The following is a 72,089-nucleotide window of genomic DNA, read 5'->3' on the forward strand; positions in this document are numbered from 1 at the left end:
ACACAAATATTCCGCACGTCCAGGGCCTCGCTGCGATGGAGCATTTCCTTTCACGCCGATCACCTGCCACCCTACCTAAAACCTCTTTCCTCATCACCTTAGCCAGCTTCATCCTGACCCACAACTTCTTCACTTTTGAGGGCCAGACATACCAACAATTAAAGGGAACAGCCATGGGCACCAGGATGGCCCCCTCGTACGCCAACCTATTCATGGGTCGCTTAGAGGAAGCCTTCTTGGTTACCCAAGTCTGCCAACCCAAAGTTTGGTACAGATTTATTGATGACATCTTCATGATCTGGACTCACAGTGAAGAAGAACTCCAGAATTTCCTCTCCAACCTCAACTCCTTTGGTTCCATCAGTTTCACCTGGTCCTACTCCAAATCCCATGCCACTTTCCTTGACGTTGACCTCCACCTGTCCAATGGCCAACTTCACACGTCCGTCCACATCAAACCCACCAACAAGCAACAGTACCTCCATTATGACAGCTGCCACCCATTCCACATCAAACGGTCCCTTCCCTACAGCCTAGGTCTTCGTGGCAAACGAATCTGCTCCAGTCCGGAATCCCTGAATCATTACACCAACAACCTGAAAACAGCTTTCGCATCCCGCAACTACCCTCCCGACCTGGTACAGAAGCAAATAACCAGAGCCACTTCCTCGTCCCCTCAAACCCAGAATCCCCGACAGAAGAACCACAAAAGTGCCCCACTTGTGACAGGATACTTTCCGGGACTGGACCAGACTCTGAATGTGGCTCTCCAGCAGGGATACGACTTCCTCAAATCCTGCCCTGAAATGAGATCCATCCTTCATTAAATCCTCCCCACTCCGCCAAGAGTGTCTTTCCGCCGTCCACCTAACCTTCGTAACCTGTTAGTTCATCCCTATGAAATCCCCAAACCACCTTCCCTACCCTCTGGCTCCTATCCTTGTAACCGCCCCCGATGCAAAACCTGTCCCATGCACCCTCCCACCACCACCTACTCCAGTCCTGTAACCCGGAAGGTGTACACGATCAGAGGCAGAGCCACGTGTGAAAGCACCCACGTGATTTACCAACTGACCTGCCTACACTGTGATGCATTCTATGTGGGAATGACCAGCAACAAACTGTCCATTCGCATGAATGGACAAGGCAGACAGTGTTTGTTGGTAATGAGGATCACCCTGTGGCTAAACATGCCTTGGTGCACAGCCAGCACATCTTGGCACAGTGTTACACCGTCCGGGTTATCTGGATACTTCCCACCAACACCAACCTATCCGAACTCCGGAGATGGGAACTTGCCCTTCAGTATATCCTCTCTTCTCATCATCCGCCAGGCCTCAATCTCCGCTAATTTCAAGTTGCCGCCACTCATACCTCACCTGTCTTTCAACGACTTCTTTGCCTCTACACTTCTGCCTCGACTGACATCTCTGCCCAAACTCTTTGTCTTTAAATATGTCTGCTTGTGTCTGTATGTGTGGATGGATATGTGCGTGTGTGCGAGTGTATACCTGTCCTTTTTTCCCCCTAAGGTAAGTCTTTCCGCTCCCGGGATTGGAATGACTCCTTACCCTCTCCCTTAAAACCCACTTCCTTTCGTCTTCCCCTCTCCTTCCCTCTTTCCTGATGAGGCAACAGTCTGTTGCGAAAGCTTGAATTTTGTGTGTTTGTTTAGTTTTAGCTTGATATGTCACCTCTGCATCTATTATCAGTTGCTCTTTACATCCTCTTGCTCCTTTGCAGCAGCCTTTTTGTTCTTCATTTATAATTTTGTTCTGTGTTGTATGTGTCATTAATTTCTGTGTAATGACTGAAGTTAATATTTTGTATATTGTTGGTAGGCATGTTATGGGGCGATATTTTGCTGGGTTTGCTGTATCTGCTTGATCTGTAGGTTTCAGATAAGTTATTCCATGTGTAAGTGTATCAGGGAATGTGTATGGGTCTGCAATGTAACTTAAATAATTTATGAATATAATAGGGAAACATTCCACGCGGGAAAAATAATTTAGTTAGATGTGAATTTGTTGAGGTGAATTTCTTTAGCCAGAAATTTGCCATTTTATCTTTTCCAGAGGCTTTCCAATTGTGAGTAGAATTAATTGCTCGGGTGACTTCATGTTGCAAAATTATCACTTCAGGCATTTGTGATATCATCTTGTATGCGTGTGTTTCTGCTTGTATCCACCGTGCATGCCTGTTATGTTGTACCAGGTTTGACCATATGTTGCTCCAGAAGTGTTCCATGTCTGTTATGTTTGATGGATTGTTTATTTTAATGTGTGTGTTATCTATTGTCTGATAAAATTTCTTTTGGTTTGTGTCGAATGTTTGGTTTTGTTTCCTTCTATTTTCACTTTTTTTGTATCTTCTAAGTTGTTTGGCCAATGCTTGTAATTTCTGCTTCTTTTCATCTAATTGCTCTATCGCTTCTTCTTGTGAGATTTTACCTAACCTTTTTCGTTTTTGTCTGATATTTCATTTCTTATAAACTGTGTTAGCTGTCCAATGTCTTTTCTCAGTTTTTTCTATTCTGATCTGTAGCCTGTGTTGCCATGATGGTTTTGTGGGTTTCTTCTGTGTGTTAGTTTGTTCTCATCTCTGCCTAGTGTGTATATTTAGTGTAGTGAGTGCTCCTATATAAACCAGTAGTTGTAACTCTTCCATAGTTGTGTTTTCATTTATTTTGTTGTGTATGATTGTGTTGATAGTTGTTATTGTTGTTTCGACTTGTGGGTCATTTGGTGGTCTATGCAAGAATGGTCTAATGCCTGTATTTATGTCTTTGTATTCTATGTATGTTAGCTGAAATTTTTCTTCTATATCTAACATGTGTGTCACTTCGTGTTCTATTTGTGCTTGTTCTGGTGGCTGTCTTAAGATTTCGTTTTCCTCTGATTGTTTAATTGATGCGTGTTGGTCTCTGTTTTTGCTCTGGGATGTTTGAGTCCATTACTGTATTTTCTTCTTCTGATTGCACATTATTTTGTTCCAGTATTTGTTGTACTTGTTTGATGTTTTATAATTCTGACTGGGGTATCCTGTTATTTTTGATTATTACACAGATCTGATCAGCTAGTCATTGTTCTGTTAAAAATTTTAATTCTGGGTATCTGGTAATAAATGTTGTGTATACTTGTGATCTGTATCCAGTTGTGTTGGTTCCTAAGTTTGTTGCTTGGTAATAACAGAACACGAGGTGTTGGTTAACTTCATCTGACCATCTCATCCTCTGTCTTTGTTTTCCTTCTAAAGTGGTTGCAGGAAGCATAGCCTGCAAAACACCTCTATTTGGATTTAAATCATTTTCCATGTGGCTATCAGTGTCGTTACCATTGTGGACGGGCATAGGGTTCAAGCGTCGTCCCCGACCATGACAGCGCTTGTCCGAGGCTTCATTAGTTCTGTCCTGAACCAACTAATCACACTTATTATTATTTCTTTACTTTCTCAGACATTAAGTCTGGTTAAAAATGGAAAGTGATGCCGACCTTGATCAAGCGTCACTTCCTTTTAACTGTACGGTATATGTTACATTGCATTTAGGAACTTTCGGGTAATTGAACATGTATCAATAATTACAGATATTATTATTATGTGCATGTGAACTTTTACAGAATATATCAAACAGTTAAACTCAACTTATTTATGGTCATAGTTCCTGGTCCCAGTAATTAAATAGCAAGGAGGAAATTTTTCTTTCACTGAGCACAAAGAATAGTAATGTGGACCTTCAGACTGGAAATTATGGTCAGCATGTTCTCCTCGCTTTCTGGCCGGCTGCAAAATAGCTTTCCCAATCAAATGACCATTTTCATAATTTGCTCACTGCCCCACAACATTAGTTTTGACTCACCACCACCACCACCACCACCACCACCACCACCACCCTCCTCTCATCCCCCCCCCCCTTTCCAAGTAAGGATGGATTCTTGGCCCTGACTAGTTCACAGACAAGGAGTAGTGAGCATGTGGTTCCTCATTCATAAACTGCTCCACCACATGCTGCTGGACACTTCCACTTGAGAGTAGTATATGTGCATAATGTACGTGAATTCGAATACACAAGTGCACTTTGTCAGGAAACCTAACTTACTTATACTCCGGGAATGTACAGCCTGCCATTTCTAAGTCTATGAGAGACAGACTTGTTTCATCACTGTCTTTAGTACTTTAGGATGTAAAATTGGGGCAGTTCCTCAAAAGCCCCCTCCCTCTACATTATTAAATACACTTTTAGGCACAAATTATATCTCTTACTGTTTAAAAATTTTATTTTATGCTTTCCAAGTCTTCCATGCAAAGTGCAGCAGGTGCCCCAGAAGTTGTCACTAACAACTGTTTCAACCCAACAGCTATCCACTTCATTGGTAATTAAAAGATCTTGAGGATAAGTATGCACTGCCAGACAAAAAAAGTCAAGCACCATGAAGACTTGATTGAATGTCAAATGTAACACCATCAGCAGGTATGTAAACAATTAGCGTTGTGATTCTCTGTGATTTGTAAGGGAATTACCATCCTACATGTAGTCTGCTGCTAACACCACACCATAAACATCTTCATTTAGAGTGATGCAATGACCGTGTAACAAAAACTGACAATTGTGTCACACTGTTCAGTGATGAATCACTCCCTGGATGACCATCATTGGCAAGTATGGTGGTGACCTGGGAAGTAGTCCAGTTTTCCCAATGCTTTGCAGAGGCACAGTGGTGTTCCTTCTCACAGTGTGGGGAGCCACTGTGTATGGCTTCAGGTCAGAACTGGTAGAGACTGAGGGAACAGACAACACTAACATCCTTTATTCTCACACATTACCTCTCATGCGACAGTACTGTGTTGCCATTTTTGAACAAGACAGTTCTCATCAACACGCAGCACGTTTTTCTGTGAACAGTCTGCATGTGTTGATGTACTCCTGTGTCCACTGAAATCCCCAGATCTGTCTCCGAAATAATGTGGGGACCAGCTCAAATGTAGAGTCCGTTCTAGTGTCACTGCCAGTATGTAGGATATGAAGAATCAATTAGAACAGTTGTGGGCCAGATATCTTCAGAAAAGGCAACAACAGTTTTGTGACCCTTCACAACCTATCAATTTTACAATCACTGATACAAGATCACATACTGTCTCAAACTGTGAAGTTTTATTTCGCTTCCTCCTGCCCTTCTAGATGCATCACTTTTTGTCAGGCAATCCTGTATCCAGCCAAACAGGTCAATTTCCTTGATTTCTGGATTTGATGACCTAATTTTGCACAAGTTCATTTTTTATCCCAAACTGTGACCAACCACCTAACACAATCTTCGACAACTGTAACTTATTTGGCATTTCATTGTTCTTATCCATCACAATCAGGTTTTCATGCAGTGTGTACCAGTTTTTTTAGTACCATAAGGTATAGTTTTATTATTTTGTTAATTTTCTTTATTTTCCTGGGGACAAAATTTTGCACTCTCCCAACAAACTTCCCCATGAAGAATGTTAGTGCAAACATTGAAGAATGAGGTATTAGGAATTTGCCAGATTACATTTAGACAAAATGCCTAACATATACATATACTAACAGGACAACTGCATAGTTTTTAAGGGGAACCAGAAAGATCCATCTCCTAAATATTAATTTTAGCAAATAGAAGGAACATTTTTTTCTGAAATTTGGACTACATGTTCAGTGAATATTTCTCTACAAAGTTATAATGCCATGTTAAGAAATATTTATTGGTTTTTTTAAACAGATGCTTATTTTTTCTCTAAAATTTTGCACTTTTTCTTCTATAACTCTTGAATTATACAATTTGTTATAAAAATGAAGGAAAAGAAGTAAACAATATTGTGTATAAATTTCATTGATATACTGTTAGCTGTTTTTGAGAAAATGTTCCTCAAAGATGAAAATTTTAAAGTTATGGGAAATGGCTTCCAAAGTTTTTTAATACATTCCTGCCCCATATGATGGATTAACAGCATCCTCCTCTTTTTCCAGTGTGGGTGTCCTTTTCACTGGCTTTTTCTTCCCTTTTGCTGCATGTTGTAGGCTTTTGAGTCTTTCCTGCACCTCTTAGTCTTTCTTCATCAATTAGGCACCCTGTGGAAATGGTGGTGTGTCCTGGTTGGAAACCTAAACGTTTCAGCATATTTGATAACGTTTCCTTCACTGTATGTTGCCACTGCATCATACACACGCCGAAATGCAGTGTTTTTATCTGTACAAACACTCTTTTGGGAATCCTAATCCAAATTAAATTATTTACACTTTCATTTGGATTTTGTGTTTTCCCATGTAAACAGTTTTCCAATAAACTTGGCTGTGATAAATCTCAGAATATTGGCTTAATTACATCAATTACAGCATTTAGCAAACTGTTTTTATGGGCCTATTCCTTTCCCGATTGGTACTTACACAATGAGTCATCACCTGTGGGGCACAGTGCATGTTGTGGGTGCAGTATGAAAAAATGAAGCCTATACTGCTCTCCTCATCTGCTCAATGTTTCTTGTATTTTGCCTAATTGCATACCCATAATACCTGTGTGCAATCTATCAGTTGCTTCATCTGTCAATCTTCCTCTTCCTCCAAGGGTCTTACCATCACTAAGCTTTTGGGATCCTGATGTCTGCTTTAGTTTGCGCAAGCGAGCCCCCGTGCAGAAGTGCATATGTCCAATGCACTCCTGTTTTTTTAATGTGAATTTGATTGGCATAATGTTAGAGTTCCTCTACAGCTTTTTATCCCTTAGAATCACTATCTCCTAAATAGTTAGTGTATCGTACATTATACCACTCCTGTGATCTGTGAAAAATTGCTTTTACTCCCTCCACTTCCATCACGCCACTCGCGCCATGAAAATTTGCTTCACAACTTTCACTATGTTCGTCCTTGGTATTGCCCTTACATCTACAATGTTACTTTGCAACTGTCTCCACTGGTAGCTGTCACAACTCCATTTAGAGATTTATGACCTCTACGTTGGCATGATCCATCTAAAGCAACAGTTAAATCTCTACAATTCCCATTATCTGTCACAGCTTCTTCAACTGCTTTCTTCATTGTTGCTTGAGCAATATCTTTAGCAGAAGATCCACCAATTCATTATAAAATCCAAACTTGGTTGGTGGTTTTGGCAAGTTCATAATTCCACATAACATTGTCCCTGCAGCACTGCCCTTGCCAATGCAACGCAAGCCATACACTAGCCTAACATTTATATCATACACCTTCTTTCCACTATTATCAGTACAAGGAATACTGTTAGAATTAGAAAACAGAACTTCTGCAGTACATTTGTTACACTTCGATAACATTCTACATGCCAAACCAATGTATGAAGTTATTTTCAATTCCAGTCCTCTTTCTTTGCAAACTTGGCATAATACGTTGTGTTTCAAAATATTAGAGAGCAAGGAAATGTTAATTATTTCATTCACATCATTATTGTCACTTTCAGAGTTTTAAAATTTTTCTTTGCTGTCACAAGGTGTCTTGCAGGAAGTTCTATCACAGTCATTTGGAGTAGTCGGTGAACCAGTCTGAGCAGTATCTCCCTTTCAAACAACAAAAGATTTCTTCTTTCACTCATTGTGCCTTTTCTTAAACACTCGATTGCTGAAACGGGGCATATTATATCCACAAACCAAATACGTAAAACAGGTATGAGCAAAATTCGCCAAAACACGCAAAATTGAACAGCTAAACAACACAAAGCAAACTCCACAAGTCAACACACATGATATAGCATTTATGTTTACCGACTGGAACAGTCACTTGTCACAGAGATAAAGCCATACAATGCTGGAAAACAAAACACTGTCTAATTCCACAAAGATACCCTGCTTGCAGCCAACGAGCGGCGCCGTCAGAGGTGACACACCAAGTCGCTACAGCCATTTACGCGGTACGTCAACTTTACAGTGATTAAAAAAAATCACTTAGAAGGGTGAAACTTGATTTGTTTTATTCAGAAAACTCCAAATAATTTTATAATGAAAAAGCCAAAAAACGTTAACTCATTCCTTAATATAAGGGATGGCTTTCTTTCACTGCTAACAGATAAATGCAGAAACTGATATTACCGAAGCCTGTAAGGTACAGAAACTTGCAATTAAATTTTAGAAGACATTAACTTCAAACAGTTTATACAAACAGACAAATATCTGCAAATATATTCCTTGACCGCTAAGCTCCAGCTGAATTTTTCACTTATCAAAACAATGCTCTACTTTTGCCATAGTTAAGAGCCACATTAAAAATTGAGGTTCTTCAAACCTACAGACTTTCAATACTTTGTGAAGATTAATACAGTGCAAAATCATCATCTCTACTCTGTCTGGCAATTCAGACCACAAATTACCAGTTGGATCATACCAGTAAATCCCTGATTCTTTAACAGACTCGGACTCCCATGTATAAAACAGCTTCAAATGCCCTATTACAAAGAGTAAATGTGTTAAATATCTGCCTTTAAGCATGAAAGCAAGAGAAAAATTATGAAAGTTTTGAAATAAGTTTGTTGGGAGACATTGTGAAACATTGGATGAATATAAATTGAGTAATTTGTCCTCCACTTTAAGCAAAAGCTAGTTTTTCACAAATCTCCATGTTTATGATGTCACATCTCCTGAACTGTGTGGTGTGTAGTGATAATTTTGTACATGTGGTACGAGACTATGTAGCTGCTGCATGCATGGCGTTGCAAATGAAGTTCGTAGAAACGAAGTAATAAATTTAAAAGTTATTCCTGATGCTCAAGTTTGACTGCATGAACAGCCAAAATGTAGTAAGTGATTAATGTTTTGCTTTTATCTTTTTTTTTCTCCTTTGGAGTGTCAGTGAGAAAAAGTTTCATAGAAGTCTGAAATGTCTAAACTTTGTTGATAGTTGCTAGGTGCTCTGATTCTCAAATACTGGATGAATGAAGTCCATGTATTTGTGTGCTATGCTGCAACTGGTACCAATTTACTCTCAGTGGTAAAGATACTGTCTCTTTATCAAAGTTTGCCATGAAATTTTCTCCAGGGTCCCTTTCTTTTTCAACTGTGGCAGAAAAATTATTTCTCTCTATAAAGTTCACAACACTGAAGCAATATTGTAGAAAAAAAGAGTTTTACATAATTCAGCATGGGTCTGAGATAGCAAGCTCATTGCACAGTTTTCCTAAAGTTACACTGAATATAATTTGTAAAAGCAATCAAATAAGCCAATATTTGCAATGTTAATAACTAAGGCACAAATGGAAACAGGTTTTTCCAGTACTGTAAATCAATTTGTAAACGAAGTTTTGAGATTGGGGTTGTGGAAAGTCAATGGAAATTTTTCTTCCCATCACTGATTATTAATCTATTAACTAATTCACACAATTCCAGGCAAAAGATATATATTTACAGATCTAATATTGCATAAAAAAAGACACACAAACATTGCAGCATGTTTCTCATACATAGATGTTCCACAGGTCAATATGTTATGACTAATGCCACAGAAAGTATAAATACAACAGGCACAAGCATGTGCCAGGAAAGTAATTATTCACAGATTAAGTATTGCTTGCAAAGCAAATGTTTGAACTGTTCTCATTCTCTCACAAGAAGGCTAAGAAATCATATAATCAACAGGAAGAGCTTCCAATAGAAAATAGGTATATCACTTGCAAATATTGCATCTAATAGTTTGGAAATACAACATAGTGCAAATAATATCTGTCGATTCACTTTTGAAAGCAGCACAAACAAGTGTGTGACCACATCTTTGGGGTGCAGCAACCAGTCCATATTCATTCAGTTTTTGTTCGTTTGCTGCTTGGTTCACTGCTCTGAGAGTTTGAGTCTTCAGAAAAACCGAGCTGAGCAGAGAAGTCTGTGGGCCCTTGAGAATCACTAACAACAGAAAAACCTGCAACATGAAATACCAATGCCAATTCACTAAGACATTCTACCTCAGTAATGTTTTATCACAACTGCAAGACAGGATAAACCATCAATAGAAGTTACACAGGAAAAAGATAGCCATTGTTATGTAATGGTAAACACTGTGTTAAGCAAGTATCTAAAGTTTCATTAGTAAATTAATGATGGGAAGAACCCTTGAGAGCATCTATTTCAGCAGTTTTTTGGCTTCTCCATTCCAAATGCCTAATGCCTTAAACCTCAGCAAAGGTAACAACCTATGTCAAGAGGAGTAAATTGAGGCCTGCATTTTTTGACAACTGGAAAGTCTTGTGACTGGTGGCCACTACAAAGGAGTACAGAATGAAAGGACCATAAAAATTAAACAAATTTATTATAGTGATGGAAGTGGAAAAAAATTCACAGCAACAATGACATTCGTACATGCAGACAATGGAAAAAAGTTAAGATATGTATTTAAACATATTACTTTCTTGTTGGGCTATTTGATCCCAAGTGGTCTAATTTTGGAAAAGTTCCCACATGACCATCCTGGATTTTGCAGAAATTGTGTGTGAACATTTGCATATGTTTCCAGTGAACACTAGTAAAATTTTAGATTCAGCAGTTTAATACTTGCAGATATATAGTCACTGCTCTCAACAGTGCACCCGTGAGTTTTTGGCAATTTTGAGACAAAATCTTCAGTAATATTTTCTTGAAAGAAACCAAACTACACCCTCTTTTACAACTTTTTGTTCTCTCCTAAGCGATTTCCTGGGCAATTTTCATATAAATAGTTTGAAGCAAAGTATGCCAAAAAATTTGAAGTTTAGTTTTTTATATTTCCCACAAGTGAATGCGGGATGAGCCTGGAGCTTTGCTTGTAATAACTTAGCAATAAATGGTATTAAAATATAAAATTTCATTCTCTTACTGCTTTCTAATAATTTACAAATTGAGGGAATAGTTGACAATTTTTCTAAAAATCAAAAATGGCTATTTTTGGCCCACTTTTTTTTATAAAAGAGTGTACTGTGAACTCTTTCCACTTTCATTAGAAGACCCATGTTCTAAAACTAGTTTTACGCCAATGTGGAGGTACATTGAAAATGGTCCTATATTCTGCTGATGTGCAAGTTTGAAATCTTTTATTATGTTCTACAATTGTTTAGTACACACTGTGGAAGATAATATCAAAAGTCTTGGTGACTAGGAAATGAGTGAGTGACAAAAACTGCAAATAAGTAGTGTTGCCAATTTTTTAAATGTCTACAGCATTTAGTGCTACAAAATTCTTTTTGTAAAAAATAGAATGGAATAAGGAATCCAGCAAAACTAATAGTTTGCTCTTTTTGCGGCTTTAATAATTTGAAAAGTGTAATTTTCTGCATCCTGTCTTATCAAAATTTCTTTCTGAACAAACCGATCAGCAACATCATCTGACTGGCAGTATAGTTTTCCTTATTACATTCTACAGCAAATTAAAGAAAGCTGTAAAAAATTCAAGTAGCTTCAAGTAAACATATGCTTTGGGTCTTAAACTTCTTCCAGCTCTGACCTCTGACACTTATAGAAATCTATCATCAGGTTGTAAAGAAACAGGCTGCAGTTGCACAGGTATCAGGCATGGGCCCTATCATGGCGGGGATGCTGCTTTTCTCACTTTAAAAGGAACCAGCAGTGGTTAATCCACCTTGGACCACTGCAGCACTAATGCTCTACATAAACTGTAAACTATGCTAACACTAAGTATATTATACCTTAAATCAGAATTAAACTTTTACTTCACTAGCATTACACAATAAAAATATACTAATAATTCTCTATAATTTGAATCCTTTCCAAAAAAAAAAATGTCAGGACAACTGCTACGAAATTCACCAAAATTTACACAATGTGTCAACGGTGTCAAACCTGAATGCAATTTATACGCCTGATCTCCTCTGTCTTGGTAATGCATAGTTAAATTGTGAAAGTCGTTTGGCTGGATACTTGAAGGGACCAAACTACTAGCTCCCGAGTCCCTTCGTGCTCTAACAGACAGATCTATATGACTGTAGATCAAGGATAGCCAACTGCACACAATAGAGGGGAAGAAATCCCAAAGTCTACAAATGTCAGCAAAGCTGAGGTAAGTGACAAAAACAGGGAGATGGAGGAAGAAAGGTAAGCAAGGTGCCCCATCTAGGGACCAGCCAGTAGCCCCTGAGAGCAGAGTGCAATGAGGGGATAAAGACATGCCCCAGCCACTGCCACTTACTAGAGGTACTCGACTCTTAAAATGCCTTGGAAGGACTAGAGACAAGGAAAGAAGGACTAGAGACAAGGAAAGAAGCACAGAGAGGCAAAAGACAATCAAGCCCAGACAGCAGCAGCCTTGTCTGGGAAGAGGAGGCAACTGTGTGTCCTCCCAACCCCTCAATTTATCAATAAGGTTAAACAGCCCTCCCTTAAGGAGAAAGGTAGAAGCCCATTTCACAAATAAAATGTAAAACTAGGTCAGCCATTGGGACATCGTCTCCTAACACCAGGGGCTGCAAATCAGGGATTAAGAGTCTGCTGCAGGGTGGCTAGGTTGGGATAGACCAGCAAAATGTGTACCACCATCGGGTCCTCACTATGGAGGAGATGACCATGAGTCAAGCCAAGGGCAGCCAATGTGGAGATGGCAAAGGATGGTAGAGTTCTTGCAAGAGGCTTCCATGGAGGGCATCCAAGAATACGTAGTCTCCTTTACCACCTGTAGTTAGTTTGATGAAATCAGAGTGAGCCATTCCATATTTCAGGCACCTAAAACTTGACAGAATAATACATATTGGAGGTCTGTTTCTGGAATATTTATCAAGAGTCAGTTTACTGGTAGCCTACCAGCAAGTTTATTCCTCAGGTTCCCCATGCAGTCCGGGGTCCATACAAAGGTCACTGAGCATCCACACTGTCCAAGGGCACACACAGAATCCTGGATAGCAATGACCAAGGGATGGAAAGGGTAGCACTAGTAGAAAGCTTGCAAACTACTCATGGAATCACTGCAGATGGAAAAGGACCCCACCAATGCAGAAAGAGAGATGCTCAAGAGCATGAGGGATGGCTACCAACTCTGCAGTGAAAACACTACAGCCATCCAGCAAAGTGAGTAGTCCAGTATGTCCTGCATGACCATAAGCAATGCCTGTATGACCAGCCAGCCTCAGCACTGGCTACCTGGAAAATAATCCTTTGCTCAGAGTCCCCAAGCCCCAGTCACAACAAGCGAATACTTATTGGCATGCAAGGGTAGTTTTCAACTCTGAGGCACCAACAATGCAATCCCTACATGGTCAGGAGCTACCATGCATTAGGGGAAACAATGGCTTTCTGAATACCTTTTGACTAGTTACGCCATGAAAAGGAACCAGTGATATGTTCATCAGTGGCAGCTCACATGAAATGTTTTTCCATAAATGCTGTAAATAGTATCTAGATTCAGATTTTCAGCTGTGTTACCCAGGAAGGAATTTGAGATAACCAGAACCATTTCCACACTTATATATCTACTACAACTTTATATATAATGAACAAAGTATGAATGTTGATGTTGTGGTCTTCAGTCCTGAGACTGGTTTGACACAGCTCTCCATGCTACTCTATTCTGTGCAAGCTGCTTCGTCTCCCAGTACCTACTGCAACCTACATCCTTCTGAATCTGCTTAGTGTATTCATCTCTTGGTCTCCCTCTACGATTTTTACCCTCCACGCTGCCCTCCACTACTAAATTTGTGATCCCTTGATGCCTCAGAACATGTCCTACCAACCGATCCCTTCTTCTAGTCAAGTCGTGTCACAAACTTCTCCCCAATCCTATTCAATACTTCCTCATTAGTTATGTGATCTACCCATCTAATCTTCAGCATTCTTCTGTAGCACCACATATCGAAAGCTTCTATTCTCTTCTTGTCCAAACTATTTATTGTCCATGTTTCACTTCCATACATGGCTACACTCCATACAAATACTTTCAGAAACGACTTCCTGACACTTAAAACTATACTCGGCATTCACAAATTTCTCTTCTTCAGAAACACTTTCTTTGCCATTGCCAGTCTACATTTTATATCCTCTCTACTTCGACCATCATCAGTTATTTTGCTCCCCAAGTAGCAAAACTCCTTTACTACTTTAAGTGTCTCATTTCCTAATCTAATACCCTCAGCATCACCCGACTTAATTCGACTACATTCCATTATCCTCGTTTTGCTTTTGTTGGTGTTCATCTTATATCCTCCTTTCAGGACACTGTCCATTCCATTCAACTGCTCTTCCAAGTCCTTTGCTGTCTGACAGAATTACAATGTCATCGGCAAACCTCAAAGTTTTTATTTCTTCTCCATGGATTTTAATACCTACTCCGAATTTTTCTTTTGTTTCCTTTACTGCTTGCTCAATATACAGATTGAATAACATCGGGGAGAGGCTACAACCCTGTCTCTCTCCCTTCCCAACCATTGCTTCCCTTTCGTACCCCCTCGACTCATAGCTGCTATCTGGTTTCTGTACAAATTGTAAATAGCCTTTCGCTCCCTGTATTTTACCCCTGCCACCTTCAGAATTTGAAAGAGAGTATTCCAGTCAACATTGTCAAAAGCTTTCTTTAAGTCTACAAATGCTAGAAACGTACGTTTGCGTTTCCTTAATCGTAAGGTCAGTATTGCCTCACATGTTCCAGTATTTCTACGGAATCCAAACTGATCTTCCCCAAGGTCGGCTTCTACTAGTTTTTCCATTCGTCTGTAAAGAATTCGCGTTAGTATTTTGCAGCTGTGACTTATTAAACTGATAGTTTGGTAATTTTCACATCTGTCAACACTTGCTTTCTTTGGGATTGGAATTATTATATTCTTCTTGAAGTCTGAGGGTATTTCGCCTGTCTCTTACATCTTGCTCACCAGATGGTAGAGTTTAGTCAGGACTGGCTCTCCCAAGGCCATCAGTAGTTCCAATGGAATGTTGTCTACTCCTGGGGCCTTGTTTCGACTCAGGTCTTTCAGTGCTCTGTCAAACTCTTCACGCAGTATCTCATCTCCCATTTCATCTTCATCTACATCCTCTTCCATTTCCATAATATTGTCCTCAAGTACATCGCCCTTGTATAGACCCTCTATATACTCCTTCCACCTTTCTGCTTTCCCTTCTTTGCTTAGAACTGGGTTTCCATCTGAGCTCTTGATATTCATACAAGTGGTTCTCTTATCTCCAAAGGTCTCTTTAATTTTCCTGTAGGCAGTATCTATCTTACCCCTAGTGAGGTAAGCCTCTACATCCTTACATTTGTGCTCTAGCCATCCCTGCTTAGCCATTTTGCACTTCCTGTCGATCTCATTTTTGAGACGTTTGTATTCCTTTTTGCCTGCTTCATTTACTGCATTTTTATATTTTCTCCTTTCATCAATTAAATTCAATATCTCTTCTGTTACCCAAGGATTTCTACTAGCCCTCGTCTTTTTACCTACTAGATCCTCTGCTGCCTTCACTACTTCATCCCTCAAAGCTACCCATTGTTCTTCTACTGTATTTCTTTCACCCATTCCTGTCAATTGTTCCCTTATGCTCTCCCTGAAACTCTGTACAACTTCTGGTTTAGTCAGTTTATCCAGGTCCCATCTCCTTAAATTCCCACCTTTTTGCAGTTTCTTCAGTTTTAATCTACAGGTCATAACCAATAGATTGTGGTCAGAGTCCACATCTGCCCCTAGAAATGTCTTACAATTTAAAACCTGGTTCCTAAATCTCTATCTTACCATTACATAATCTATCTGATACCTTTTAGTATCTCCAGGGTTCTTCCATGTATACACCCTTCTTTCATGATTCTTAAACCAAGTGTTAGCTATGATTATGTTGTGCTCTGTGCAAAATTCTACCAGGCGGCTTCCTCTTTCATTTCTTTGCCCCAATCCATATTCACCTACTACGTTTCCTTCTCTCCGTTTTCCTACACTCTAATTCCAGTCATCCATGACTATTAAATTTTTGTCTCCCTTCACTATCTGAATAATTTCTTTTATTTCATCATACATTTCTTCAATTTCTTCGTCATTTGCAGCATGAGTTGGCATATAAACTTTTACTACTGTAGTGGGTGTGGGCTTCGTATCTATCTTGGCTACAATAATGCGTTCACTATGCTGTTTGTAGTAGCTTACCCGCATTCCTATTTTCCTATTCATTATTAAACCTACTCCTGCATTACCCCTATTTGATTTTGTGTTTATAACCCTGTAGTCACCTCCTGCCTCCTTCCTCCTGCCACCGAACTTCACTAATTCCTACTATATCTAACTTTAACCTATCCATTTCCCTTTTTAAATTTTCTAACCTACCTGCCCGATTAAGGGATCTGACATTCCACGCTCCGATCCGTAGAACACCAGTTTTCTTTCTCCTGATAACGACATCCTCTTGAGTAGTCCCCGTCCAGAGATACGAATGGGGGACTATTTTACCTCCGGAATATTTTACCCAAGAGGATGCCATCATCATTTAATCATACAGTAAAGCTGGATGCCCTCGGAAAAAATTACGGCTGTAGTTTCCCCTTGCTTTCAGCCGTTCACAGTACCAGCACAGCAAGGCTGTTTTGGTTATTGTTACAAGGCCAGATCAGTCAATCATCCAGACTGTTGCCCTTGCAACTACTGAAAAGGCTGCTGCCCCTCTTCAGGAACCACACGTTTGTCTGGCCTCTCAACAAATACCCCTCCGTTGTGGTTGCACCTACGGTACGGCTATCTGTATCGCTGAGGCACGCAAGCCTCCCCACCAATGGCCAGGTCCATGAGGGGGGGGGGGGGGGGGGGGCGCATTATGAATAAAAGTAGATAATTCAGCCACCACAACACACAAAGACTCAACTGTCAGCCTGGAACTTCAAATTTTGTAGATGTTACAAGAGAGAGCACATTTTATTTAAAAATGTCAGTGTAAAATATTTTCCTACTACGAGTAAAGTTTTTATTAAAATTTATAAATAAATATGTAAATGCGATAATTAATACTCCAGACATAAAAATGTCACCACTCAAAATGAGATACTATCTCATTAATCTTATTGTGAAACAGGCAATGTTATTCTCTAAGTATCAGTTGGCAAGGACACACTTGAGTAAAGCCAGATTTACATGGGCAACCTCCTGTTCAAAATCTGCTACTCACGATGTGTGCATGTCTCATACTACAATGTATATTAGCCACTAAAAAACATTGTAAGTAGATCAATGATCAGCTGATCATGCTAAGTGTAGAGTTCTCCAATGCCAAATACACTGAAGAGCACACATGCCCAGAAACAGTGTGCCATCATCTAGTGACAGTGGGACTAAAAAATTAACCACCTTCATGTTAAAGGAATATATTTTGTGCTTTTTGTGTCTTCTTAACCTTCAATTTACTTTTAGTTCTGCTTCTGTGATACAGTGCAAAGGCTGTACGAGAACTTTTTCCCCTGAGATTTGTGCCCCACAAGAGAGACCCAATATTTTAAAGCAGTGAAATATCTAGGTTTCACAATAGCGGGACAAAAAAGAATGCAAATAAATGACAGTTTTTAAACAAAAACTTTTTCAACAGTGACAAAGTTAAACCTATTATAGAATATAGTTTCTGATACTATTCGGCACCTAGACACAAGAAACGAAGGGTACGGTAAAGTATGCTTATAAATAATGTTTGCTGTGTGTGTATGTAAATATTTTCCTCGGGCAAATAAATGCTGATGCTCTGATATGTTTGGACAAAGACTTTTTCTTTGAAGTCTCTTCGAGTTTGCTACTGGATACTAAAATCAATTCAATATTTTGGCGATCCAACTGTTGATCTTCAGGAAAATACTGCTTCTGCTGCTGAGTCCCACTGAGAACCGATACCAAGGCTGCAAATCAATGTATTGTATAGGCCTCCATACCATACACTACACATGCACCGCCCATCACACTTGCTGCCCTCCAAGAATGGGCAGGTGGTGCTACCCTTAGTAGAACACCAGCAGCTATGATGTATCTTACTCAGACAATTTTCAAACACACTGACTGACGCACAGAAGAATGTTCTGTTTTGATGCAGGTTGGTACAGGGTTCCACACCCTGCTAAGAGGGAACCCATTGTCTCTTTTAATCAAATTAATCACAACCTAATTTCAATTGCCTCTTTATAAACACTGTTCCAAAACCAGAAGCATTGGCAGCTATCACAGTCGGAAAATTTCATACCATGTCCCTCATTTAAGCAACGTTCTGCTACCGCCAATTTTTACAGCTGTTGCAGCCTTGTATGACGGCAATGGTCCACGCATGTCATGAACTGTGCAAATCTAACAGCCAATGTAAGCCTTCCCACACTGACACAGGATTTTGTATATACCAAGCTTCCAAAGTCACAAATCATCTTCCACAGGGCCAAGTACTGCCCTAATCTCTGAAGGTGGACGGAACACCATGTTAAAACTCCTTAAAATTCTTCCAATCTTAAGACGCCCCCAGCATAAGGAATACAGGCCACCGAGCTATACTCCTCTTCATGCAACTCCAGTGATGCTCCAAACTCCATAGCCTGACAGATCTGCTTTTCAGAGTATCCATTTTCCTTAAAAATAGCCATCCAATGCCCAAGTTGTCTGTGTTGCAAATGGCATATGCTCTGCATATAAGGGTCCACAGGATGTCACTGCATTAGTATGGTGGATGACAACTCTTAGCATCCACACACAAACAGTGTGCAGCAACTTTCGGTGAACACTGTGTCCCAGAGTACAGTCCGGTTTTTTGTAAACCATAACATCCAAGAATTGAGGCATCCCATCACTTCAAACCACAATGGTAAATTTAATCCTGGGATGAAAACAGTTGCAGTGGTCCAAAAATCTGTTGAGAGCATCACATCCGTGCAGCTGGACGAAAAAGGTATCATCTACATACCTTCAGCAGCATGTTGGTTCCAAAGCCGAAGTCCTCAATGCTATATCCTCGAAGTCCTTCATAAATAAATTTGTGATTACAGGTGATAAAGGAATGCCCATAGCCACTCCATCATCCTGTTCAAAAATGTTGCTGTTAAAGGAAAAATGGTCTGCCTAAGTTACATAAGGAAATCCTATTGTTAGCAATTTGGGTGCACCCACTTATAACCTGGCAAAGAATTTAGAATCTGTTCTCAGTCCATACATTGGCAAGTGTGAACACCATACCTCCAACTCTGTGGATTTTATTCGATGACTGAAATCTTTGAGGCTGGGTCCTTCAGATTTATTAGCAGTTTCGATGTGGTATCTGTTTACATGAGATCCTCTGGAAGAGTCCCTTTGATCAGTGAAAAACTGGATAGAGTGTTAGTGAAGCTTTGTTATGTGCTGACATCCACGTATTTTTCATTTTAACTGTTATCATTGCTAGTTGATTAAAAGTAGTCATCTGGGACAATGTTCCTATGGCGAAGAGGATAAACTGTAACACCCTGCCCTTTCTACAAAATGCTCAAATAATTTCCTTTCCTTCCTCCCCCCTGTCCCCCTCCCACTAAGCCTTCTACTTTCAAGTAGCAAATTCTACAATAAAAATCTGATCCTAAAATGGAGGGCATCTCTGTGGATTGTACAAATGAATTCCTTATATCTCCTTATAGTCCATTGCTCACCTAAGTGGAAATCTATTGTACTTACATGTGTTAGAATCTTCAAGTCCAAAGTTGGAATTTGAGGAATCCAGGGCTGCTTTCCGTGAAGGTGTGTTCTCTTTGTTGTGGTCTTTCATCTTCTTTTTCTGCAAACAGAAACACAACATTGAGAAGAGTTTGTATAGGCTAAATACTGTTTAACAGCAAAGGTTGTAGCAGTTTTCCAGCACACTTGACAAAAGCTGTTAACTCTAGAAAGCTCTAGCAATGACTGCTTTAGAAATTTCTCTGAAGGTTTGCTGCAAGACAGGGAAGCATCTTTGCCAGAAGAAAGAAGCTTTCCGTGTTAACAGCTAAGCATAATTTGCAGTTCTGATTAGTGGTAAACAATACTGTCGAAGGCATCTATCAATGTGAATGACATTATCTACAGTAAACCCACTATAGAAGCAACACCTTCCACCAGGAATAATGTGAGGACCACTACAGCAAAAAGTAAATAATAATAATAACAATAATAATAATACAGAAAGATAGCAAAGCAGATAAGAAAGCAATACCAAAACCTCAAGTACAAAGTTCAATAAGGGATCCGAAGAGAACACAGCCTGCCAAATTGTGACTTTACCCATTCCGCATGCATTTGCAACACTATTGCAGCCAGTTGCAGTAAGTGCATATCATTTAAAAACAGTAGATAAAATAATACTGACAAAAGTTGGGAATAGTGGGATTATTTCCTTAGATTGCCATTATAGAAAGTGGATGTAAAATGTTACAGTGGCTATCATATGATACTCAGTTCACTAGATAGGTTCACAAATTTGCAATAATGTCACCCATATGAAGTCAGCAAGTCTAAATAGGGGCAGAGGTAATGCGAGCATCAAAACTTCTACTGGATCCAGCAAATGGTACATCTACAAGAGAATGGTCCAATCTGACAAGTTGAAATCTACCCTGAAATTTCACACACACTAAGAATACACCACAATAAATGTACTGTCAAAATTTTAGCTGTGTTTTAAAAAAATGTCACATTTACTCAGTTTTGCTGTAAAAAAAGCTTGTTATAACAGCAGTTTGTACAGCATTTCCTGCACAGTGTGCAACTCTGAATAAGCATATGCAGCCATGGCAAGAGAACATAGTCCACATAAGATGAAGTCCAAGGTGCTCACATGCAATTTTAAGCACTTAAACCATACCTAAAATGTCAAGCCATTAATTTTGTGAAGGGCTTGCAGTTCATATTGTCAGCTAAACGGTTCCCTTCTTTAATTTTTGGTCCTAACTTCCACTGAGGTTACTGAAGATGCACTGGCATTTGAAGCTGTGGAAACAGTAATCCACTGACACCACACACATTGCAGACAAATGTGTCCTAACACTCACCAACAGCACAAGCAACTGTCTTTTTCGCTTGAAATGATAAAGCATGGCATGCAGTTCTTGCATAAAACCTGATGATTGGCTTTATACAGAACATTTTAGGCAACAAGAAGCTGCTTAGAATTCAGATCAGCTATGAATTTCTCTGTAGTCTTACCTATTAATGCCATTATCTCAACACTTTTACTTGAGCTAAACATAATTTTGAGGGGGAGGGATAGTATGGTGGGGATGGCGGACAGTGAAGTGCTGCAGGTTGGATGTATTGCAGGGAAAGTTCCCACCTGCACAATACAGGAAAGCTGGTGTTAGTGGGAACCATCCATATGGTAATGGCCATGAACCAGTCATTGAAATGAAGGATGTCAGGTTTGGCAGCGTGTTCAGCAAGAGGGTGGTCTGCCTGTTCTTGGCTGCAGTTTGCCGGTGGCCATTCATGCAGACAGACAGCTTGGTGGTTGTCATGCCCACATAGAATGCAGCACAGTGATTGCAGTTGAGCTTGTAAATCACATGACTGGTTTCACAGGTAGCCCCGCCTTTGAAGGAATAGGTGAAGTTCATGACCAGATTGGAGTAGGTGGTGGTGGGAGGATGTATGGGACAGGTTTTGCATCTAGGTCTATTACAGGGTATGAGCCATATGGTAAGGGGGTCAGGAGCAGGGGTTGTGTAAGGATGGAATAGTATATTGTGTAGGTTCAGTGGACGGCGGAATACCACTGTAGGAGGAGTGGGAAGAATAGCGGGCAGGACACTTCTCATTTCAGGACACAACGAGAGATAGTCGAAACCCTGGCGGAGAATGTAATTCAATTGCTCCAGTCCTGGGTGGTACCGAGTTAAGGGCGGAGTGCTCCTCTGTGGCTGGACAGTGGAACTTTGGGAGGTGGTGAGAGACTGGAAAGATAAGGCACAGGAGATTTGTATTTGTTCAACCTTGCACACGTGTGTGTGTGTGTGTGTGTGTGTGTGTGTGTGTGTGGCCGAAAGTTTCATTTGTTATTTGTGACAGTCTTTTTTGTTGTGCCTATCTGTAACTCAGCATCTTGACTGTATGGTGAGCAGCAACTTTCCTTTTCGTAATATTGTTAATAATACTGCACTAACTCTCAGGAGCAGTTCTAAAACTTTCAAATAGTTTTTCTTTCCTACTTCTGTGAGCTTCATTTTGACATACATTTCTTACTTTGCGTAAATCTTTCTTCCATTTATACAATTCATGTTCAGATTTTACAAAACTGACTTTGCACACTGCACACTACTTAAGTTTAAATTCTCCCTTCTTTGTTTAACCAAAAAATGTACAGCCTTTTCTGTGTGACAAGACTATTATTGTAGGGCCTACATGTTTTCTTGGGCTCAGAAGGTACTATATTTTTGTTTTGGACTTTAGTTATAACAACAATCATTTGAACCACAATTCAAGGAATCATCTGAGTTATTTCCTGTTTCTGCTAATATTTCCACAATTTCTAACAAAATGGTGACATCATTTGAATCAATGTCCACGAAATTAACTAATAAGTAGCAGACATGTAGTTCCTCAGGAAAAGTAGGCTATTTCGACTACATACCAACAAGGTGCACAGGTATACAGGTATTGGGGGGGGGGGGGGGGGGTGACCTCGTATGAGGGGTGTCCAAACACTCCCATTGGAGCCGTGAAGCTTTTTTTTTGTGGTGTTAAAGTCACGTTAAAATCTAGAAATTATTAGTTGTCATGAATATGAGTAAATTCTGACTGTAGGAGATAGTAACTGAAACATCTGCCACTTATTAGAAACAAAATTGGATATTATATCCTACTAAAAACTAGTATTTCCCCTACTAAAAACTAGCAATGCAGACAAGCTGATAAAATCTCAGGAAAGAATGACAAGGATAACAATGACTAGACAGCAAACCAACAGATGTAAAAGAATTTGAAAAATTAAAAAAGGTGGAAAGGACAAGAACCAGGCTGGACCACCAAGCAAAGGTAGTCAAGGACTCAATAGGTCAGAGCAGGTGACAGTGCAATCCCTCAAGCAGCCAATGAGGCCAATGTGCCCAATCTCACAAGGAAGAGCAGAAACGGCCATGGGTAAAAGTAAAACAAAATCAGCTGCTTTGGTGTCCTCCACTAGCACCAGAACCAGCATGTCACCAAGTTTAACGTTACACCTTAAGGTGATCAAATTAGGGCAGTCCAGTAGGATGTTGGCCACCATCAGACAGACACCACACTGATAGTGGGGTGGATCCTCACATCACAAGAAGTGGCCATGGGGCATACAAAAGCAGTCACTCAAAGTCAACAGAAAGGTAGATTCCCTGGGAGAAGCACAAAGGGAAGATAGCCACATGGCCTTGGTCCCCTTTATTGCTTGCAGTTTGGAGGAATTAAGGCAAATCAGTACACCAATCTCCCAAGTCGGCAACCTGGTAGCCTACTTGGCCAACCAATCAGCATGTTCATTCCCGGGATCTCCACATGACCTCGGGTGTAGATAAAGACTAACATCTAGCTTGGTAGAGGTCAGAAAGTAAATCTCAGAGAGTCACAATCAATGAGTGTCAAAGGTAGCACTGCAGACTATTCAGGGAGTCACTCCCTATTAAAAATGTCTCACTGGTGCAACAATGAAGGTGATAGAGGGCTCAGACAATGGCCACTAATTCTGCAGTAAATACACTGCATCAGTTTGGCCAGCAGTGTTGGTTACTGCACCTCTTATGTGCATCAGCAAAGTCGTTTGTCAATGATAGAGCAGTCCATATATACCACTTCCAACCTGGAAATGCATCGAAGGTGGCCGGGAGAAGGCAACAAAAAATCATTAGTTTAAAAAAGGATAGGTCGAGACAGATCCGAAGACAGTGTCTACACCATGGGGCCATATGCATCTGCTCCTTGGAAAGAGGTGACAGTGGGGAAGTTTAAGTTCAGAGCACAGACACTGTATGAGAACTGCAATTGTACCTCCAGTCCTGGGCCTATGTTGTTTGAGGTGGCTTGCCCTGAAAGGAGAAATGACACAGTAGTTCGGATGCTCAGGGAAACACCAAATGTGTATCACATAATGTAGGGACCTCGGCCTCTGCAAGCAGGCTGTTCACCAGGCTGGTCCAAAAGGCAGCTGTCCAAGTCCAGCCGTACAATCGTGTATTGGGTCCAGCATCTGCCAAGTTGAAGGTGATACAGAGCCATATGCCAAGTTCCCCTCATAGAAATGGGACAGGATCAGAGCTTTGAAGAGCCACAAAAGGGTAGTGAGACCAGCATATTTGCTTAAGTTGGCAAAAGCGGGGAAGCCACATCAACCGGGCATCAAAGACCAGTCCCAAAATGCGATAAGACTTCACCAAATACAGCAATTTGTTGTCGCGGTAGCGTTATGGTTGTGGATGGCCAGTATGATTATGACATAAGTACATGCCTTGGTAGCTAAAAATCTGAAGCCATTGGTGAAAGCCAAAGACTGTACCTTTCATATATGTCACCTGCAGTCAGCAGACAGCAACACCCACAGTGGGGAGCAACAGTAAATTGTCAGCATACAGGGAGGGTGACACCAGATCCCACAGCTGCAGCTACAACAGACAGCCACTTGAAAAAGGGGCACACAATACACAGCCCGGCAGGACCCCATTCTGGAGGGGTACTGAAGAAAGTACCAACTTCGACCTGGGAAGTACGGTAGGACAACAACTTCTGGACTAAAATCAGGACCTGGCCTCAGAGATACCGCTCGTGTATGGTAATGAGGATCTGATGATGCATTATGATACCATAAGCCTTTTTGCAAGTCTAAGAAGACAATGATAGGGTGTTGATACCAAGCAAAAGCTGACCAGACAGACTCCAGGCAGACCAAATTATCACCAGTAAAACAGCCTTGACAATAACTGCCCTCTCAAGGAGCTGAAAGACCTCGAAACTCAATGTACCAAGATAGCTGCCAATTCACCATATGCTCGAGCAACTTGCAGAAAACATTAGGGAGACCAATTCGGCAATAGCTGTCTATCTCAAGGGGTTATTTACCCGGTTTCAGTACTGGGATGATCACACTTTCTTGCCACTGAGATGGGAACTCACCCTCACTCCAGATATTGTTGAAAATGGCAGTGAAATCATGTTGGATATCCACCAATAGATGTTGGAGCATTTGGCTATGGATGCGGTCTGGCCTGATAGCCATGTCAGGACAAAGACCACTGAAGAAATCCCACTCACTGAATGGAGCATTACTTGGCTCTAGGTGATGTGCAGTGAAAGGTAAGTGAACTTGCTCCACCTGCAAGCTCAAGGACAAGAAATTCAGGCTGATAATTCTCAGATACAGAGGCTCTACCAAACGCTCTGAGGCACCATCTAGGTCAGTGTACGTAACACCAATCAGGTATGCACCAAGTACACCTGCGGCGGACTGGTGCCCATAGAGGTGTCAAAACTTTGCCCAAACCTACAAAGAATGCGTACATGGTCCAATGGTAAAACACTATTCGCACAACGTCTGTCGTTTTATTAGGTAGCAGACTCGGGCATGGAGCCCTTTAAAGACAATGAAGTTCTCCATCAATGTATGTCACTTACGGCATTGGAGAACCAATCTGCAATCTCTAATGGCCATGGAGATTTCTGAAGACCACCAAGGTACCGTCTTCCAATGGGCAGGGAGGGAGAGGGCAATACTGAAGAACAGAGGATCAGTAAGCATCCAGCTGATAGAATGGCTGCAGTAGCACTTTGGATGGCCACACTGGTACCTCCATGTGGTGCGGTGTGAAGGGCGACAGTAGAGGCAAAGGCATCTCTGTCAGCATTGTTGACAGCTTATGTGGGCTGGTGATACTGAAAAGGGACAGGACGATCAGAAAATCATAACTGTCATGTGGGTCATATTTAACTCTACAATGGATAGTGGAGAGAAGGTCAGGACAGCAAATGGCAAGATCAATGGCCAAATAAGATTCTTCTGCCACAATGAAGTACTTGAGGACACTGGTATTCAAGAGACTGGGATCAAGCTCCGCAAGCTAAGTTTACTTTGATTTATCTGGCAAGTGGTCTTAGCTCCATCAGAGCTGTGCTCACACGAACAGCCACAGCCTCCAAAGACTTATCGAGTAGCTCATGTTCACTGTACACAGTGTCCAGAAATTATGTGCAAACTCTGGCCAATGCTCTGTCACTATCAGCTCAACTCGTACAGCATCAATGGCTGCAAAGGGTAGGGGTTTACAATGCTGGAAACCAAGTTTCCTGGAAGGCAATGCAGAAATCTGGGGAAGCACATAAGAGATGTCCCAGCTCAGCCAAGTGGTGGAAAAAGACCAGTACAGTTCCACTGGAGGGTCACACAATCGGTATCCGTTGGGAGGCATGGATAGACCAAGAAGGCCACTTATGTCCTAGGTTCGCCTGTTCCACTGGCTGCGAGGATATGGCATCCCTACACATTGGTTCTGAATAAGGTTTTGTGTGTGTGTGTGTGTGTGTGTGTGTGTGTGTGTGTGTGAGGGGGGGGCACGGGGAGGGGGGGGGGGGGGGGGAAGAGATCTATCTGATGCCACAGGGGCCACCAGGAACTCCGCCTCATGTACATAGGGACCACCAGAACATCCTGTATTTGAGTTTTCCTTTTTGTCCCTCTTCTCCTTGGATGATTTTTATGTCTGCAAGAGCTTTTCTGCTCTAGCTTCTTGTCCGAGAATTACTTCGAGCAGATAGTTAGAGAACCAACTCGTGAAGCTAACGTTTTAGACCTCATAGCAACAAATAGACCGGAACTTTTCGACTCCGTGAATGTAGAAGAGGGTATCAGTGATCATAAGTCAGTGGTTGCATCAATGACTACAAGTGTAATAAGAAATGCCAAGAAAGGAAGGAAAATATATTTGCTTAACAAGAGTGATAGGGCACAAATCGCAGAATATCTGAGTGACCACCATCAAACGTTCATTTCTGAGGAAGAGGATGTGGAACAAAAATGGAAAAAATTCAGAAACATCGTCCAGTACGCCTTAGATAAGTTCGTACCGACTAAGGTCCAAAGCGAGGGGAAAGATCCACCGTGGTATAACAATCATGTACGAAAGGTACTACGGAAACAAAGAAAGCTTCATCATAGGTTTAAGAGTAGTCGAATCATAGCTGATAAGGAAAAGCTGAACAAAGCGAAAAAGAGCGTAAAGAGAGCAATGAGAGAAGCATTCAACGAATTCGAACATAAAACACTGGCAAACAATCTAAACAAGAACCCTAAAAAGTTTTGGTCATATGTAAAATCGGTAAGCGGATCTAAATCCCCTATTCAGTCACTCGTTGACCACGATGGCACCGAAACAGAGGACGACCGAAGAAAGGCAGAAATACTGAATTCAGTGTTCCGAAACTGTTTCACTGCGGAAAATCGTAACACGGTCCCTGACTTCAGCCGTCGCACGGACGCCAAAATGGAAAATATTGAAATAAACGATATCGGAATTGAAAAACAACTCCTATCACTTAGTAGCGGAAAAGCATCCGGACCAGACGAGATACCCTTAAGATTCTACAGTGATTATGCTAAAGAACTTGCCCCCTTTCTATCAGCAATTTATCGTAGATCGCTGGAAGAACGTAAAGTACCTAGCGACTGGAAGAAAGCGCAGGTCGTTCCCATTTTCAAGAAGGGTCATAAATCAGATGCGAATAATTATAGGCCTATTTCGCTTACGTCAATCTGTTGTAGAATAATGTAACATGTTTTGTGTTCTCGTATTATGACGTTCTTAGATAATACAAATCTCCATCATAACCAACATGGATTCCACAAACAGAGATCATGTGAAACTCAGCTCGCCCTATTTGCCCAAGAAATTCACAGTGCCGTAGACACTGGCGAGCAGATTGATGCCGTATTCCTGGACTTCAGGAAGGCATTTGATATGGTTCCGCACTTACGTTTAGTGAAAAAAATACGAGCTTACGGAATATCGGACCAGGTTTGTGATTGGATTCAGGATTTCCTAGAAGAAAGAACACAACATGTCATTCTTAACGGTTCAAAATCTGCAGATGTAGAGGTAATTTCGGGAGTACCGCAGGGAAGCGTGATAGGACCTTTATTGTTTACAATATACATAAATGACTTAGTTGACAACATCGGTAGCTCCGTGAGGCTATTTGCAGATGACACGGTTGTCTACAAGAAAGTAGCAACATCAGAAGACTCGTACATACTCCAGGAGGACCTGCAGAGGATTAATGCATGGTGCGACAGCTGGCAGCTTTCCCTAAACGTAGATAAATGTAATATAATGCGCATACATAGGGGCAGAAATCCATTCCAGTACGATTATGCCATAGGTGGTAAATCATTGGAAGCGGTAACAACCGTAAAATACTTAGGAGTTACTATCCGGAGCGATCTGAAGTGGAATGATCACATAAAACAAATAGTGGGAAAAGCAGGCGCCAGGTTGAGATTCATAGGAAGAATTCTAAGAAAATGTGACTCATCGACGAAAGAAGTAGCTTACAAAACGCTTGTTCGCCCGATTCTTGAGTATTGCTCATCAGTATGGGACCCTTACCAGGTTGGATTAATAGAAGAGATAGACATGATCCAGCGAAAAGCAGCGTGATTCGTCATGGGGACATTTAGTCAGCGCGAGAGCGTTACGGAGATGCTGAACAAGCTCCAGTGGCGGACACTTCAAGAAAGGCGTTACGCAATACGGAGAGGTTTATTATCGAAATTACGAGAGAGCACATTCCGGGAAGAGATGGGCAACATATTACTACCGCCCACATATATCTCGCGTAATGATCACAACGAAAAGATCCGAGAAATTAGAGCAAATACGGAGACTTACAAGCAGTCGTTCTTCCCACGCACAATTCGTGAATGGAACAGGGAAGGGGGGATCAGATAGTGGTACAATAAGTACCCTCCGCCACACACCGTAAGGTGGCTCGCGGAGTATAGATGTAGATGTAGGAATGCGAAGCTCTATAACCAGCAACTTACAGCTCTTTCAACCACTGGCTGGTGTCCAGTTGCAGATCAGCAGAATCCTGGGATGCAATCAACCTAAAGGACCCCGAAATGATGAGAGGCTGGGGCAAGGGGATTGACATACAAGGTGTGTGGGGGAGTCACTCCCACAATCACTTGCCGTATCAAGCGATTTGAGTTGCTTCGCAACCCCTAAGGTATCTACTTCTAAGAAACTCATGCTAGCAGCTGTTCATGTTTCAAATTCTGGAATATTCCATTTGTCTTCCCTGGTGAAGGAATTTCGGAAAACTGCGTTCAACAACTCCGCTTTAGGGGCACAGTCGTCGGTAACAGTACCATCGGCACTGTGCAGCGAAGGTATTGACTGCGTCTTGCCGCTTGTGTACTTTACATACGACCAGAATTTCTTAGGATTTTCTACCAAATTTCGAGACCGTTTCGTTGTGGAACCTATTAAAGGCATCTTGCATTGAAGTCCGAGCCAAATTTCGTGCGTCTGTAAATTTTAGCCAATCTTCAGGATTTCGCGTTCTTCTGAACTTCGCATGCTTTTTCCGTTGCCTCTGCAACAGCGTTCGGACCTGTTGTGTACCATGGGGGATCAGTTCCATATCTCACCAATTTATGAGGTATGAATCTCTCAATTGCTGTTGCTACCATATCTTTGAATTTGAGCCACATCTCATCTACATTTGCATAGTCAGTTTGGAAGGAATGGAGATTGTCTCTTAAGAAGGCTTCTAGTGACACTTTATCCGCTTTTTTAAATAAAATTATTCTGCGTTTGTTTCTGGTGGATTTGGAAGTAACGGTATTGAGCCTAGCTACAACGACCTTGTGATCATTAATCCCTGTATCAGTCGTGACGCTCTCTATTAGCTCTGGATTGTTTGTGGCTAAGAGTCAAGTGTGTTTTCGCAACTATTTACAATTCGCGTGGGTTCGTGGACTAACTGCTCGAAATAATTTTCAGAGAAAGCATTTAGGACAATCTCTGAAGATGTTTTCTGCCTACCACCGGTTTTGAACAAGTATTTTTGCCAACATATCGAGGGAAGGTTGAAGTCCCCACCAACTATAACCGTATGAGTGGGGTATTTATTTGTTACGAGACTCAAATTTTCTCTGAACTGTTCAGCAACTATATCATCGGAGTCTGGGGGTTGGTAGAAGGAGCCAATTATTAACTTAGTTCGGCTGTTAAGTATAACCTCCACCCATACCAATTCACAGAGATTATCTACTTCAACTTCACTACAAGATAAACCACTACTGACAGACACAAAAACTCCACCAGCAATTCTGCCTAATCTATCTTTCCTGAACACCGTCTGAGACTTCGTAAAAATTTCTGCAGAACTTATTTCAGGCTTTAGCCAGCTTTCTGTACCTATAATGATTTCAGCTTCTGTGCTTTCTATTGGTGCTTGAAGCTCAGGGACTTTCCCAGCACAACTACAACAATCTACAACTACAATTCAGACTGTTCCTTGATCCAATCACATCCTGTATTTGCCATGCACCCTTTGAGATTGCAGCCCGCCCCGTACTTTCCCGAGGCCTTCTAACCAAAAAACTGCCCAGTCCACGCCCCACAGCCTCCGCCACCCGTGTAGCCGCCAGCTGAGTGTAGTGAACTCCTGACCTATTCAGCGGAACCCGAAACCCCACCACCCTATGGCGCAAGTCAAGGAATCTGCAGCCAACATGCTCGCAAAACCGTCTGAGCCTCTGATTCAGACCCTCCACCCGGCTCTGCAACAAAGGTCCGCAGTCGGTTCTGTCAACGATGCTGCAGATGGTGAGCTCTGCCTTCATCTCGTAAGCAAGACCGGCAGCCTTCACCAAATCAGATAGCCACTGGAATCCAGAGAGAATTTCCTCAGATCCAAAGCGACACACGTCATTAGTGCCAACATGTGCCACCTGCAGCTGGCTGCACCCTGTGCTCTTCATGGCATCCAGAAGGACCCTTTCCACATCAGGAATGACTCCACTCGGAATGCACACGGAATGCACACTGGATTTCTTCCCCTCCTTAGCCACAATATCCCTAAAGGGCCCCATTACGCACCTAACACTGGAGCTCCCAACTACCAATAAGCCCACCCTCTGCGATTGCCCGGACCTTGAAGGCTGAGAATCATCCTCTGAAACAGGGCAGGCAGCTGCATCTGGCTCAGCCAGAGACAGTACCTGAAACCTGTTTGTCAGACACACCGGGGAGGCTTTCTGATCAGCCTCCAGGGACGTCTTTCGCTGCCTGCCACGCCTTGGAATGACCTCCCAATCAACCACAGGCGAGGGCTCAACCCCACTGCGGGCAGCAACCGGGGCAACCACAGGGGCAGACCGATCTGGGGACAGATGGGATGAGGTTGACATCCCCATGATACCCAAGTCCGGCTCCCCACAGTGGTGCCCACTGGCAACAGCCTCAAGCTGCGCGACCGAAGTCAGTGCCGCCTGCAGCTGTGAGAGAAGGGATGCCAACTCAGCCCTCATTTGAACACAGCAATCACAGTCCCTGTCCATTCTAATCGATGTTGAACAACAGTTACTGAAACACGAGTCCGTGCCTAGATAACGCAAGGAAAACACGCAAAGAATGTATGAACTAACCTGTACAAACGCCTAACGACTGCGCTACAATCTGCCTGAATGTACAATTACAGTAACTAAAACTCGAAATTACACCTCCTATACGAAACTCACATGCAATTTAAGTAAGAATCTACGAAGTAAACACAGAAAAGAAGCTATATACACTCCTGGAAATTGAAATAAGAACACCGTGAATTCATTGTCCCAGGAAGGGGAAACTTTATTGACACATTCCTGGGGTCAGATACATCACATGATCACACTGACAGAACCACAGGCGCATAGACACAGGCAACAGAGCATGCACAATGTCGGCACTAGTATAGTGTATATCCACCTTTCGCAGCAATGCAGGCTGCTATTCTCCCATGGAGACGATCGTAGAGATGCTGGATGTAGTCCTGTGGAACGGCTTGCCATGCCATTTCCACCTGGCGCCTCAGTTGGACCAGCGTTCGTGCTGGATGTGCAGACCGCGTGAGACGACGCTTCATCCAGTCCCAAACATGCTCACTGGGGGACAGATCCGGAGATCTTGCTGGCCAGGGTAGTTGACTTAAACCTTCTAGAGCACGTTGGGTGGCACGGGATACATGCGGACGTGCATTGTCCTGTTGGAACAGCAAGTTCCCTTGCCGGTCTAGGAATGGTAGAATGATGGGTTCGATGACGGTTTGGATGTACCGTGCACTATTCAGTGTCCCCTCGACGATCACCATTGGTGTACGGCCAGTGTAGGAGATCGCTCCCCACACCATGATGCCGGGTGTTGGCCCTGTGTGCCTCGGTCGTATGCAGTCCTGATTGTGGCGCTCACCTGCACGGCGCCGAACACGCATACGACCATCATTGGCACCAAGGCAGAAGCGACTCTCATCGCTGAAGACGACACGTCTCCATTCGTCCCTCCATTCACGCCTGTCGCGACACCACTGGAGGCGGGCTGCACGATGTTGGGGCGTGAGCGGAAGACGGCCTAACGGTGTGCGGGACCGTAGCCCAGCTTCATGGAGACGGTTGCGAATGGCCCTCGCCGATACCCCAGGAGCAACAGTGTCCCTAACTTGCTGGGAAGTGGCTGTGCGGTCCCCTACGGCACTGCGTAGGATCCTACGGTCTTGGCGTGCATCCGTGCGTCGCTGCGGTCCGGTCCCAGGTCGACGGGCACGTGCACCTTCCGCCGACCACTGGCGACAACATCGATGTACTGTGGAGACCTCACGCCCCACGTGTTGAGCAATTCGGCGGTACGTCCACCCGGCCTCCCGCATGCCCACTATACGCCCTCGCTCAAAGTCCGTCAACTGCACATACGGTTCACGTCCACGCTGTCGCGGCATGCTACCAGTGTTAAAGACTGCGATGGAGCTCCGTATGCCACGGCAAACTGACTGACACACTGACGGCGGCGGTGCACAAATGCTGCGCAGCTAGCGCCATTCGACGGCCAACACCGCGGTTCCTGGTGTGTCCGCTGTGCCGTGCGTGTGATCATTGCTTGTACAGCCCTCTCGCAGTGTCCAGAGCAAGTATGGTGGGTCTGACACACCGGTGTCAATGTGTTCTTTTTTCCATTTCCAGGAGTGTACGTATCTTTCTGCGTTGTCAATGTGCACCAACTGGGAGCTCAGGCCACACTGTAATATTAAATGGTGTGAACTTTCACAGCAATTGCTTGCGTGGCCATGATAAGAGAGACAGGAAAGGAGTGGCATCTGGCATCAATGAAAACAGCCACTCCACCTTTACCCTTGTCTCCAGTCGTATCATCCTTCCTGTATGGGTTGTAACCCCGTAATGCATGTGTGTCAGTGATTTTAAGATGCATTTCTTGTAAGCAGACACAGAACAGTTTCTCCTGGACCAGGAGCTGTAATTCTTCCAAATGTGAGCAATATCCATTTCAATTCCACTGCAATACACAAGTCCCTGTGGAAGCCATTTTTTAGCAATGGTTGTTCTTTTATTTCTCCCTTGGAGGCAGTGATTTACCGGTGAAGTCAGGGGGAATGTTAGCCAGTTCCCAGTTCCTCTGATTGGAAGTCCATATCCTCTGAAGCATAGACCCCATCAGAGAGGGAGAGAGCTCACCGATCTGAAGGTTTAACTATTGCCTTCTTGGACTTTGAACTACTTTTTGAAGGACTTTTCTTTCACTGATGAGAGGAGATGCTTGCCTGGGTTGCGGGGATGGCTTAGTTGGCTTCTGGTGGTGGGTAGTGATATGTGGCTTAGGTGCTAAGCCCATTGCTGATGGCTTCCAAAAGTTCAGTTTCAAGTGGTGCATTTCCTCCACAGCTACACCAACAAGTGCATGTGCTCGTACTTGAATCTGTGTTCTGAGTTCGTGTGAAGGCATCACACTTGGCAAATGGTGTCTTAAGGGCTGATTTAAAAGAAGTAGCAAAAACCAGAGGTCCTGAATTTTCCTTTCCTCACTGTAAACCTCACACTTTCTACACCACACTGGATGATGCCCCAGAGCAGTGTACAAGAACTGCCCGATTCGCGAGCTGAGCCTCCACAATTGTCACACATAGCACTCCCTTAACATCACACAGTGGCATGGCCAAATCTCCGATATTTGTAGCATTGCATTGGGTTAGGAACTAAACGGGTGAATCTGAAGACAGATATAGCCTGCAAGGATATGTTCAAGGTAAGTCTGGCATACTAAACATTAGAATAAATGTAGCCAATTTTTCCAGTTTGCCACTGACTCTCCTCATATAGTTCTGCACTTCCAAAATTCCATATTTTTCCATTCTTCAAGTAACTCCATGGGGTCCATCTCCATTATATCAGAGCAGGTAACCAAGCCCTTACCAAAGTTAAGGGTGTTATGCGACTCCAACTGGGTAGTCATCTAATGCCTTACATCTCAGGATCTTAGATATTTCCGTTGGATTAGCAGTTTCAACTAGAAGTGTTCCACTACAAAGTAGAAACTTCTTAGGAACCCAGCAATACCTTCCAATGCCTCGAAAACATAGAAAAGGGAGAGCTTATCAAAGGTTCCCCCCGTTCGCTTGATTACAATAAAAGTGTTATGACACACTAAGATTCTAAGAATTCTTTTCAGGAAGACTAACCAACCAAGCATTCTTCGATGAGCAGATGTTTGTACTACCCGACAGTACACCCATCTTGTCAGTAGTAGTAGTAGTTTGGTGACACCGTTCCATAGGGATCCCACGAGACACTAGGGAAACAACCATTGACCCAGGCACAGCCCTGCATACCTGAGCAAGCCTTGTACAACTGAAAGGGGGGGGGGGGGGGGGGGGGGGGGGGTAGCAGTGCCCCACAGGTTGCCCATTAGAGACTGTTTTACCTCAACAGTCATCAGCACATAGCACACCTTGAGGTTGAGGGATTTTTATAGAGGTGTGTACCTTCCTCATTGTCCAGGCAGTGAAGCCAAGACCTTTATTCTCTAAAACACACAACATTCCACCGCTGCGCCACACAGTGGCCGCAGAAGCATGCCCGTAGCTTAAGGTAACAGAAGGCTAATGGCGCTTACCAGTCCCCAGCTCAGGAACCCAGGGGTCACCAATCCTGTGCTCAGCAAACCAATGCTGAATCTCTGAGGGGTCCTGCTGGGAGAGGTGGAGGGAAGAGCACCATGTGGATGGAGTAGCCTTGATTGCATTATTAGACAGTGAGGTAGCCTTGGAAGAGTTGGTCCACAACTGAGAAAAAAGGGATTTAATGTAAAGCTGCAAATCTGTCCCAGGACATTTCAAAGAGATTGGGGAGGAGGGGGTAGGTGTCCCTCCCCCTTCTGCCCAGCCAACAGATCTGCAACTTCATTACCTGGGAGACCTATGTGGCCAGGAACCCAAAATAAATCAACCAACAAGCAGCATCACCAAGATAAGCAAAAAGGCCATGGATGGCAAAGACCAAGGGGGTGGCAGGAAAAGCACTGAGCAATAGCCTGAAGGCCAGAGTTCACATGTAACAAAATTCATGTGAGGGAGGACCATTGCATAAAGCAGAGGGCCCAATATAGAAGGCCATCAATTCTGTGGTGAACTCACCATACGTAGCAAGCAAGATATGCTGTTCTGTGCCAACAGCAGACATGAAAGCATACCCCCAAATGATCAACAGATTTAGAGCCATCGGTGTGAGAAACAATGGGATCCTAAAATTCCTGTAAGGGTGTTCAGAACAAACAATAGGACACCACTAAAATCATGGAGGTATCCAGACCCCAGAAGAGATCCATCCAAATCCAGGGCCAAGGAACCAACCAAGGGGGCAATGGCGAGGGGTTGATCAAGAGAGGGGAGATGGAAATTATGGCAGACAGAAGCGAGGTGGAGCCCAACTAGTAAAACTACCTGAAGCCCGGCAGCAGGTGAGTGACAGCCCAAAGTTGAGAAAAGAACAGAATAGGAGAGATGAGGAAAAGCGGATAGTGATTGCACAGGAAACCAGGAGCTGGGACCGCCTAAGCAAAAGGGGAGGGTTCCCAGTATCAACCAGAAGACTAATGATGTGGTTAGTGTTAAACCAGTGGCTAAACAGATACCACAATGGTAATTCAGGTCCAAGAGGAGCAGTGTGGAATGGGCAGCTGATCCATGAACTTGACAACCATAGTCCAGACAAGACAGAACTAATGGCCAGCAAAGGTGGAGAAGTGTGGAACGACTCTTGCCTCAAGAGGTGTAGACAAGGGAGTGAAGGCCATTGAGTTTACAAAAGCAGTCAATCTTCAGATGTCAGATATGGGGAAACCAAGTAAGCTTGTTGTCAAAACGAGGACCCAATAAACAGAACTGAGGGACCACAGTCAGGTGCTGCATGTCAAGGTAGACATCCGGATCAGGATGGACCGTAGTACGGTGACAAAAATGCACCACCATCGACTAAAGGTGAGAGAATTGAAAACGTGCGAGTGTATACATGTAGAAGTATGCAGGATGACACCCTGGAGGCTGTTTTTACGCAGAGGCAACCAAGTGGGAACTAGCCCAAATGCAGAAATTAACCCCATACAGAGCAGGGGTGACCAACAGTCTGCCTGAGGCCACAAGTCCATTAACAGTGATGAGAAAAAGGACACTTAAAATGGAGCCTTGTGGAACACCAATCTCCTGGGTCTCCAGAGACCTGAGAAGGATACTGACAGACACTGAACAACCAGTGGGGCAAGAACTGGTGAATAAAAATCAGGAGGGGGGCCCTGAAGACCTAACTCATGGAGCCTAAGGAGAATGTGATGGTGCCAAGCCATGTCATAGGCCTTACAAAGACCTAAGAAAACTGCAACAAGATGGCAGCACCGAGAAAAGGCCTGGCGAACTGCAGTTTGCAGTTGAATCAGATGAAGGCTGGCCGTCCTGAAAGCCGCATTGCTAAGGAGATAAATGATCCCAAGTTTCAAGGAACTAATGGAGCCAGTGAGCCAACTTATGTTCTAATGACTTGCAGAGGACACTGATCAGGCTCATTGACCAGTAACTATCAAGGGACAATGTATTCTCGCCAGCCTTAAGAACAGGAACCACAATACTGTCTCTCCAGTGAGAGGGAGAAGAGGGAGAAGAGGATTGAGGTGTTGCAGCAATTGGTTATGAACAGAATCAGCACCGTGGGAAGAAGAGAAGGTCAAAAGAAGTTCCATTCAATGAAAGGTTCACTGTAGGATTCTGCCTGACAAGGGGGTAAAACATAGGCAGGAAACCTCAGCCTGCTGTTTCTGGAGGAGGAAGGTGGATGGATAGGAGGCTGACATTGGTGCCATCACAAAATGGGCTGCGGGAACTGATGGATCTGCACTAAGGCCACCTGCATGGGCAAGGCATGCAACAATAGACTGTGCTGACAACCTTGGAGAGTGCACAGTGTTGCCCACGACCAATAAAGGGTCAGAAGAACCTAGAGGATACAGAATGCTGCTCTGCTTATGTAATGGGCTCTGGGATGAAGACATTTAAAGATAATAAGACCAGCAGAGGACAGGTGCCTCTTAAAATGTTGCAAGGCGTGACGACGATCATAGTTGGCAGTGGCAATAGCCGTGCCCCACTATGGAAGTGGCCAATACCGAACAGGGTCCATCAAACGTGAACGGCAATACCAGCAGCGTGGATTATCTTATCAGACAGATCACAGACAATGTCAATACAACCTGACAAAGAAGACATATACAAGACATGGGAGGTATACAGAGGCCAATCAGCATGATGGAAATCCCAACAAGGTAAACTGGTCATCAGTAGGCACGAAGGGAACGAGAGAATAAATGGGAAGTGGTCACTATCACATAGGTTATCGTGTGGTGACCAGCAAAAGGAAAGAGAAGGGGAGGGGAAGAAAGCAAAAGATCAATGGCACAGAAAATGCCATAAGTGACACTAAAATGATTAGGGGAACCATCATCATTAAGAAGGCACAGGTCCTAATCTGCAAGAAATTGATCGCTGAGGACCCCCAACAAGATGAAAAAGCACTGCCCCACAAAGGGTGATGGGCATTAAAATTCCAAAGGGGGACAGAAAGAGATAGTTGCTGAAGGGAAGGAGGGCAGTTAGGGCAGCATGTGTAGGTGACCTGTCAGTGGAGAGCGGGGGGGGGGGGGGGGGGGGGGGGGGGGGGGAGAAGAAATTGCAAACTGTGACCACAGAGTCCAAGTAGACCCAGATGGCAACTGTTTCCAATGCGATGCAAAGTGGGAGCCATGTACTAACAATGTGCATACGTATCAATGTGCTACCACCACCAGAAGCTCTCAAAAGCCCGACCCGGTTCAGACAAGAAGCATGGAACCCACGATGTGGTAGTGAGTGATTATCAGTACAATGAGATACATGCAACAAGTGACTGCAACTCTGGGAAGTTACAGTGTATCCATTACAGTTCCACTGAATAAGCTTGGAGCAGGTATCCAAATGGGAGACAAACAGGCTGGAGCCAATCATGCTGAGGAGAAGATAGGGGGACAGTACTGTGGCGACAGACGGGGTAGGGGAGAAAGATGTAGCACAGGTGAAGGTAGAAGTCATCAACACAGGGTGAAGTCTAACATATTTCCGGCAAGCCTCAGTGTAAGAATCGATCAAGGGACTTATACTCCTGTATTTTCTTTTCTTTCTTATAAGCCAGGCCATCTTGGTGAGCATGGAGAATGACAGTCATGACAACTAACACACACAGGTGGCAGAAGACTTGGGGCTCCCCCCCATAGGGTGGATGTCCACATTCACCACAGAGGGTCCACTGTACAGCAGGAAGACGTACCCAAAATGCAAGCACAAAAACACCTCATGGGTGGCAGGTCATACGGCTTCAAGTCACACTGGCAATGCATAACCTTTACCTTCTTCAGGAAGTTATCTCCATCAAATGCCACAATAAAGGCATCCCTGTAGGTGCGACTGTCCTTACGATCTTCCTGAACATGCCAAACAAAGCGAAAGCTCCAAACAAAGCGAAAGCTCCAAACAAAGCGAAAGCTCCAAACAAAGCGAAAGCTCCAAACAAAGCGAAAGCTCCAAACAAAGCGAAAGCTCCAAACAAAGCGAAAGCTCCAAACAAAGCGAAAGCTCCAAACAAAGCGAAAGCTCCAAACAAAGCGAAAGCTCCAAACAAAGCGAAAGCTCCAAACAAAGCGAAAGCTCCAAACAAAGCGAAAGCTCCAAACAAAGCGAAAGCTCTGTTGTTCCAGATGGGCCCAAAGTTCCTCATCAGTTTGAAGGTTGAGGTCCTTATGAAAAACGACTCCCTCAACTATATTCTGCCAAGGTGCAATGGACACCTGGACATCGTCAAGATCAGAAGCGTGAAGGGCTGCAGCTTGGACAGCAGAAGTAGTTTTGATCAAAAGCGAACCCAACCTCATCTTACTGAGAGACTCCTCTTTGCCAAACTTGTCTAATTTTCCACAAAAATAGCATAGTGGAAGTGAACAGGTCTCTGGCATTACTAGTAGTACAAACAAGGCAGCAGAGAAAGTGTTGTACCCCAAGCCAGTGAGCCTGGCTCTCCTCCCAGAGTGTTGCCAGGGAAGGGAAGACCACAGTAGGAGAGGGAATGGTGGTGCTCCTCACAGCTGACACCTGGGGAAGGGGCATGCGGACAAGGAGCATTCATGTGTTACAACTGATGTCCACAATCCCTACAGATGGGGCTGACATTAGAATGCGAAGATGTGTCCAAATCTCGAGGATTTCCAGCACTGCATGGGAGGGGGAACATAGGGTTTCACATTGCATCAATAAACCATCACCTTGACCTTTTCAGGCAACGAGTCTCCTTTGAAGGCCCAGACTAAAGCCCCAGTATCAACCCTATTGTCCTTGGTCCTGGTTCAACACTAACGACAAAATAAGCACACCCATCACTCCAAATTGTCATGTAACTCATCATATGTCTGTGAAAGGGGGTTACAGTGGAAGACAATGATACCTTGTAACATACCAAGACTTATGGACAGTGACAAACAGGAATGTCACCCTGCTTGTCATAAGCAAGCAGCACCCTCAACAGTGGTGGATGCTATTTTAATCAGAACTGAACCCCATTTTATTTTCAAACTTGCTGCTACTTCACCAAACCTGGCCTAAAGATGGTCAACAAAGAATAATAGCTTTGTCATCAAAAATAACTATCAGTCCTAGAACAAAGTACAAATTGTACCAATTGCCTTGTCTCTTAGCCCTATCTTCCTCCCACAGCATAGCCAGGGAAGGAAACATTGTGGGGTTGCGGCCATGCAGCCACAAGCAGGAGAAAGTTTGATCCACTTCATCTGCATTGGAGTCACCCAATCCAGGTGGGGCCTCTCTCCCTGCAGGCACCACCCAGCCACGACAACAGCAACCTGGCTCATTAACCATTGCACGAAGTCCCCCTGCCCCAGCCACAATGAGCACATACTCCTTGGCATACGTGAGGAGTTTCCAACTCAGGCACCAATAGTTCACTCCCTGCATGGTCGGGGGTGGGGGCTACCACTGTGCAATTACTTAATTGAACCCCTTCCTGGGCCGACTTCAGCAGTGGACCAACCAGGGGACAAACAGGTCGTGCTGGATGTTCTCTAAATCTCCATTTCCAGCCCCTCACAGTGATGCCCATTAAGAACACCTCAAGCTGCGTGACCAAAGCCAGCCTGGAGCTGTGAGCATAGAGTCTCCAGCTCTGCTTGCATTGGGACACAGCAATCAGTTCCTACCCATACTCAAGATGGTGGAAATGTACACTATAAAAACACAAGAAATGAAAGATTAAACTACAGAAGAACACAGACTAATCAACTTGTTCCTACTTAGAAACTTTTAATATAATGCACAAATGAAGTCTCCACAGCTGCTACTGCACTAACAGATGTCAGCACCCTTTTCAACCAAAAATGAGATACTGATTGATAGTGTGAAATCTTACACTAGATAATGCCACCAATAGTTGTTTCTTAGAAACACCTGAAATCTCCAGACAGTACCCTTAGTTCTAGCCCATAATGCTGCTAAGCTCCAATCTAAAGCTTACAAAAATAATGATAATGGATTAAGAACTGGTTTCCATGCCATTTGGTTTCCAGATAGGTTCTGTATAAATGGATGTGTCTGTAGTGTTCCCAACATAGTCTATGCACATAGTCCAGTCAATAATGCAAAATAATCAACAAAACCCTACAAGAGTAAGTACAGGACAGGTTTATAACAGGGTGCAATTTTGTCCCTGCTCCTTTTTAACACATTGGCAATGGACTTCAACTGCCAATCTACACCATACTGATAAATGTAGTCATGCAGAGAATGAAATACTGGTATAAGAAACAATTTGAAGGCTAAATTATTTGAGGCAAATGGATTAAGTAGTTCAACAAGTCATTCACCAAGAACAGATAACAAAAGCCTTGCTGTCTGAAAATCTGAATGTGTGACTTACATGTGGATCATAGTCAAATATTTGTCTTCGATGACAAGGCCCACGGGAACTTTCACATCAAACATTACTGAAGAGTACAAAAATGTAATATATATGCTCCATTTGCTAATGAGGATCAACTGGGGAGCAGACTTCAACACTGGACTACAGTTTAGCACGACCCCATTTCAGTTGTGCCCGTGTGTACTGTTTTGTTGACTTGTGATTCAACATTACATCATCTTGACAAATGCCAATACAAAAAAACATTTTAGTTTCACTTGGTGAAGCGAATCCAGACCAACAAAAGCCCTACTGATGGAGATGATACACCATAATTTATCGCCAGCAATCCAGTACAAACATAATGAACTGTTTTTCTATCTTAACAACAAATCAAATTGTATACATCTTTAATTACAAACCACTGATGCTTCTTAACAATTTCTTGATTATTACTTACATAAGTAGAAACCAAATTGTTAGTGAAGTTTTTCCAATCTTAAAAACAATTGAATTGTAGATATTTTTAAATACAGACCAGATAATGCTTTGCCTGGATAAAGTGAAACTCATCTGACGCAAAAAAAACTTGTACTTTTAACAATCGAATGAAAATACCCTTAGGAATTTTAAACCAACTACGGACAATATGGTCACACAAATGAAGAATTTGATGCCTACTACCTGTCCACTGTCTTTCAGTTGGAAGACTCATGTTTCATTTTTACAAACTGACATTTGCAGTACCCTACACAATTATCTCTCCAAATGATGAAGCATCTTCAGGCCCATAATTACTAATACTTATTAAAATATAATTACTAAACAAGGATGAAGAGATACTAGTATTTTGTTGTATTATAGGAAAATTTACTCTCTCACCTGCCAAGCCATCCTATCCTGCAGATTTATAAAAAAATGGAAATTCCTATAATCATATTTAATTTCAGTTCAGTGCTTATTCTCATGAAGCATTTATACAACTAAAGAAGTAATCACCCCATTTTATAAGAACTGCAGGAAATGCTACCATTATTCCATGACTGCATTGCAAGATAGAGAGATACCGAAGAATTACAGAAACAATTTATTTTTTTGAGGAGGAGTCCATCCATTTTGGAATAAGAATTAGCCACTGCTACCAATTTCTTATGAAGAGTTAGAGCTCCAGCCATGAAAGTGCAGAACAAAAAATTTCAGTACCTCTTCAGAAGTAGGGCAAGAGCTTGCACACAGATATAGCTTTCACTACCAGTGAGTCACTGGTATAGCTGCAGCTGTTCAAGGAGTTTCAGAAAACATACTAACATCAGTCATGTCTGCTTCAATAAAAATCTGTATCACAGTCTTTTACCACCCTGAAAAATGGACACCAAGCTTATCTATTAATTGACATGAAACCACAAATTCTCCAAGGCGAGAAACACTACAAATTAAGGGTCTTTTGTTGACTACTGTAACATTACTGTGGAGAAACACAAAAACTCTGAAAATCACCTGCCAATAGAGAAATGAGTAAGAAAATGTGTGGAATTACTTGCAAGTTGTAAATGGTTAACCTGCCTTGTAGTATTAGTTACGAACATAACAGCACTTACTTTAAGAGACCACCTTAAATGGTTATTACTAAACTCACATAAAGCAACAGAATTTACAATACCTACCTGTTCACTACTGGAAACTGGGACCCATTTGTAGATTTTCATAGTTGTGTCTCCTATAGTCACCCATTTCTTTTCCCTATAAACAAATCACACAAGTTTATTCTAACAGCATTCACAAATACAGGGTGGGTCAGGAGGAAAGGTACATGCTTTGAGGGGTGATAGTATTAGTGATTCTGAACAAAAAACTTCATATGGATATATGCCCTACTCCAAATGGTTTCCGAAATAGAACAAATTTAATATCACTTTTGTATGTTTTTCTTGGATAACTTTAAAACCGCACCCTCCAGTGAAAACGTGTCACAGTACAAAATTAAACTATATTAAATTTCCTACAAAAAAGGCCCCATTCATGTTTTTCTGTAGAACTAATGGTTTGTGCGAAGAGAGCACGAGAATGCTGAAAAGCACTTAACACACATGCACTGTAGTTTACACAGTTTTTGTAGGCCAATTTGAAATAGCATATTGAAGTAGCACATTGAGAAACAGTTTGATATGGGACATTTGTGGCCTAGCAGTCAGGAAACTATCTCAAATTGGCCTACAAAAACTTTGTAAGCTACTGCGCACATGCGTCGAGCAAGTTTATCAACATTTTCGCGCTCTCTTTGCACAAACCATTAGTTCTACAGAAAAAATGAATAGGACCTTTTTGTAGGAAATTTAATATAGTTTCATTTTGTGCTGCGACAAGTTTTCACTGGAGAGTGCGGTTTTCAAGTTATTCAAGAAAAATGTACAAAAGTGATATTAAATGCGTTCTATCTCTGAAACCATTAGGAATAGGGCATACGTCCATACAAAATATTTTGTTCAGAATCACTAATATTATCACCCCTCAAAGCATGTACCTTTCCTCCTGACTCACCCTGTATATATCACAGCTGAAAACATAAAAACAACAGTGCATCTAAATGTGCAGAGAACTGATACTGATGACTCTGAAGATTTTTTAAAAAAAAAAAACAACCTGTTTGTAAGCCTTCTGGACGATCATTTACAAAATCCTTAGTTTAGAAATTCTACTTTATTAATCAGGCCTTAGGCACATCAATCAGTTTTATTCATAACACAATCTTATGTAAGAGAACTTAATGCATTATCCAAAATAAAATTACACCCAAAGTAATGATAAAGACCTTACAGACAGCACAATAATAAACATGAGTAAAAGCATACAGGCAAATGCTCTCTTCAGGACCAAAGCTTTCTTTATCTGACAAAACAGCTGGGTGGGTTAAGAGACTAAACAGCAAGGCCATCAGTCCCTCAGTCAAGAGGAAATCTGGGATAAGTGGCATCAGCTAGAAATTTGATCAAACAATTATATTATGTAAGGGTGGTAAAACTGAGGCACTGAAAGAAATATTGAGGTAGGGAGCAGTATGCAGATCCGAGCAGACAAAGGCTCCCCAAGGTTCATCGGTGCTGAGTGAAAACTCACCCATCTCTGATCCCTCACCAATCTAAAGAAAGGCTATGACAATAATAAAATAAACACAGCTTTCTCACTTGCAGATTTGTCATACTGTAAGTAAAATCACTAAAAACATAAATAAATAAAAATGTAATCAGTTGGAACAATAATCGTAAAATAAGTTGAGAGAGAAAACCACATCAGGAAGTGGGTGGTAATCAGGTGAGTGTAGCTCTGAGCTCAGCATACAATGGAGGGTGTCCCTCCCACAACTGTCCTACCCTCAATCTGTCAAACTGTTAAAGATGAGAATAGAGCCCACTTGCTGCGAGAAAACACAAAAACCTGTTCAATTGTACTTTCATCAGCAGCTAGTATGAATGATAAGGAATCCATAAGGTCTTGCCTTTATTGGAGTGCTACTAAAAATATATAAAAAATTCATCAGAAAAAAAATGGGGCCAATTAAAACAGAGCAAAAGAAGTCTGACGAAGATGGCTAGCTAAGGTGACAGCGTCAAGGACTCCCCGGGCTAAGCATGTGGCTGGAGATGTCCCAGCCCTCCGACCCCTGCCCCAAAACCAGTTTAAAATTTCAATCTGAGGATAGAAACCACTTTCTCAAAGTAAACTACGAACCAGCTCAACTGACCATACCCATCCAGCAATATTAGAGGCACAGAATCTGGAAGACCAAGTATGGCACAAAGCCAAAAGGAGGGGGGAGGGAGGGGGGGGGGGAGATTTCATCAGGATCTGAATTACTATCTGTCATGATCCACAACTACAATGTGAGGAATGACCCACTACGTATGATAAAATTATGTTTTAATCTGGCATGACGAATGGTGGAGCTCTTTCAAGAGGAAAAAAAGGAGAAGGGCCATGTAGCTGCAATCTCCTTGCTAGTGCAAAGTTTATCAAGGGGGCAACAGCAGACCAGATGTTCCTCTCAGATTAATTAAGAGGTCTTATCTGCATCTGCCAATCTGTACCTGGAATCCTCCTCTAACCGAACAGCCAGCCAGTTCGGTCCCTGGGATACCAACATGACTTTGGACTCAAGAAAGAAAACAGAACAGGTAGTATGAATACAGTCAGAACAACATGAGCAGCAGAAATCACACGCTAACACTGTTGACAGAGGTCCATTTAATAACACATAGGGCTTTCTTAATTACCATCAGCTCTGCTAAAAAAGAAACTACACATGAGAAGCAACAAATGTAATTTCTAACTGTTGAGAAATTATTTACATCCATTCTTGAAAGTAAGCTTTCAAGTTTCAGTTTGCATTTATATTCAAGCATTTGCCATTTTATTTCTTTCACCATCTCCGTGATCATTTCCCTTGAGAGAAACAAACCTGCACCCATTCTCATTGCCCTTCTTTGTATGCACTGAATAACCTCTGTTAGTCCCATTTCGTATGGGTCCCACACACACTAGCAATTTTCTAAGACTGGTCGCAAGAGTGATGTGTTTAAGCAATCGCCTTTGTTGACTGATTGCATTTCCGTAGTATTCTGCCAAGTGATTGTTCTATTTGTAGCCTTATGAATTGTACACCCAGATATTTGTATGAGTGGACCGATTCCAATTGTGACTGAAGGTGTAGCCATATGACTTTTTCAATTTTGTGAACTGCATAATTCTACATTCCTGAACATTTTAAGCAAGTTGCCAATCTTTGTACCACTTCGAAATGTTATCAAGATCTGAATGAATATTTGTATGGGTTTTCCACAGAGCACTTCATTACAGAATACAAAAAATCCAGAGATTACTACTGTAAGAAACAAATGAGGAAAAACACTTCCGACTTTCACGAAGAATTATTTATTATCTCCTAGTTATAAATTTTGGTACTGAACTGGCAAAAGAAACAAAATAACTTAAGCAACAAACTCTTGTTTTTTTTTTTCAATGAATATTGTTTCTCCATGAACACACTAAACTACTGTCCACTATTCAGCTTCTGTGGCACGTCACCAGTCTTGTCAGCAGGAAAAATCCTTAAACAGCCAAACTGAATCCCACACTATTAATACGGTCTGCACGGTCATTAATATACAACATGGACAGCAAGGTTTCCAAAGCACTTGCCTGGGGCACATCTGAAGTTACTTCTACATCTCTCAACAACTCCCTCCCAAAACTCCCTACCAAAAAATCCTCTTTCATCACAAATGTTGCACGACACCTCATATGATAACACTTTCGATAAAATGTGTAGAAGTGGTATTGAGTCAACTGCCTCTCCAAAATCTAGAAAAGCTGCACATACCTCACTGCTTGATCCAAATTATTCAGTTCGTCAGGTGAAAAAAGTGAGTTATTTTCACCACGATCAGTATTTTCAGAATCCATGCTGGCTGACACGAAAGTTCATTATGTCAAGCTCAAAATACATTCTAAGATTCTACAGTGAATGGACGTCAAGAACATCGTACAGTAGTTTTGTGGGTCACTTCTGCTGACCTTGTAGATCGGTGTGACCTGTGCTGTCCTCCAGCCAGAGGCACAATTTTCTGTTCAAGGGATCTTTGGTATGTTATGGTTAAAGGGGAGCTAACTCTGCCGCAAATTCTGTATATAATCTGATAGGGATGCCTTTGTGTCCTGGAGCTTTGTTCAATTTTAGTGATTTCAGCTGATTCCAAATACCATGGTCTCACTCACATTGCCAAGGCTGTTGAGAGTCCATTACATAAGTTTCGCTGTGAAGTCCTTACACTTCCTCAGTACTAGAACTGTTGATAACATATATATATATATATATATATATATATATATATATATATATATCCACCATACTTGCTCCGGACACTGCGAGAGGGCTGTACAAGCAAGGATCACACGCACAGCACAGCGGACACACCAGGAACCGCGGTGTTGGCCGTCGAATGGCGCTAGCTGCGCAGCATTTGTGCACCGCCGCCGTCAGTGTCAGCCAGTTTGCCGTGGCATACGGAGCTCCATCGCAGTCTTTAACGCTGGTAGCATGCCGCGACAGCGTGGACGTGAACCGTATGTGCAGTTGACGGACTTTGAGCGAGGGCGTATAGTGGGCATGCAGGAGGCCGGGTGGACGTACCGCCGAATTGCTCAACACGTGGGGCGTGAGGTCTCCACAGTACATCGATGTTGTCGCCAGTGGTCGGCGGAAGGTGCACGTGCCTGTCGACCTGGGACCGGACCGCAGCGACGCACGGATGCACGCCAAGACCGTAGGATCCTACGCAGTGCCGTAGGGGACCACACCGCCACTTCCCAGCAAATTAGGGACACTGTTGCTCCTGGGGTATCGGCGAGGACCATTCGCAACCGTCTCCATGACGCTGGGCTACGGTCCCGCACACCGTTAGGCCGTCTTCCGCTCACGCCCCAACATCGTGCAGCCCGCCTCCAGTGGCATCGCTACAGGCGTGAATGGAGGGACGAATGGAGACGTGTCGTCTTCAGCGATGAGAGTCGCTTCTGCCTTGGTGCCAATGATGGTCGTATGCGTGTTTGGCGCCGTGCAGGTGAGCGCCACAATCAGGACTGCATACGACCGAGGCACACAGGGCCAACACCCGGCATCATGGTGGGGGGAGCGATCTCCTACACTGGCCGTACACCACTGGTGATCGTCGAGGGGACACTGAATAGTGCACGGTACATCCAAACCGTCATCGAACCCATCCTTCTACCATTCCTAGACCGGCAAGGGAACTTGCTGTTCCAACAGGACAATGCACGTCCGCGTGTATCCCGTGCCACCCAACGTGCTCTAGAAGGTGTAAGTCAACTACCCTGGCCAGCAAGATCTCCGGATCTGTCCCCCATTGAGCATGTTTGGGACTGGATGAAGCGTCGTCTCACGCGGTCTGCACGTCCAGCACGAACGCTGGTCCAATTGAGGCGCCAGGTGGAAACGGCATGGCAAGCCGTTCCACAGGACTACATCCAGCATCTCTACAATCGTCTCCATGGGGGAATAGCAGCCTGCATTGCTGCGAAAGGTGGATATACACTGTACTAGTGCTGACATTGTGCATGCTCTGTTGCCTGTGTCTATGTGCCTGTGGTTCTGTCAGTGTGATCGTGTGATCATGTGATGTATCTGACCCCAGGAATGTGTCAATAAAGTTTCCCCTTCCTGGGACAATGAATTCACGGTGTTCTTATTTCAATTTCCAGGAGTGTGTGTGTGTGTGTGTGTGTGTGTGTGTGTGTGTGTGTGTGTGTGTGTGTGTGTGTGTGTGTGTGTGTGTATATATATATATAAAAAAAGCAAAGATGGTGTTACTTACCAAACAAAAGTGCTGGCACGTCGATAGACACACAAACACAAATATACACACAAAATTCTAGCTTTCGCAACCAACGGTTGCTTCGTCAGGAAAGAGGAAAGGAGAGGGAAAGACAAAAGGATGTGGGTTTTAAAGGAGAGGGTGAGGAGTCATTCCAATCCCGGGAGCGGAAAGACTTACCTTAGGGGGAAAAAAGGACGGGTATACACTCGCACACACAGACATATCCATCCACACATATACAGACACAAGCAGACATATTAAAAGGCATAGATATATTTTTCCCACGTGGAATGTTTCCCTCATGACAGTATTTCCCCAACATAACGATATCAAACTGGCAATATTGAGTGCCAATATCTTTATTTCATATTTTTTTCAGAATTGTCAAATATTCGAAGTTGTTCGTTTGAAATTTTAGTAGAACATAATTTTACTTTCACTGTGTGAAAGAGTCTTACGACTTTTTGAGCTTTCATCACATCCAATCTTTCTCTTTTATGTGTAAAGCAATTGTATGTGGCACAAAGGAAGTCCAATTGCACTCAGGAGTGGTGTTGTGAATGGAATAGCAAGATTTACAATGTGAAGAAACAGCGTAGCAGTTGCAATAAGAAACAAAAATCTAAATGATAAGATAGATCTTTATTGTGGGCGGAGATTTCTGTGGGAAAAAGCTGGCAATCAGCACTACCAACAGAAACTACAACATTTACCATCACCACAATGGCAGAAATGAAACGAACTGGGAAGTGTTCCAGACGAAACTGATGTGACGAAAATGTACGATTGTCAGCAAAGTGGTTGTCACCAAGTGTGAACGTGCATTGTTCTTTAAATTTTTGCTCTTAGGGGGATAGGTAAGCTGCTAGCTTGTTGATGTACAGAATACCTAATAATAAATCAATACTAAAACATACGGCTCTAAAACCAGCAGTATATTTACAATGTGCAGCCAATATTTTTGTAGGCAGGTACAGCGTTATTTTTTCATCGATATATTGAGGGCCGATAATGATTTTCTTAAACATTTTAAAAAATATCAACACTTCTATTTGGTGCAGTCTCAATCTCATCCCACGCAATTTCCATGTTTTGAGGGCCCTGATGAAAAACCTTCGTTCCATTTATTTGTTTCTAACAAAGAGGTGCACACCTGGGTACAGCCACGGTTCCATAGGCAACCACAAACATGGTTCCATAAATGTACTGACCACTTTATTACATAGTGGGATAAATTTATTAAAAGTTACAGCAATTTCTTTAGAAATAATAAGTTTATTTTTTTCCATTTGTCCTGTTTTCATTTGACTGCCCCTTATGCTACAAAAGCTTTTGTTAGCAAAATTCTTTCAACAGCAGTTCATCACTGTATAGTCTGGCTTTCTTCAAGCTAATGTTTAAAGGGTGTGTACAAGATGGGGGAACAAAGCAAGTTTATTTTTTTCCCCCTGAGGATGAGTGAGTGACTACTGCCCTCCCCTTGCCCCTGATTACATACACACTTCTTGTATAAGAAGTAACGGAGGTTATGCACAACACTATTTTTTTCTAATTTTGAGTACTCTTTACAAGCTAAGCTGCAGCACATCCACATACTTCACCTCATCTTCACTGATTCACAAATTACCAATGTGACGTCAAATAGAACAACTAACACCAGTCGGTAAAACCACCCCAGATGGTGTCTCCTAGCCCATAACAACATACAATTATTTCAATTCCATAAGAGAAAGATGTACTACCGCAAATATACATTTCCACATCATTTTTTTTAAATTATCCTCACAATATCTACCAATTTTCTTAATTTGGACTATGTACGTTCTTCGCTTGATTCCAGGAGATGAGGAAAGACCATGATGTCAACCCAATGGAAGGTAAGCAGGAGACACCAGAAAAAACACAGAAGCAACAGAAATGCCTGTAGCAAAGAACTGCACTGCACAGAAGAGTCTGGAAAGTCTTTATCCAACAGCAGAAGACAAACTGCCCCTTCAACCTAGATTTCCATGAGAATATTCCTTACCCATGTACTGCAGTAACTCAGATACATGGAAGTTACTGATAAATATCAAATGCACATAGAAAGGCAAGAAAACAATACCAGAAAATAGTTTACAAAATTTCCTTCACCTCGAACTAACATTTCAAATGATATTTTAGGAAAATTGAATCAGGAACACAAAGCAATGGACAAATAAATAGTACAAATGATCAGCTCAGCTACTGACAACTTCTTATAGCTGAGAAAGTGAATTACTTACCATTGCATAACCTAACAGACTTGTTAGAAAGACTTTTCAAATTATATTAATCTGCATACAAAGATAACTTTCAGATATTCAGTGCAAGTTACCTAGTCAGTTTGTCCCGAACTTTCCAACAAAATATTATTCAATTACAGTTAATTGTGGTACACAAGATTAGCATCTCTGCAGGTTCTTTTGTGTTCCACTATAGTGCCGACAGCAAGTCTGCCCCCTCCCCCACTCTTATGTGCTGTTGTATGGCCAATAAGGGAGGGATCGTATGTTGCATCTGGCTGCTGCCAAACAGTGGTAAATAAAGCCACAGCTCCACCTTGCACTGGCACCCAGCTAACTAGGATGTATCACCTGCCTAACATTCTTTGAACACAATTTGATGATACCCACACCTTGTCTATCCCAACCTGGTGCACTGTCCACTCATGTAATTCACAGCATCTGTCAATAACTACATGTTTAATGAAAGTGATATGCGAACACTGTAAAATTCGCAGCCAGAATTACTGAACAAAAATGCAACACATTTTGATTGAAATTTCTCATCATTAGGGATAAGGAGTGATCCATAACAGCTTTGGAGAAAATTTATTAGGCGAGACGGCATTCAGTACTAGTTATTCGTGATTACTAGTTTCAACAGTCAAGACCATCTTCTGATAAGTAAAGTCTTGTATTTACATACAGTACATAAACAAGAGTTATATTAGCCATTACATATGAGAATATGGAAATTCTACATTTTATATCTTTAAAAAACTTAATACGTCCTGTGTGGAATGTGCTACACAATAACCAACAGAATGTCAACATGGTATAAGAGATACAGTCAAAATTGAACAGGACATATAAGAAGTGTGGTTTTTTTACGTATGAAAATCTGGAATTTCCATTTCCTCATTTGTAAAGACGAATAATGATTTTACATGTACTTAAAGTAAATGCATCACTTCACCGAGGAGAAGACGACAGACTTAGGCTTAATTGTTGAAACCAATAATCCGGAATAAGTAATACTGAATGCAACCTTTGCTGTTAAATTTTCTCCAAAGCAACATAATTTTCGTCATGACTACGATTTTGTATAAACCCATATACCATCTTTTGCACTGGTGGGCTAATGAATAAATTTACGAAATGTAGCCAGAGCACAATTTTTTTTTTAAATTATAAAGCTGCATATAATCCAGTTCACTGTGAATTACTGCAGTTGCTTAATGCACTGTTACAATTCTGCATGAAATACCAAGAGTAATTTGCTTGAAGAATGCCGTTCCAAGTTTATTTAAGGTATTCAGAATTAACCATGGCAGTGGAAAGAAGTAAACGCGAAACTCATATCTGACGTTCTCTTAAGATCTTAATGGTCGTTTAAAATCCATTACGAAAGATTGCCGACCACTGTAACCTGTGACAACAGGAAGAAAATCGTCGCATCAAATACGTCATGTAACAATGATAAATGTTAAACTGGTTCTACCATTGCAGAGTTTATACAGGGTTATTTCCATTGCCCCTCAAAATTATGCACCTCAAGAATACCTCCACACCACGACCACTTTTCGGCATATCCTCACATTAGAGAAAATGTTTGAAAGTATTTCTAACTAAAATTCGCCATTACCGAGATTTTTATCTTCCGCTTTCTCTTTTGCGGCACTTAACACCGCAATCAGGAAAAATTTAAGGCACGAAAATACACACAGCTTTTGTTCAGTTATAATAGTATTTTCGAAGTTGATCAGCAAAAGCACGATTAACAAGTCTTTTTCAACTTACCAATGTCGAACTTTGTCGACGACTTGCATGACACGTTTAATGTCATCTTTAGCTCGGCTTCGGGTTTCAGCTCTTACGGATCTCGACATCATTTTGGAAAATGATGCTCAAAATCTAATGTCGGCTGTGCCAGATTGCATTTGTATCACCGCTTCTAACCTTGGCTTCAGCAGACTACAACTAACACTGTACACAACAAGCGAGACCACTTCGATATTGGATGTTCCTTGGTATCACAGACATTCCAATAGATACAGGGATCAGTAATATGCAACAGCGAAACACCCTTGGACAGACGAATGTGCTTGCGTTTACCTGCTTTTACTGATTTTGACCATTATCTCATAGCGATATGTAATTTATGTATGATTTGGACGACTGAAAATCGATACACATTTGACAGAACATAACATCGAACTATTCCACAAAACAATTCCAATAGCAACATTCACACAGGCCGTCAGTGAAAAGGTACTAAAACATTCATCGGCAAGAATGTTTTGAGTCTGCGAAGTACCACGAGTCGTAGAAGTATTTATTTATTCGTCTTTTGGCCATTCATCACAACTGTGTAGGACACACACGACAGCACAGATCAGCATCCACACAACGCTTTTTCCTTCGTTCAAATTGGCGCATGCACTTACATTTCCAACAGCGCAAATAGGTATGCCAATTCGTGATTGCGTAATTTCCAAAAAATGCAGACCGTGCGCACAAGCGTGTTGCTTCGCGCGTTCGGTGGGAATTTCTTGCAATGCTTAGCAAAAGAGAGGCGGCTGGGGCCCATGTGTGTTTCATCATGTAGTATCTTAAGAGTTAATTTATGTCCAGACGATGCCTCTTTCTTCGTGCGCAATCGCGGACACACGTGAATGAGGGCGCATGTACAAAAATTACGGAAAGAATGCACATACGCATGGGCATTTTCGTGTCCACTAGTTGCCTCATTAGACAAGCAGTCTGCTTAGGATACCCTAATTTGTTTGGTAGATTGGGCTGCATTTAATGTGATGAAAAGGCCACAAAAAAGAAAACACAAAGGCGACAGTGAGATAAAAAGTATCAAAATAATAAGGTACGATTAATACAAAGTGACGACAACGTTCGGACTGGCAAATTCCAGAAGGAGGTCACAGCGAGGTTTTAGACTTTTTGCTTGGGAAACTGCGGCGATAATTTTGGCAACAACACTTCATTAGCCGGTAACCGACTACTTGTATCTCTGTCTGAACTATTTGTTTCGCATTAAAATAAATAAATAAAAAGTTTATTGGTTATTTCTGAAACTGGAAAATATGTTAGGAAAGTTCTTAGTCGTTAAGTCATTTAACTTTCAGTGCGTCATTTTTAATTTATTTTATAAAAAGTTGTGCAAACAACTTTAACCATGAAATATTATGTGCAGATTATCGTCTTCGGCCTCAACAAATTTGGGAATGTTGTACACGCCGGTATCCACTAGAATAGAAGCTGTGTTTTCAAGTTTTGAATTTCGCCTCATCTGTGCCCTTCATTTCACTTTCTTGTAGTTTGTTGAGGAGATAACACACTCCTCAGTTGTAATGTTAAGTTGCCATAACAGGAATATTCATCCACAGTTTTCATATTCATTTCACATATATTTGTAGACTTCTTATTCTCTGTGTTCCTACTCTGAGGCGTATGGTATCTTACTCTTTGCAGTGAGATTGGAGACTCCTTATCTAATAATTTATTTGACGCTCAGGACATAACAACTCAATTTTTATTCAAAAGATGGCGTGTCGAGACCTTCCGTCTACTCACCCAACAACCAACAACACAGAAGGGTTATGCAGGCATGGACCTCACAGGGGACAGCTCTTCAGACGACTGGCAAAGGATGGACGCACACTGCTCAGCCACCAGGTGACAATCCAAGCACTACCAGAGGTCATTGGCCTTGTGGACCTTTTCTCCTCTACAGGCCTCGTGACCAAAAGTAATACTGCAGTATCCTGGAGCCCAGGCAGTATTTAAGCTAGCGCCCAGACTACTCTAAGGAGTTTGCTCTGAGTGAATTTCCTGGACCAGGCGCCAATTTCGAAAGCATTCCCACAATCAGGATCACACTCCGGAGCTGCCACTACGACGCCACAGCCAACCACATGAGCCTTTGCCTACAGAAGCTGCTAGTCACGAACCTACACCATTTGTCGCCTCTACAGCAAAAAGATGTAGCCTCTGAAGCCTAGACCAACAACTGAACTTTGTAGTATTTGTCTCTGGTTTTCATTCTCAATGTGCTGAATTTAAAAAATGGTTCAAATGGCTCTAAGCACTATGTGACTTAACATCTGAGATCATCAGTCCCCTAGACTTAGAACTACTTAAACCTAACTAAACTAAGGACATCACACACATCCATGCCCAAGGCAGGATTCGAACCTGCGACTGTAACAGCAGCGCGCTTCTGGACTGAAGCGCCTAGAACCGCTCGGCCACAGTGGCTGGCTGCTGAGTGTAAACTTTGGCGTATCCCTTCAAGACTTAAATGTTTCCTCATACTCTCGCAACTTTAACTTTTGCATATCCCTTCTGAACTTCTCTTGTGGCATGCTTAGTGTATGGACATTGGATTTTTGAACTTAATTGACTGTAACACTTCTAGGCCTTCAGCCTTCAGGTATTATTGTTCTTTCAACATTCAAGAAGCCGCTTGTTTTAAATTATTGTGTTACAAATTAGCTCCTGTCAGAGAAGACTGTCTCTATGTGTTGCAATAAGCTTCATATTCATTTATACCTGGGAATTTTTCATACTCCGCCATTGGTGGACATATCAGCTGGTGATGAGGTATATTTTTTTTTTTTTTTTTTTGCGAGTCAGTGTTTCATCTGTGTGCTCTGACCTAAGTAGACTGTGTTTTGGCTTCTATCGTTCCACTTACTGTCACGTTGCTTCCAGCATGACGGAACAGGTGGATGTCTCTGCCCAGGTGTTGTTATTGTTCCAGCATATGCAGGACACTCACGAAGTCCTGATCGATTGGCAGGCTTGGCTTGGTCCTGGACTTGATTTTCGTGCATTCCCCCAATGAACGACTACACCAGATCCCTTTAAATTGAAGGAACCTTCCTTCATGTCGCCTCCAGAGCTCCCCAACTGCCTCTTCCGGATCGATTCCATGCTCATGAGCTTCTGGACAGTTCTCCCCAGCATTCTAACAGTTTTTCAAGAAAGTGTGGGCAAAATACATTGTTGTTGTTGTTGTGGTCTTCAGTCCTGAGACTGGTTTGATGCAGCTCTCCATGCTACTCTATCCTGTGCAAGCTTCTTCATCTCCCAGTACTTACTGCAACCTACATCCATCTGAATCTGCTTAGTGTATTGATCTCTTGGTCTCCCTCTACGATTTTTACCCTCCACGCTGCCCTCCAATGCTAAATTTGTGATCCCTTGTTGCCTCAAAACATGTCCTACCAACCAATTCCTTCTTCTAGTCAAGTTGTGCCACAAACTTCTCTTCTCCCCAATCCTATTCAATACCTCCTCATTAGTTACGTGATCTACCCACCTTATCTTCAGCATTCTTCTGTAGCACCACATTTCGAAAGGTTCTATTCTCTTCTTGTCCAAACTGGTTATCGTCCATGTTTCACTTCCATACATGGCTACACTCCATACAAATACTTTCAGAAACGACTTCCTGACACTTAAATCTATACTCGATGTTAACAAATTTCTCTTCTTCAGAAACGATTTCCTTGCCATTGCCAGTCTACATTTTATATCCTCTCTACTTCGACCATCATCAGTTATTTTACTCCCTAAATAGCAAAACTCCTTTACTACTTTAAGTGTCTCATTTCCTAATCTAATCCCCTCAACATCACCCGATTTAATTTGACTACATTCCATTATCCTCGTTTTGCTTTTGTTGATGTTCATCTTATATCCTCCTTTCAAGACACTGTCCATTCCGTTCAACTGCTCTTCCAAGTCCTTTGCTGTCTCTCACAGAATTACAATGTCATCGGCGAACCTCAAAGTTTTTACTTCTTCTCCATGAATTTTAATACCTACTCCGAATTTTTCTTTTGTTTCCTTTACTGCTTGCTCAATATACAGATTGAATAACATCGGGGAGAGGCTACAACCCTGTCTCACTCCTTTCCCAACCACTGCTTCCCTTTCACGCCCCTCGACTCTTATAACTGCCATCTGGTTTCTGTACAAATTGTAAATAGCCTTTCGCTCCCTGTATTTTACCCCTGCCACCTTCAGAATTTGAAAGAGAGTATTCCAGTTAACGTTGTCAAAAGCTTTCTCTAAGTCTACAAATGCTAGAAACGTAGGTTTGCCTTTTCTTAATCTTTCTTCTAAGATAAGTCGTAAGGTTAGTGTTGCCTCACGTGTTCCAACATTTCTACGGAATCCAAACTGATCCTCCCCGAGGTCCGCTTCTACCAGTTTTTCCATTCGTCTGTAAAGAATTCGCGTTAGTATTTTGCAGCTGTGACTTATTAAACTGATAGTTCTGTAATTTTCACATCTGTCAACACCTGCTTTCTTTGGGATTGGAATTATTATATTCTTCTTGAAGTCTGTGGGTATTTCGCCTGTCTCATACATCTTGCTCACCACATGGTAGAGTTTTGTCATGACTGGCTCTCCCAAGGCCATCAGTAGTTCTAATGGAATGTTGTCTACTCCTGGGGCCTTGTTTCGACTCAGGTCTTTCAGTGCTCTGTCAAACTCTTCACGCAGTACCTTATCTCCCATTTCATCTTCATCTACATCCTCTTCCATTTCCATAATATTGTCCTCAAGTACATCGCCCTTGTATAAACCCTCTATATACTCCTTCCACCTTTCTGCCTTCCTTTCTTTGCTTAGAACTGGGTTTCCATCTGAGCTCTTGATATTCATACAAGTGGTTCTCTTCTCTCCAAAGGCCTCTTTAATTTTCCTGTAGGCAGTATCTATCTTACCCCTAGTGAGACAAGCCTCTACATCCTTACATTTGTACTCTAGCCATCCCTGCTTAGCCATTTTGCACTTCCTGTCAATCTCATTTTTGAGACGTTTGTATTCCTTTTTGCCTGCTTCATTTACTGCATTTTTATATTTTCTCCTTTCATCAATTAAATTCAATATTTCTTCTGTTACCCAAGGATTTCTACTAGCCCTCATCTTTTTACCTACTTGATCCTCTGCTGCCTTCACTACTTCATCCCTCAGAGCTACCCATTCTTCTTCTACTGTATTTCTTTCCCCCATTCCTGTCAAAATAATCATACAAAATACATTGTATGCAAGAAAAAGCAGATCTTAGGCCACAGCATTACAGATGATACCCAGCAGCACGCTTTCTTTCTGGCATACACATGCCCAGACATTTACCATCTTCTGCAACATCTTAACCCTGAATTGGAACGCCACACTCTGCCCTATGACAGATTTAAGTGCAGTTTGCTAGAATATTTTGACTACTAGGTGCATGTGGCAGCAGCCCACTACAAATTTTTCAGCTGCCATAAACTTAATGGGCAGTCTTACCGCAAATCGATCACCTGTCTCCAGGGTTTATATCACGACTGCTGTTTCCAGCATAGTAATCCTCAGTTTAAGCAGTCACAAGTAGCTTCCTTGGTCGATTTTCGTGCATTCCCCCAATGAACGACTACACCAGATCCCTTTAAATTGAAGGAACCTTCCTTATTAACATCTTCCACATTATCAGAGCTTATGAAGTCTCTCAGACCGTCAGACACCTTGCAGATACCCATCACAAGTGTTTACTGCCCAACCAACACACTGTCCTCAGTCCCAGTCATTTCCACCACTCAGACAGTATTCACACAATGCATGTGAAGACTCAGCAGCCAGACGCCACCTTGGCCAGCTCCCTTCCTACATACAGTGTTCTGTTAGTCACCAGAGACACCAGTGCCACTAGAAGCGCGTTAAGTGCATCACTTACATGATATTCCGAACATAGGGCTGAAGTGTGCCAAGCAGTGCTCAAAATGAATGTCAACTGTACATGTACAGACCTCTCAGATGCAGGGGTGGGTGACATGGTGGACCTGTTCTTGAATATATCCTACATACAATGTGGTACCCCAGTCAGAAGAATCTCTATCCCTCATGGTAGCCATCAACAATGTGCCTATCGAGCTGCGGATAGATATGGGGTGGTTCTCCACAACTATCATAGATTGGCAGTCTTACTATCACACCGGGTCCCCTTCCATTCAACTCTTTGACATTCTGTTGTGTAGTTACAGCAATGACATCGTTAAAGTCAACAGCCAATTTACAGTTCAAGTTCAATACTATGCAACCAGTCTCACAGCCAGGATTTTGATTGTCCAAAATCCTGGAGCCATCAGCCTCCTAGGCCTGAATCTGCTCAATGCTCTTGGCTCAGAAAGCCACAAATACGCCCCAGTTGTTGTCACTTGGCGCCAACCCCTATCCTAAGACCTCTTTTCCAAGTATAGCTCAGTGTTCACGCCACTTTCCTCAGCTGTCAAAGATTTTGAGACACACACAGTTCTTGTTCCATAAGTGATGCTGAAGCACTTCAAAGTCAGAAATGTTGTATTCAGAGACAAACTTGAGCTGGAGCTACAGTGGTTACAGGATGAGTGTATTCTCACTCCTCTTCCCAACAGCCAATGGGCCCCACCAAACAATGCAATGTGCATTTGCAGGGATGTCAAGATAATCATTATACCCAATCTGTCATAGATGCTATCCTACTTCCAAGGTAGAGTACATAACGACCAGTCTCATGAACAGCAAAATGTTTGTCAATTGGTATGTCTATCTTCAGCTTCTGTTGGTCAAGGATTCCTGATGCTTCTTAATAATCAGTACTCCTTTTCAACTGTTTAAGTATAATAGACTTCCGTTTGGCATTGCCAGTGCTCCAGCCATTTTTCAGCACTACCTCGAGACCCCACCTGCAGTGTGCCAGGCACGGTGAACTATTTGAATGACATTCTCTTTGTAGACAAGGATTTGGCTAAAAACATCCACACGCTGTTCACGATCGTCCAATAGGCAAACCTCAAATACAATAAAGACAAGTGCTGTTGTTTCATTCACCAAGTGGGAACTTGGGTCACATTGTTAGTGCACAGTGCATCCGCCCTACCTCATAGTAAACTAAGGTAGTGCAGAAACTTTCAGCCCCCACAAACACCAGAAAGGTGAAATCAGTGTAGGGGTAGCTCAGATATTACTGTGAATTTATTCTGCTTGCAGCAGCCATTGCAGAATCATTACGTTTCCTCTTTTACAAAGATCTCCATTGGCAATGCGCCCCAGCATGTGATAAAACCTTGCCGGCCGGAGTGGCCGAGCGGTTCTAGGTGCTACAGTCTGGAACCGCGTGACCGCTACGGTCGCAAGATCGAATCCTGCTTCGGGCATGGATGTGTGTGATGTCCTTAGGTTAGTTAGGTTTAAGTAGTTCTAAGTTCTAGGGGACTGATGACCTTAGAAGTTAAGTCCCATAGTGCTCAGCGCCATTTGAACCATTTGATAAAACCTTCTGGGATTTGAAACGACCTTGTCAACCCCTAATCCTGGCAGCTGATGCATCAGATTATGGCTTGGGTCGGTCCTTTCACATATGACCGACGGTGTGGAGCAGTCAATTGCACTTGTGTCTAAGGCTCTCTTCACTGCACAGAGTAACTACAGTCGGATGGAAAAATAAACCTTAGAAATCATACCTGGCCTAAAAAGTCTTGTGGCTATATCTACAGCTGCCGTTTCACGTTGTTCACAGACAACAAACCCTTACTCCCTCTTTTCACAGTGTTGGCAAATATTCTGACCAAAACAGCAGGCTGTCTTCAGTGGTGGTCTATTTTATTCAAATTATAAGTGTGATATTCAACGTGGTTCAATAACATAACATGCTAAATCTGACCTCTCGCATCTGCACTTGGGTCAGGACCCTGCCTTCGTCACAGATCTCAAAGTCTGCTTCTATCTGGATATCAATGCCCATTGGACACCCAAGCTCGTCACATGCTGCATGCTGAAGACTGAGTGCTCTGCAAGGTATTCTGCCTGGTGTCGCCAGATGACAAGCAGCTGCAACACACAGAGGTTCAGGTCTACTGGTACTGCTGGAATGAGATGTCCACGGTATGTTCCTGCTCCAGGAGACAAACACTGCACCAAATGGTTCAAATGGCTCTGAGCACTATGGGACTCAACTTCTGAGGTCATTAGTCCCCTAGAACTTAGAACTAGTTAAACCTAACTAACCTAAGGACATCACACACATCCATGCCCGAGGCAGGATTTGAACCTGCGACCGTAGCGGTCTCGCGGTTCCAGACTGCAGTGCCTAGAACCGCACGGCCACTTCGGCTGGCAAACACTGCACCAGACCAGAATCATGATACTGATAGCCCTCCAACAGTTCATCTTGTCTCTCTTCCACATCGGATACTGGGGTGCTGTGTTCACCAATTACCTGCCCCACCAATATCTCTACTGGCAGGGCATGGATTCAGCGATCACCCACATGGTTACCTCCTGCCCAGTCTGCCAGAGCAAGCAGGCTGCAACCTCCATGTCGTTTTTTTTCTTTACATTGGTCAGGCACTTGTGACCTCTAGTCCTGGTTACACATGGATTTCATGAATTCGTTCCTGGAATACTCCTAGTTAACCGCTATAGAGGCTGGCAAGGATTTCCCCTGTCTTATGCACGTCTACCATGCCTGCAGGGTAGACCATTCAGACCCTGTCAAGCATTTTTTAAGTTGATGGGCTTACAAAACTATTGTCGTGGATAATTGTCCCCATTTTGCTCCCACTGAATTCTCCACTTCCTGTAAAGCAAATGGTATAGTGCTGATGCATATCCTGATGCATACTGCACCCTTCCACCCTGCTTCTAATGGACTAGCCAAATGTTTTGTCCATACTTTTAAATCCAAGCTGTCCAAGCTCCACTGCTATCAACCTATGGATAAGGCCCTTATGCTCTAGCTAGCTTCTTATCATTCCATTTTCTGGACATGTCAACCGCAGCAGAAAAACTCCATGGCTGGCCATATCAGTCGCAATTTTCTACCATCCATCCCACCAGCGTCCAACCCTCGTCTCAGCAGTCCAACCATCACAGTTTCTCTCTTCAAGATCCCATGAGGGCCCTTGTCTTCAAGAAAGGCCACCTGCACTGGTTTTCTGCGTTTGTTTCCAGTCTTCAGGGCCAGGCCATCGCCAAGGTGATGCTACAAGAAGGCACAGTGTGTCACAAGTACACTAATTAATTGTGGCCTCACCATTGTCCTCTTCCTGGGTCCAGTAGTCTACCGTCATGATGCCCATCCCAGTCATCGCCAGCATGTCTCGCCTGTGACCAGCTCCCTGGAGGGACCTTTGCTGCTCCACACACTACACCAGCACCAACTCTGATGGAGGTGGACCTCAGCCCCCTATGCACTCCAGCTGCCAGTGGGGACCCAGCCACTTCCAGAGATACTGAGATGAGTTACTACTTCTCCTTCCCTTTGTATGTGGGTGAGGGGGAAAGAATGCTGTGTCAAGGCGTTGTGCCTACTCAGCCAGCAACCAGTAGCACACATGAGCTATTCTGACATGTACCTTGCAGGAAATAGCTCTTCAGACGACAGACAAAGACACCAGGCAGCAGTCCATGCTCTGTCAGAGGTCATTTAGCCATGCAGACTTTTTTCGCCTCTGTGGGCCACATGACCAAAAGTAGTAGAGTGAGTTTCCCAGGGTGGGCGCTGATTGCGAAAGCAGTCCTACTATCAGGACTCACTCTGGAGCTGCTGCTAAGAAGCTGTGGCTGTCCTTGTCGATCTTCCCCTCCAGGAGCTGCCAACTAAGGATCTACACCATTCGTGGCCTCTGTACCAAAGAGACATGGCCTCCAGTTCTGTGACTAGCCATTGGACTTAGTAATATTTATCTTTGTTTTTCATTGGCAAACTTTTGTGCGTCCCTTCAGGCCTCTCACTTTTTCTCACACTCTCAGTTCTTTCACTTTTGAATGTCCCTTATGACCTTTGGTAGTTGCACACTTATTGCATGATCATTGGACTTCGAAACTTCCAGTTTATTGTGACATTTTCAGGGCTTCGGCCTTCAAGCATTATTATTGTTCTTTCAATATTCAAATAGTGACTTGTTTTCAGTTATTATGTTCCAAACAAGCTGTCGTCAGAGAAGATTTGTTTCATAGCTGGATATCTTTCATGTGCTGTTTTCCGTGGCCATATTAAATAACCTTTAGAAGCAGTGGTCCATGTGACCTCTCTTAGTCTGTAATCATCTACAATTTTCTGCATGCTTTCTCTGTAGTCAGCAGACATTGCTGCATATTAATCAAATGGCTCTGAGCACTATGGGTGGGACTTAACATCTGAGGTCATCAGTCCCCTAGAATTTAGAACTACTTAAACCTAACTAACCTAAGGACATCACACACATCCATGCCCGAGGCAGGATTCGAACCTGCGACCGTAGCGGTCGCGCGGTTCCAGACTGAAGCGCCTAGAACCGCTCGGCCACACCGACCGGCGCATATTAATCGCCTTACAGCATAATCTCAATACACTTTACGAGGAAACACACATTGACCTATACTCCGTTCATCATAAGAATAAACCTGATGGCCGGCCGAAGTGGCCGTGCGGTTAAAGGCGCTGCAGTCTGGAACCGCAAGACCGCTACGGTCGCAGGTTCGAATCCTGCCTCGGGCATGGATGTTTGTGATGTCCTTAGGTTAGTTAGGTTTAACTAGTTCTAAGTTCTAGGGGACTAATAACCTCAGCAGTTGAGTCCCATAGTGCTCAGAGCCATTTGAACCATTTTGAATAAACCTGATGTAAACAAACACAAATGCATGATTGGTCAGCAGCCGTAGCTCTCGTACACTGGTGTTGTTCCACTCTTGGAAATAGGTCCAACTTAGATATTTTATTACTATGTCGTTGCAAATGAAACTTTAAGACATTTGGATGTATTAACAGCCATCAACGTTTTTCTTAATCATACTTTAGCTACGCAATTTTTATTTCAAAAATCGTGTTCAGTCATGGTCTTGTGGTCTGACTGTCTCGCTGTTCATATGTAAAGGGAATAGGGATGACACCACTTCCTGCCTCTTAGTGATACACCCGCGCAGAAGACCGTTAATGGCTAGAAAAAAGTAGTTCTTTATGTTTTTCACAAGATTACAGAGAAAAATTAGCTTTGACGTTTTCCGAGGAACAGTATGTAATAAATACAAAGCGAACTGTAACAGTTACTGTGGCGTAATCGGTCGTTTGTTAATCATAAGGGCCAGCAGGCGACCATACGAATCTCATTGGGTTCTACAATGTTCTGTTTGAATACCTAAATCATTTAAATATGAAATTTATCAAATATATGCTAATTAACTCATACTTAACTCCCATCTTTTCAGGAAATATGCACGTTTTCTAGTTTCCAAAATACATGTCACACGCAAAATTCTGGTTTTCATGCAAATACACATTCTTCATTATCGATATTTTATAAAAGAATCTTAAAGATTTTGAAGTTAAGAAAACATTACACAATTAATTTTTTTTTTTGTTGAGGAAAATGAAAGCCAAATATTCTTTGTTTGAATATGCCCATTGTTTTGTAGGGCACATGTGGTCTCTCACGAGCCAGAGTGATAAGCGTCATAGAAACGTGGAAAACAATAATTCTCACTGGGTCGAGCACAGTGTACAGTCATGCTCAAAAGTATCCGAACGACCTGAATTGCATTTCGCCTGATTCGCATGCAACCCACATAACGCAGCTGTCTAGCAGGTCCTCTAATCGCTCCTTGGTACAGTCGTTTGACTATTGAAAATGGTTGCAACAAGTCACCACTAGAAAATACTGCTCGGTATCGCAATAACTCAAGATGTAAAGTAATACCACAATACTAGAAATATCAGGGAACACCTTATCATAGATAAGACGGTCCTTAAGGCTTGTAAGCTCACATTTATTGTAATAAATGACATACCTGAAATGTTACCACTCTCATTTTTATGTCAGATAGGTAATGCACGTAGTAAGTTCGTCGTATTCATGATTTCCTCTTCAAAGTAACATACCGTACTTGTTATTTAACACAAAATGACATTAAAAATTTAAGTTATTCACGAGCAGCTAGAAGCTGTAAGAAACACAGTTAACTAATTATTGTGTACCACATAATAATCAACTCATTTGAAAATTCAGAAAAGAAGAAACTAAATATTATGCCCATTAAGACAGATACTAAGTTGCAGATGTGGGCTCTGTGCAGATCTGCGCTTTTTCATCTTCAGATCTATACAAATAATGTATACTAACGAGCGTATTCATTTGCTAACTGATACTGTCTAACATCGAGGTATATCACTCTGTGTATGCCTAGTCAGGAATGACAGTTAGTTTTCGTCAGTCACGAAATCTTAGTCTGCATGACCTGGGTTTGAATCCATATGCAGAACGAGACGGTTCGTCGTGTCATTTGAAGTTCATACATATTCCCAATTAGCTGCTCGTGAATAACTTAAATTTTTAATGTCATTTTGTGTTAAATAACAAGTACAGTATGTTACTTTGAAGAGGAAATCATGAATACGACGAACTTACTACGTGCATGACCTATCTGGCGTAAAAATAAGAGTGGTAACATTTCAGGTATGTCATTTATTACAATAAATGTGAGCTTACAAGCCTTAAGGACAGTCTTGTCTGTGATAAGGTGTTCCCTCATATTTCTAGTATCGTGGTATTACTTTACATCTTGAGTTTTTGCGATACAGAGCAGTGTTTTCTAGTGGTGACTTGTTGGAACCATTTTCAATAGTCAAACGACTGTACCAAGGAGCGATTAGAGGACCTGCTAGACAGCTGCGTTATGTGGGTTGCATGAGAATCAGGCGAAATGCAATTCAGGTCGTTCGGATACTTTTGAGCACGACTGTACATGCTGCACTTTTACAGTTGTCACCTAAATAGTTATCGCATACATTTACCGTAAGAAACCAAACAATGATAGTAAAACTCATTGCTTCACAGTTACTGACTGTGGCTTGACGAAAGCAAACAAGCTGCTGAGGAAAAAACTGTACGAAGAATCGCTTCTAAAACAAAGAGACACGACATACTAAGCGTTAATAATAACATTAAAGAACGTAGCCAAGTTTTCTGATAGGATCATTAACTATAAAATTAATTTTGAGTCGTACTCATGTCTTGCATATTATCATCATATGAAAATGGGTCGTCTGCCTCCGCTGCTGTCGAGCTTGAAATGCAGATCATAAACTTTTTTTTGGAACATCGGTTAACAACAGTTAAGCATTTTGTGCCCTCCCAGGCGATGACAGAGATTGAGGGAGCGAAGCGCCGCCGCGGCTGCCTCTGCCGGATGCCAGCTAGTGGGTCCTGGAGAGCTCCGACTAGCGCGGCGTTCAAAGGCAGCAGTCTGCCGAGAAATCTTCCACAAAAATGTTGCTGGACGGAACCGTTACAACCGGTGTGTCAGAAAGTGAAATATAGTACCATGCAGCTGTTCTAACGTTACACTCAGAACTTCAGGCGAAAGGCACTATGAAACTTTAGGCAACAAGCGGTTTCGACCTCGACATGTTGTATTTAGGATAGGCGTTGTTTACCGCTAGACCCAAAGAGATAGAGAATACATAGATAGGCTGTGGCACATTACTGAACACTCCCTGCGGTGCCACGCTGTACTACACTCCTGGAAATGGAAAAAAGAACACATTGACACCGGTGTGTCAACCCACCATACTTGCTCCGGACACTGCGAGAGGGCTGTACAAGCAATGATCACACGCACGGCACAGCGGACACACCAGGAACCGCGGTGTTGGCCGTCGAATGGTGCTAGCTGCGCAGCATTTGTGCACCGCCGCCGTCAGTGTCAGCCAGTTTGCCGTGGCATACGGAGCTCCATCGCAGTCTTTAACACTGGTAGCATGCCGCGACAGCGTGGACGTGAACCGTATGTGCAGTTGACGGACTTTGAGCGAGGCCGTATAGTGGGCATGCGGGAGGCCGGGTGGACGTACCGCCGAATTGCTCAACACGTGGGGCGTGAGGTCTCCACAGTACAACGATGTTGTCGCCAGTGGTCGGCGGAAGGTGCACGTGCCCGTCGACCTGGGACCGGACCGCAGCGACGCACGGATGCACGCCAAGACCGTAGGATCCTACGCAGTGCCGTAGGGGACCGCACCGCCACTTCCCAGCAAATTAGGGACACTGTTGCTCCTGGGGTATCGGCGAGGACCATTCGCAACTGTCTCCATGAAGCTGGGCTATGGTCCCGCACACCGTTAGGCCGTCTTCCGCTCACGCCCCAACATCGTGCAGCCCGCCTCCAGTGGTATCGCGACAGGCGTGAATGGAGGGACGAATGGAGACGTGTAGTCTTCAGCGATGAGAGTCGCTTCTGCCTTGGTGCCAATGATGGTCGTATGCGTGTTTGGCGCCGTGCAGGTGAGCGCCACAATCAGGACTGCATACGACCGAGGCACACAGGGCCAACACCCGGCATCATGGTGTGGGGAGCGATCTTCTACACTGGCCGTACACCACTGGTGATCGTCGAGAGGACACTGAATAGTGCACGGTACATCCAAACCGTCATCGAACCCATCGTTCTACCATTCCTAGACCGGCAAGGGAACTTGCTGTTCCAACAGGACAATGCACGTCCGCGTGTATCCCGTGCCACCCAACGTGCTCTAGAAGGTGTAAGTCAACTACCCTGGCCAGCAAGATCTCCGGATCTGTCCCCCATTGAGCATGTTTGGGACTGGATGAAGCGTCGTCTCACGCGGTCTGCACGTCCAGCACGAACGCTGGTCCAACTGAGGCGCCAGGTGGAAATGGCATGGCAAGCCGTTCCACAGGACTACATCCAGCATCTCTACGATCGTCTCCATGGGAGAATAGCAGCCTGCATTGCTGCGAAAGGTGGATATACACTGTACTAGTGCCGACATTGTGCATGCTCTGTTGCCTGTGTCTATGTGCCTGTGGTTCTGTCAGTGTGATCATGTGATGTATCTGACCCCAGGAATGTGTCAATAAAGTTTCCCCCTCCTGGGACAATGAATTCATGGTGTTCTTATTTCAATTTCCAGGAGTGTAGTTGCCATATTTCGGGAAGTCATTCTGCGAGTTCGTGTATGTTTTGTCAGCTACACAGTTGCCGAGTTGCTTTTCGAAGTCGCGCGCGCCGTGTGCTCAGAGTATAAATGTATGCACCTATCTAGAAAACGAATGAAAACTGGTGTAAATATTCTTGTACAATGTGTTCTGTAACTGTTGTGTGTTTTGTGTACAATGATGTATTAGTTTACTTATGTAATAAAGCTTTTTTTTAGCCAAGTTCTAAGCATATAATATTCCGAGTATTCTGTCGCGATGGAGAAGCTAACAAAGGCGTGCATCATACGTTGTAATATTTTCGAAACGTCAGGAGAATATGATCGTAAGCTTTTCTTTTGTGGCTGATACCTTAGTTGCTAGTTGGAAAGTATTGTCGATTACGACTATTTTGTATGATTCAGTTTTTATATGAGGGCTGTTGGGAAAGTAAGGTCCGACCGGTCGCGAAATGAAAACCATAGTGAAAATCAAAAATTTTTTATTCGCAACAGTTAGCCACACAGTCCAGCTACCTCGCTAAGTGGTCGCCGCTCCGACTTTGTCGTGGCTTTGTTAAACTTTCCAGTGTCCTCGTCACAGAATGCAGCCACCTGTCCTATCCGCCAATTCTCTAAGCTGGTCTGCCTTTCGTTGTTTGTGCCAAAATGTTGTCTCTGCAGCCAGCGGTTCAGGTGAGCACAGATGAACAACGGAGTGAGCCAATTAAGGGCTGAATTGTGGGTGGTCAAACACTTCCCATCGAAAATAATGCAGGAGCGTCTTCATTGCCCCCGCAGAACGCGGCTGAAAATTGTCTTGAAAAAAGAAGTGCATGACATTTGTGTTATGTGGGCTGTATAGCTTCAGGCGAAACCTCTCACTAGATGCACATACTTGGCGGGAGACACTGTTGTTTTCGGTATTTCTATGGGATCACTTTGCCTTCTGAACTGGAAAGAGCGACGTGAAGCGATCGACATGCACACTAAAGACACTGCCCAACACATATGTGCAAAGTTCCATCAGACTTTCACAGTGGTTTCCACTTTGCGCCCAATAGGACCTTACTTTCCGAATACGCCTCATAGCTACAGTAGGCATTACCCCAATAGCACTCTTTTTGTTGCTTTGTGTAACCTAAATGAAATATGCATTCAAATTAGAAACATGGATTACAGGCAGAAAGCTCCATAATTCTGTTTGAATAGATAGTTATTTCTTTTAAATTACAGCTTCAGATCATAATAGTACCCTTTATACGCAAGGTACAAAGTACAAATTACTCTGTGAATCAGTCTTGATTTGATTTTATGCAAGGATAGTCATTTTGCAAAGTTTTGACCTACAACAATTAGTTACATATCTTTAATTATAGCTTCTGACTATAGTGTAGATAAGGTATAATGTGCAAAGTGTAAATTAATCTGAAACTGAATATTAGAAATGGAAACGTAGAAGGGTAGTCATGGGACTAAAGTGCGATACAGGATTCACCCCTCCTCCCTTCATGAAGTCTTGGTTGTGGTGATGTAACACCTATTTTCAACTTATTTTGTATCTGTATCGATATTTCTATGTCCATCTGTAGTACTGCTTATATAGAATGTTGTATCTATCATGGAAATTCTTTGACTATGTATATATATTTCACTTATGTGAACTTTTGAACGATGTTGTTTAAATAATGTTTGTGAACTTAAGTAACTACTGAAATGATTGTTATATAATGTACTGTAAATTACTTGGTCCATAGTTAGGGAACGTAGTGTTGAACGGAAAAGATGTGGGGAAGCCCCACAGCTACGAAAGCAGCCTGGCGGAGTGGAAAAGGTGTGGTTGACATGCAAGTGGCAACTCCTCCTTTGTGACGGTAAGGAGTCTGGGCTGAGCAGTGCTGTGGTTAACACCTCGCTAGCAGTAGCGCGTCATTGTGGCTCATATTCCTAGAGTTTTGAGGCCAGAAGAGCTTAAGAGCAGTATTTATGGGCCTCAGACGCTGCATTTGGTAGTACCATGGTCATGGCATGGTTTCTGGCCCTATAAATATAATTCCGACCCCAAGAAGATACGTAACAGGGCGAGGCCAACAGTATTGCTATGATTGCATCGCCGCCAGGGAAAGAGCCTTGTAAATTACGCCACTAGTACCACCAGTCTTCCACTAAATTGTTTATATTTGGCACTCTATAAATGGACCAGGTATTTGAGAAATTTGGTTTATCTCATAATAATAATTGTAGTTTTGCTAAAAACTCTATCTTACACCCGTGATTATCCCAAGTCACAGATCTGGACAGGAATCCTAGCCTAGTGAATTCCGAGTGTCTTGATTTATTATGAGAAAGTGGTTGAACTTGACTTTAATGTTGTGTTGTCATTTGCATAGCCAATTATATTTTTGAGTAGGTCAAAAGACTGCTTATCAAAGCACTTTTGTTATTTAAAGAGTTATATTTTGTTGCGCTTTACTTAATTAATAATTAATGATAAGAATACTTACACCATTTCTCATACACACCTGTGTAGTTTTGTTAATGAACATGGTTCTTCAAACCATGAAAGTTTAAGGGTCCTCATGTACTATGCTAGTTAGTTAATGAAGTAACGCAAAGGCTCCTTCAGAGCCAGTGTAGTTAGATTTGCATTCTATATAGTTGCGTCAAACCGAGTTTAAGAAAGAACCATCTACTATGTTATCTATTCTAATGCACGATGGTTAATGTACAGGCATAGAGACGCTGTAGTAAGCAATTATGATCATTAGCAGACCCCCTGATTTAAATTCAGAATCATTTCAAGCTTTTCCTTGTTCAGCATTGCTACTAGTTTCATGTGTGTTGGTAACTGGTTTTATAAACTGTTACACCTAGTTCATTTAAATTACATGTTCTTGAGAGGCATATGTTACTGTTCACAATCATGAAATTCTGCTAGACAAGCTCAAGTATTGTGGCATGAGTGGGACAGTGAACAAATGGTTTAATTCATACCTAACTGGAAGAGTGCAGAAAGTTGAAATAAGTAGTTCTCGTAACATGCAAAGATCAGCATATTCCTCAAACTGGGGAACTATCAAGAATGGGGTTCCACAAGGGTCAGTCTTGGGTCCTTTGTTGTTCTTATTATATATTAATGACTTGCCATTCTATATTCATGAAGAGGCAAAGTTAGTTCTCTTTGCTGATGATACAAGTACAGTAATCACACCTGAGAAACAAGAATTAACTGATGAAATTGTCAATACTGTCTTTCAGAAAATTACTAAGTGGTTCCTTGTAAACGGACTCTCACTGAATTTTGATAAGAGACAGTACATACAGTTCCGTACAGTGAATGGTATGATGCCATTAATAAATATAGACCTTAATCAGAAGCATATAGCTAAGGTAGAATATTCCAAATTTTTAGGTATGTCCATTGATGAGAGATTAAATTGGAAGAAACACATTGATGATCTGCTGAAACGTTTGAGTTCAGCTACTTATGCAATAAGGGTCATTGCAAATTTTGGTGATAAACATCTTAGTAAATTAGCTTACTACGCCTATTTTCACTCATTGCTTTCATATGGCATCATATTTTGGGGTAATTCATCACTGAGGAATAAAGTATTTATTGCACAAAAGCGTGTAATCAGAATAATAGCTGGAGTCCACCCAAGATCATCCTGTAGACATTTATTTAAGGATCTAGGGATATTCACAGTAGCTTCTCAGTATATATACTCTCTTATGAAATTTGTTATTAACAACCAAACCCAATTCAAAAGTAATAGCAGTGTGCATAATTACAATACTAGGAGAAAGGACGAGCTTCACTATTCAAGATTAAATCTAACTTTGGCACAGAAAGGGGTGAATTATAGTGGCACTAAAGTCTTTGGTCACTTACCAAATAGTATCAAAAGTCTGACAGATAACCAACAAGTATTTAAGAAGAAATTAAAAGAATTTCTGAATGACAACTCCTTCTACTCCATAGAGGAATTTTTAGATATAAATTAAGAAAAAAAAGAAAAAAAACCAAAACAAAAATATTAAAAAAATATAAAAAAATAAAAATAAAAATAAAAAATAAAGAAA

The 72,089-nt window shown here is 42.5% G+C and overlaps 1 protein-coding gene across 1 annotated transcript; it reads right to left on the reverse strand.

Annotated features, from left to right (window-relative positions):
• Positions 1 to 9,360: 9,360 nt before the first annotated feature.
• On the reverse strand, positions 9,361 to 53,078 carry LOC124614096 (B-cell CLL/lymphoma 7 protein family member B-A). The gene is made up of 4 exons (XM_047142917.1): positions 52,844 to 53,078; positions 43,077 to 43,152; positions 19,578 to 19,677; positions 9,361 to 9,892 (listed from the first exon to the last, which is right to left on the reverse strand). The coding sequence occupies exons 1-4, from the start codon at positions 52,933 to 52,935 to the stop codon at positions 9,774 to 9,776; spliced, it is 387 nt and encodes a 128-aa protein (XP_046998873.1). The 5' UTR covers positions 52,936 to 53,078; the 3' UTR covers positions 9,361 to 9,773.
• Positions 53,079 to 72,089: the final 19,011 nt, after the last annotated feature.

The sequence above is a fragment of the Schistocerca americana genome, chromosome 1, assembly GCF_021461395.2.
Source record: "Schistocerca americana isolate TAMUIC-IGC-003095 chromosome 1, iqSchAmer2.1, whole genome shotgun sequence".
Taxonomy (NCBI): Eukaryota; Metazoa; Arthropoda; class Insecta; order Orthoptera; family Acrididae; genus Schistocerca; species Schistocerca americana.

Bases quoted from the DNA above. Each gene is read 5' to 3' on its own strand.
- LOC124614096 (XM_047142917.1), bottom strand. From the start codon at position 52,935: ATGATGTCGAGATCCGTAAGAGCTGAAACCCGAAGCCGAGCTAAAGAT. The intron at 19,678-43,076 runs GTAGGTATTGTA...TTCTGTTTGCAG, and splicing joins CAGTTTCCAGTAGTGAACAG to AAAAAGAAGATGAAAGACCA. The intron at 9,893-19,577 runs GTAAGTACAATA...TTCATGTTGCAG, and splicing joins ACTTGAAGATTCTAACACAT to GTTTTTCTGTTGTTAGTGAT.